Consider the following 72089-nt stretch of genomic DNA (forward strand, 5'->3'; position numbering starts at 1 on the left):
AACCATAGTGGCCCGTAATTTAATCCTTTAATTTATGTGCATTTGCTACACAGCTTTGATTCCTCTGAATTTTCCCAAGTTGCTCCTGAAGAAAAGGCTCATTGGGTTTTGTCTAGACACAAAAGTTATGACAGACAATGATGGTGTTTGAATGTAAAGAATAATGATTGCTCCTGAATTATTTATTCATTATGAAGTAAAGGGGTATTGTTCCTGATTAGCTTACCCCACTTAGAGGTCTTCTGCACAAGTCGGTATGATGTAAGCTGAAGTACGCACTTAGTGTGCGTTAACAACTCTACATACACCACCCGAACAGGCCTAACAGGGTGTGGGGGAAAGGCCAATTTATACTATATTGGGCACCTAGCTTACGTGCTCCAAGCTGCAACTAAATTAATACATAAAATAACCAACAAGTACATGGTACGAGAAACTACTAACACCAAAAGCAAAGATAGTTGAAGGCCAAACTTGTCTTATCTCACTCCACTTACTTAATGGGTACACCCAGTTTCTAAACCTGGCAACCCCAGATTCCTTTTAAAGACTAGGGAAAGTAAAAGAAGGAAGACTGACTTTTGAGAACTGCTCAGATTTTACAGGGATAAGTTTGCTCCCCCAGACACCTTTGTCATACAGATAGAGGGAAAGTCTAGGTTTACAGGCTCCTATTTAGCTATATAAAGTTAATGAGATTAATCCAGGCTCTACTGCCCATTGGGACTGTCCATATAGAAGGTGGGTATAGGAGATGTGAATTCAGATTACTCTACATTTCCTTCCTACATGGTCAAGCTCATAAGAAATGCTAATTCACATTCATAGCATGTCTACCAACCGGAAACCAGGCTCCCTTTTTTCTAGAAGAATCACAGAATGGCTGAGGTGGGAAGGGACCTCTGGAGGTCATCTGGTCCAACCCCCCGGCTCAAGCAGGGCCACCCAGAGCTGGTTGCCCAGGACCATGTCCAGATGGTTTTTGAATAGCTGCATGGAGATTCCACAACCTCTCTGGGCAACCTGTGCCAGTGCTCGGTCACCCTCACAGTGAAAAAGCGTTTCCCGATGTTCAGAAAGAACCTCTCGTGTTTCAGTTTGTGCCCGTTGCCTCTTGCCCTGTCTCTGGGCACCACTGGAAAGAGCCTGGTGCTAAAGAACTATTTGTGTAGACATTTACATGGTAACTACACAGTGAAATTCTCAAAGCGTAAGCCCAGGAGTAAGCTACCACAAGGTAAGCCTGGTTGTGAACGCACTTCTGACATACCAGTTATATTGCAGCAACTGTCTATGCACATATACTTACCATGGTGCAAATGTGAGGAAATTTATTCCTCAGAGAAGGAAAATTATCTCACACCTTCTGAGCCTTGGTTTAAACAGAACACGTACAAACCCTTAAGGTAGCATTCCTCTGACCAAGCACAGATAATAATGTCTGAACTAGTCATCCAGACATCTTCTGTAGCGAGAAAGCAGCCAGCTCCTGTGTTGTGAAAATATCTAATCATCAGATAGGAACATAACTAAAACACGCCAAAAAAACCCAAGTCCCTAAATTAGGTAGCGCCGAATTCTCTCCATGGACTGTTAACCCTACAGCACCACTGTAGATATGCCAAGATAAGGCTGTGACTTGTCCTGCTTACTGGGAAGTACAGTGCTATAGAATGATCTTCAAACACCTCGTTTACATGACTATAAGCTTAGCACCATTAATATAGGAGCTTTCTGAGAAAACTTCCATCAGCTGCCTATCCCATCCGGTTGTTGCAGCAAGACAAAGACAGGAAGATACCAAGTGGTGCACCCCTATTGACTCATCTGGGTGTAACAGTAAACTTTTACGGCATTGTCCTACAGAATGAAGGAAAACGTTTCTACACCAAGTTACTAGTTTAAAGTATTAATTTAAAACTTTTACCTGAGCTCCTTACACTGTACAGGCTTTGTGCTGAAATAATGTAGTCTATCAGTTAATTGGTGTGTAGCCACAACCCTGAAGAGACACAGTAATTCTCATAGTTTCTGATCATAGTGTTAAAGGAAACTCTCAGCATCACATGGTACTTGCAGCAGCTTAGGATAATCTAAACAGGGGAAACCTCAGTTCCCACTCCATCCTCAGTCACAAGTCTTCTCTTTCTGCTTCGTAGGAGTCACCCATGCAACTGGGAAGCCATCAAGCCAACAAAAACCCCTCTTGGACAGGTGACCAGCCTCTTTATGTGCTGTTTTTTTAAGGTGTGACTAGAAGTGACAGAAGTTTCAGGATTGTTTCTAAAACAGCTCGTCTGTATCAGGAAAAACTAACACTTTGAATTTGTTTCTCTGGAGGCTTGAACTGAATTTAAGCTCAGTTCCCATTCTGCAAGACAAGCACTATCCATCTTGTGAAGTTTGGAGCCACGGCTGTCTCCAGGGATGTTGTGTGCAATAAAACTTTGATATTACTTGACAAACTAGAATAATATAAAATTAGCCTCAAAGATCCTCCCCACAAACACTTAAGCAATTCTCACCAGATCTACAAGGTATCTGGTATCCCCTTTCCCTCTATATATCTAATTGACTTTTGAATAGGAGATTAAAAGTTAAGGGTCTGAACAAGTTTTAGAGACATGCTCACAGAGCACACCAATCACCAGCCACCCCTCACAGCCCCACAGTTCAAGAACTGAGATGGACCATGATATTTCTGGAATGGTAGTAAATTCAGAGAAACCAGGATGACAACGTATTCGATAATTAAGGTAGAACTCTACAAGCCCTGAAACTTGCTTTCTAAGTAAGTCTATAACCATTGCAAATTGGCATGATGCTTTATAGAAACTTGATATTACTGGTCAGCTTCTTATTTTTCCTTTTCTGTCAGGCTAATAAGTGTCTTGAGTATCAATATATGAAACTTTAAAAGTTGCTTCTTAGTCCGAGACAGCGATACAGATTGAGACATCTTAGAAAAACAAATGTGCATTAAAATGATGCTATGTAATAGAATGAAATTTGCTCTTAGTGACTTTGCTGTAAGAACAGGGGAGTTAATTTGGCCCTAGGGAAGTCATTAAGAGGCTTTTTCAAAAGAGCATGGAATTTGGAGTAAGGGTTAATGTAAACAGTTTCTTCTACTTTAGATTAATTTCTAAACAGGCTTAGGTAACAACACTATTCTCCACACAGATACCGATTTTTTCTGTATGTATTTTTTTTATCTACATATATATGTAGTAATAACTGCAGCTGTACTGAAACTACATTTACTTTTTAATTCATTAAAATTGCATCCACACCGGGTCATTTTTACATAGATCTAGATGAAGCTCCATAGAAAACCAAAATGAATATTCTTCAAAAGCTCTTTGACCAGTTACTTCATCGATGAGTTTAGAAACCAGAGAAAACTGTCAGCTCCTAAAGCCTAATTTCACAGTACTTACTGATAGACTTAAGAGATTACACTGTAAACCATGTAGCTGACAAAGTGGACACAGGAACTCAGCAATAAATATTTGAACTGTGTTGATACTAAAGAGCTACGGAACAGGCACGAGTAGTTTGCATTAGTTTAGTCTTTCAAGGAAGCATTGCAATCAGTGTTTTAAGGAAAAGGTGGCTCACTTTAATAACCACAGGCATTGGTCACTATTTAACAAGACATTCTAAAAAAGTAATCACAATTTGTCCGATAGTAGTTTACAAGTGGATGGTATACATTAAGATACAGAGGTAGAAGTTCACTTTTACAATGCTTCACTAATACAGATTACCAAATTATTCAAGGCACAAAATTGTTCGCTTTACAAAAAATACTGTAAAAATGTCATTTGCTGTTCTACAATGTGAGTACAACTCAAAAAAAATCTTTACACCCTTCCATATTCCGCATGTAGAGTTGCATCAGGCATTACTCTATTTTTCCTTCGCTAATAATTGGCATATGACCAGCACTTACATAAACAGTTTGTATCTCAGCTGAGTTGCTTTGTCTTTTAGGCACAAGTCCAGTTACAGAAATTTAATACAACAGCTTCCTCGGGGAGGTGGGAGAAGTCTGTCGGAAGCAAGAATGAGGAGGAAGAAAAGAAACATATAGTCCATAATATTAGATTGGACTCTGACATATAGAAGGAAACAGAACAGAGCATATTTCAAATCAAGTGACTTGAAAAAAGTCAATTTAAATCACTGACTGCATTCCTAGAAAACCAGATGCGCCGTACAAGTTTGCTCTGAGAGTATTTGAGACATTCACTTGCCTTTGAATCGGCAGAGATTTACAAATTTCTTTTTATCTTTGTTTAAATAGAACACACACAGTTGCTACAAAAGAGAATTACACCACAATTTGGCCATGTGTCCTTTAGAGAACTTGGGTGAACAAGTGAAGAGATGCATTCAGAAACTGTCCTTGAATTTGCTAAAAGGTCAGGAGCAGTAGCTTAAATCTAAAGATTTCCCTCCCCCTTCCTAAATAATATAGGGAAAGACAAACAATTTCTGAAACATTGCATCTTCTAGTTGGAGACAGCTCTTATAAACCTTGGCAGGCTGAGGAAGAGATATCACACAGTGCATCCCTACAGGAAGTAGTACAACTAGTTTACTGTACATACAGTGATATTCTAAAGGACAATGGTGGCAGCTACATTGTAAATTCACTTCGCTTACCTATCACATTTTCCAAGTACTCTAGTCAGTTTTATTTACAGTATATAAAAAACATTGATTTTTAGAGTTCAATACACAGGTTTAGGACCCAAGAGAATGCCACAGTAAGGTGTTGACATTTGCATCTGTTAGATGCAAGTGCACTTCGCAATTCAGTCATGTAACATTATCGTATTCACCTCTAAACGTTAGTCCATCCAAAACAGTGTTAAATTCCATTTTTTGCTTCATTGTTGTTTGTAGCCTGTTTCCTTTGAGCAATGAAAGGGTACATACACTTGTCTGCTCCCAAAAACCGGTACATGCATACAACTGCTTCAAAGGGCAGAATACTGTGAAAAAGAGGTTATAAAACTGTTAGAAGACAGCATAAAACAAAACCTCTGCTTACACTATGTACTTGGTCTCCTTAAAAGCAACATAATAGCTATCAGAGAGGCTTCCTAACAGACTTAAAGGATTTTTATTTCACAGGGATACTTACAGAGAAAATTGAAATTCTGGAGTCCCAACCACACAAGCAAGCAGAAAGGAGGAAGAAGCTACTTATTCACATGCCTCCAGCTTAGACCAGATTTCCTGCTGCTTCTTCACAAGCAGTGGGATAGCTTGTTTTAAAGGGGGGGGGGAGGAGAGGGGGGCAAGGGCATCACAGAAGGCCTACTAAAAGCAAAGCGTCTGCTCAAAGCCACATCAGCAGAGGTCATCAGACATTTAAGATATTCTTTAATGTGGGATTAGTGTTAGTTAATGCCATTCTTTGATCACCAGACATCTAACAACCTTGACTTATATTCTAAACTCAACCATCCATCCTCAAAAAGAAAGGTCCGAAGTAGAGAGCAATTTCCTTTTCCCCCCTCCAGATAAAATTCCAAGAGGTGACTATGTGATGGATACCTGGCTACAGACCCTCCCCTCCTTCCCACGTCCACAAAACATTACTTTTATTTCAAGTATAGTACTCAGGGGCTCTAGTGAAGGACTAAGATGGTATTTCCTCAGCCCCTGGAAACAGTGGCAGGCACTCATTCGGTGGAAAGCAACGCACAGAATCTAGCCGTTAGGAGCAATGACCACTGAAGACTGAGAAGTAGGTGTCACTGGTACAGGTGTCCTCCCTGCCAGTAGTACTGCTTGTGCAGTAGCCACTGGAGGGCCTTTGATCTAAGCTGCTGCCTGGGGCATGGATTATGCAGAAGCTTTGATCTCCCTGTTGGAAGCTAAAGTGTTGAATGCAAGACAACCCAAAGGGCCTTTGATGTGACTGTTGCTGCATAAGGCACTGCTTGTGCAGAGAGCACTGAAGCACCCTCTGAGCTTCTGGTTGATGAAGCTCGTTCTCAAAGATGCTGACAGTGGCCTTGATTTGTTGGCAGAAGAGACACATGCATACTCTCTTCCAGGAAAGAGGTGAGCGTTAAAGGTTACTCTAGTCTTTGGTGATCCTGTCCACCATGAGAGACTTGAGGCAGAGGAGAACCACTGCCTTGTAAGTGGAACAAAAATCACCAAGGTTCTCAGTTTTAACCATCCCTCACAGAAGGAAAATAAGACAATGCTATATTTTAAAGGTTCCTCCTACATGCTACAGATTTTAAAAAAAAAAACACAGACAGCTGTGAAGCTGCTCTCTATAAACTAGAATGCAAGTGATGTTGCATCAGTGGAATTGAGCCAACTGCTGTATTACCCTGCATCATTGAAATGTCAGCCTGGTTACAGATTAAATAGAGTTCCCATCCAAAACCTGTAGTGCATTAGACAGGACAGAGGAAGTAATTCCTTTAAATAGCCCTTCCTCCAAACTTAGACTCTGAAAATTGGTTCTGAATGTGCAGATTTTCAGTTTATCTACCATATCTGTGCAAGTCCTAGAGAATCTGTAGGCAGGGCCTCCTACACACTGGTTCTAGAGACAACCAGCTAGAGGTTCCTTTGCTGGAAGCTGCCTCATGCCCCATTCCTAAAGAGGAATCCAAACAATGGAAAGAAAAGTCTGTTGAAAAGAAAATAGGAATCTAAGGAGAATGGAAGATACCAGAAGGGTAAAACAAGGATGCATAATACACAGGATCTCAGTTTTACGGAGCTTCCCAAGCAAGCAACCTACGCTCATGCAAGCCAATAAAAAGACTTATGAATTCTAACAAAACAGCACCTATGGCCTGTGTGGGTGGGAGAGTGTTTATATCCAGAAAGTGGACATGCTCATGTATTTTACTAGTATTCTGTGGATTGTACTGCCAACACACTGGCATTTCAGCTCTTACCTTTTCATGAAGGTGACCATATACATGAGGCGAGGTGTGCAGATCATTGGCTGGTCTGTAAGGATAGCTCTCATAGCCTGCTTCACACAGTATTCTGGTTTCAAAGGTGGAAGGAAAGGCTCAATTTCTTTTCTGAAATATTTGATTAAGACAGATTAATAAGATACACAAAGGACCGCAGACCTCAGTCAAGAGTTCATTAACTCACTTTCTTTGGAATACCTCAGCAGGGACAAAGACTTCAATTTTTTTATATTCACTGTTCAGTTACAAAGACTTATAGCTCAAAACTTGTGTTGCCCAAGTACAAAAGGACAGAAGCTACTCGCTGAATTTGGAAAGTCCCTTTTCTGAGTCAGGATTACAGATCACACTAACATATATTAAAGCAGAGATAATACTTATTTTAATATTTTTATGGTAGCAGTTTAGCTACCTTCGAGTACTTTTATGACACCACAAACACAGGGCAGAAGAAAAATTTTACTCACCTGATCCTGCATCCTCTGAACATTCCTGTATCTACAAGATAAGGGCAGACTAAAGTTGTTTTGATTCCGTCCTTTTCAGCAGCCTTCAATTCATGGCTCAAAGACTCATGGAAACCTACAGCTCCAAATTTGCTGGCGCAATAATCCTGTGTTGGCAATGAATAAGGCAAAAAAAAGGCAACTTAAAAAGGACAGATATGAATCATGTTCAAAGCCAAAGCATATCTGAGGTGATTCTGCACAGATTTTCAAAGCAACAACAAAAGACACCCACTGAATAGAGCATCACATCAACTCATTTATCATTTTACTTTTGAGGCAATTAGCACAGAATCATGAAAGCAGGAAATCTGAATGTAGGAGGATATTACCTTGGATTCAAGTCTTTGAATCAGGCAGGCTCACATGGCAAGTTACTCCAATTACCACTTTGCTTAATATTAAAAGTTACAACAAAGGACTGAGATACCTAATACTACCTTGGATCAGAATTGAAAAAGCTTAGAGAGTTGGCAGGGCATAGGTGTAAAAATCTTAAATGCTTTATTTTTAAGGTTAGTTTCAACAGAAGATATAATGGAGATTTGAGTGTACTATTTAATTTTCAGAAAAGGATATAGCTTGTATATCTCATAAAAATACTAAGTTCAGCAACACTAAAAAATAATTGCATAGACAGCAGTAGCATTCGAGTTTTCCATTGGATCTGTCCATCTCTGCTGCTGGTTACACCCACAGTCTAGGAAATTCTTTGTAGTTTTCTCAAGACAGTAAATACTCTAAAAAGCCTTAAGTTACACCAGCTTCATTCTTTTCTGTTATGAAACACTGCAGTTTAAGGTCCTGGATCGCGCGTTACCTATATGCAAAGAAGCCTGTGCTTATGGGGTAATATGACCATTATTTTGTTGGACACATTAATTCATTTTCACTAACTGAATGCTTTTTGTTCACACTTGCATTTGTGCTAATGACCCAAAGAGCAAGATAACAGGCTCTAATCCTAACCTAGTTTTATGTAGTCTCACAAACAAGTCTCACAAACTGGTGCTCTCAAACAGTTGCTAGCAACTAGACAACCTAATGCTTATAACTGGGAGCCTAGTAAAGCAGGTGAGACGTGTATTCTGGAAGGAAGGCTGGCAGCCATTTCCTCACAGAACCAGGAAACAGAAAACATTGCTTTGGAAAATCCTTGCCTTTGGCTTCAAGCTTAGCACTGAAGATCTTGACAGGAGTAGGTAGGTGGGCACCTTTCAGGTTCCTAAATTTATCAGGTAATTCAAAGATCATTTAGCATTCTGAAATCCTTAGCCATCCTAGGTTTTCTCTGTAAGTGGCAAGTCCACCTGCGAAGTAGGTGAATATAGTGGCTGCCCGAGTCCTGCGGATCCCACTCACAGGGAGCCATGTGTTGATATGGTACTCAACACCATAGCTTCCAAGTATCTTTGAAGATTTGACTTTATTTTCTCTAGCTGATACAAAAAAGCTTATCCTGAGCAAGAAGTGCCAAATTTATTGTTAATTATAGTCTAACAAACCTCCACTCCAGCAGTACTGAACAATCCCAAGGAACTTGCAACTGTCACAATGTGTCCATGATTCATTTCCAGCATCTTGGGAAGGAATGCTTTAGTGGTCTACAAAGAAAAAAAAACAAAACAAACAAAACTCAAAATAAAAAAACACATCATGAACATACTGCATTGGTGATAAGTGTTCAAAACCTCTATCTCAGTTTATTATCAAGAATTTAGAAGTAAGATCACTGTACAGGTTTTGAACTTCTGAGTTTGTCAAAAATGCCAACAGAAAATCTACAGCTTGTTTGTGAATTCAGACAGCAAGGCAGCAAGGATTATATCTCCAGAAATCCTAAGGTTAAAGGATCAATTGAGCTCAGACATGTTTATTTTTCTGCAAGAGACTAGTTATCAGAAGGAGATAATTTGACCCTAAAATGGAAGTCACATTTTTTTTAAGACAGAAAAAGGAATGGAAAGTGTTTAATTATGCCATCCAGCACATCTGTGTTAAGACCAGTGCCGATTATCAGTTCTAATTATTGACAGCGTGTTTTGGAAGTCAGATATGGTTAGTTTATCCAATTAACTTATCATCTTGGGCATATTACATTAAAAGAAATACTGGAGGCACAGTTTTTGCTGATGTCACTTTTTACATATAAAATACAGTAAAGATCTACTAGTCTAAATTACTTTCCATCTTTATTAGTATCCATAAGCATCGCTCTAACTGAAAAGACAAGATATACATTCCTACTACCAATTCCTTAAGAATTTCAAAATAAAACAAAACAAATAAAACAAAAGCAAGTCTCTAGATGAAACTTTGATTTTAACCTCCAATTTTTATGCTTTGATTATAACAGTTTTTTTCTGTTTAAAAACCCAAGTCAGAGTTAACACCCTTAAAAAATTAAGTTTTAAGCAATAAATTGAAGGCATTTGCTAGATCATCACCTCTGCTAGAATACCTACTTTTGTCATATCTGTTTTCTGAAGCTGACTCAACACTTTCCTTTTTTAAATAAGTATTAAGCAGAGCACCATATATGCTAAAAAAATTAATGAAGTAGGAAAATGGTATGCGTAGTTAGGATTTACTTCAGCTTCTAGGTTGTCAGTGTACTATATGAGATCACTTTTAAATTGCCAAAGAACTTCAGACAATGCTTTTTAATCACAAACATGCCTAGTTAATATATAAATCTATTCATGACAGAGCTATTATTCTAATTCACTCAGTACCATGAATGCTTAATCCCCCCAGAAACCTGGTCTTCCCATGTAATTTGGATACAAACTCAGAGCATGCAAATGCCCCTTAAGTATTTGCTACTTGCTTAATTGTTGGTCTGAGTCATGTCAGCTGCATTCTTAAAAAGACGTGCAAGCTACAGCTGAATCCATCTAATTCCATTCTTATGCTGTCTGCATTTTCCAATCACAGACATCAGGACAGTTTTGCTCTAATGATTTTCACATGTTCTTGTACAAGATTTTTGCCTGCAGGTGTTAAATGACTAATCCAGACCTCCTAACACCACACAAAAGAGTGTTTTCACTGGACAGCTGGCAGATGATAGAAGATTAACAGACCTCCTGACTCCTTGCCTTTTCTACTGTTGATTCATACAACTCCTAAATTCTGTCATAACTGCATAACAAAGCTAATTATAAAAAATAATCTGAGAGCAAGCTGCCTTGCATTTGTTTCTTTCCTCATGGCAGGGATCTCTAAACCTCTTATATGGAGCCTCGGACAAGAATTCAGTTCTCTGTTAAACTAATCTGTGCCAGGCACACAAAGTTTCAGCCTCTCTTCCCATGTTGCATGGCAACAAAGCCCAGTCATCACAGGGCAGCGCCGTCTGAAAAGGTAAGAGGCTTTGCTTGGACAGCACTGAAGTTTTACAGTGTGTTATTTATCTGCAGCCTGCCTTACACACCCCAACGCCAACGGTGTGTACACTAGCCCTGATCCTCCACGCCATCCCTGTAAGAGATCCATGCTCCCAACTCAGTCCTGCTAACAATTTACTCCCCTCCAGAGCATTAGTCAGCTCCATCGGCAGTTTCCACTTTTGTCTCAGTTATCTGTCCACATCACATCAGAATGACTGATTGCCACCCCGCACTGCCAGAAAGCTTGATAATGCAGACTAAAGCTCTGGCTGAAAACCACAACAACTACAGAAATGAAGAGGCACTTGCCTTGGAGTTTGTCTTGGGGGAGAGAAAGAAGGGAAAGAAGTAGTAATAGGTTTTTTTTTTCCTACCACTTTCAAGGCATGAATCACTGTTTTCTTCCAAGAGATAAACAACAGGCAAGTGCACCAAGCTCAGTTGCGCTGGCTTTTATATTGGCTTTACTATAACACTGTTTTGTTTTGAGTATGATGAACTATATAACTAGGTGTCCATAAATGTCTATATTTATCTATGGCTGAAGAAGTGGAGAATTTTCACAAGCATATATATAGGCAAGGGAAATAACCAGAGCAACTGCAGAGCAGTAAATTTCAGAAACCCCAGTCTTAACCATGCTACACTCCTTCAAAGCATAAAGATTACAAAGACTGAGTTTTCAGAGCTTGTGGCTAAAGTAACCCTTTTTCACTCAAGAGGAAATTGGCATATGACGAATAAACCCTGTTAAGGACACTTTTGGGCGACGTCTTCAGCAATTCAAGTGCAGACCGAACAACTCCCAGAAGCAGAACTACAGTCACTTCACGTAAGTCATCTCTTAAAAGGCCATTTACGGCCACATAGGAAAAAACACAGCTACTCTGCTCTGAAGACCATTAGCAATTCATGGAAATCTTTGCGCGAGACCTCAGTGTTCTGAAACAGCCTGTTCATAGCAGGCCCCTGTACTTTGTCATGGGACATTATCCCACAAATCCATTTAAAACCCGAAGCTGAGGCAGTCTATAAAGATAGCACAACTATCATATGTACAAAACTTAGCAGTCAACTATCAACGTCTCAGCTAAATGGATGACAGAGAAAGTCATCTCAGTTGCTGCCATCCTCCGGCCATCTGCAACAGCTGGGAGTCAGTACTTGAAAACAAGCACTGTCAGAGGCAGACACACCCTATGGGGGGATGCATTTCCAGTCTCAGAGTAAAGGCTTGCCCACTGCTCCTCCCAGCCTCCTCTTGCTGGGAAAAACAATCCCAAAGTGAAGTTATTCTCTTTCGTGGTATAAGCAGTCCCCAAATAAATCAGTATTCTCACTGAGCTTCTGGCACAGCCCACTTCCTTGATGAAAGCAGCTTCCTCCATACTCTGGTCCCCAGTTTTTCTGCTTGTTACATGAACTAGATCAACCTAGTTTCTTGTTTCTAGTTTTTTTCAGCTTCAGCTACATCTGCCTACCAGATCTGAAGTCTTCTGTGTGCTGCTTGTGCTGCTGAGAAACTAGTTAAGAGTTTGACCGGTTCAGGGGCAAGATGCCTCCTGGGTGGCCTTCCCATCTGGAGTTTGTCTGAACAGGTAGCACAGCCCACATTAGTCTTCCGAGGTGATGCATGGACATGCTAATCCTCCATAAAAAAAAGTATTAGAAGATACCAAGCGAGACATGTGGTATTGTCCATGACATTAGAGGTCATGAACCAGTCCCCCAAAATAATTCAGATCAACTCAAGTGATTTAATCAAACTATCTGCCTTCTGGTTTGATCCTTTAGATTTCAGTTTTACCTCTCACAGCTGCAGAGGAAGACATTTAACCAAAACATTTAAGTACTTAAAGTCAGAGCTGGGTCTTTTATTAATGAAAAACATAACACACTTTTCAACACTGAGGAGAAACCAGTAAGTAGAATATAGTGGATGAAAGGAATTGTGTTGTGATGCATCAGGGTGAGGAATCAGGGAAGTTATGCAGTGTTCAACATCAAGAAATTTAAGTTAAACACCCTCTTCACTCAGAATTAACTTTTTCTTTCTTTTTTTTTAGAAGAAATGAAAAACCCCCAAAGTATAGTGCAAACATGCGTTTCCTAACCTGCAGTACAGTTAAGATACAGCAACTAGGTAGGATAGGTAGAACATATGAAGCTGTTGTGAACAGAGAGTAGAGCTAGTTTTTCAAGCTAGTTTAATCTTTTAAAGTTTTTTGGAGCCTAGAGATCAATTCCTAATATTCTAAGCATTTTCTTCTATGCTTCTGAATATACCAGTAAGAACAAACTATTCCCAGTAGCTGTAACCAAACAGCTATTTCATGTGCACACAGCTTTAATGACTTATTTCTCACAAGTGTGAAACTGAACAAGCATTTACATGTCACTTCATAGCTTTCGTAATCTGTTCTCAACATTTTGGTTTACGGCAAATTAACTTCTAACAGTCTAGCACTTCTTCCCTCCCCTTCCCCAAATTCTTTAGTTCCATTCTTAATGAAACAAAACTCAAAAGATTGTGCAACACAAAGAACAGCACAGCTGCAATGTCAAGACAAATTAGTCTAAATACAGCAAATGAGAATATGAAGAAATACTGTGTTTGGGAAAGTGATTTTTTTAATTAAATTTTGGATTAATTATTTGTAAAGTAGAAAGCAAGCATCCACAGAAAACAATGTTAGCTGTATGCAGCTCAAGACAATGGATACTGAATGCAGAAAGCACACCAAAGTGGAAAGTACATCCTACCTCGTATTTAGAGAGTTGCCTTTATATCAAAGAAAGAAATAAAGCAGGTACCAACACGTAAGGTCCTTTAAGTTTCTATTTTTCAATACAGTAATTTTTTTCATACTTTCTGCCTTCTATCAATGTTCAACAGCCCTTTTAAACTATTTTGACGGCATAAACAAGCTGCTTTACTGTAATGCAGAAATTCCTTTATGCCAAAGGAATAGCTCATTTTCCATACATCCCCTTCAGGTAAGGAGGATGGAGCATGGTTATTTTTCTGGGGCTGATCAAAACAGGTGAGTTTTTACATCGCTATAGTTATCCACAACAGTGGTGTACTGGTATAACAGATAAGACATTTCCTCCCAAGCCACAGCTATTCCTGACTGCCAGGACAGCTGCATAACAGTGCAAACGAGTGCAACATTTGGGTAAATGTATTGTTTTGTCTCCATGTTAAACACTATTTGGCCATACCCAATGTCCTGGTTTCAGCTGGGATAGAGTTAATTTTCTTCCTAGTAGCTGGTACAGTGCTGTGTTTTGGATTGAGTATGAGAATAATGTTGATAACACACCGATGTTTTAGTTGTTGCTAAGCAGTGCTCACACTAGTCAAGGACTTTTCAGCTTCCCATGCTCTGCCAGCGAGAAGCTGGGAGGGGGCACAGCCAGGACAGCTGACCCAAACTGGCCAAAGGGACATTCCATACCATGTGACGTCATGCTCAGTATATAAACTGGGGGGAGTTGGCCGGGGGAGGGTTGACCGCTGCTTGGGGACTGGCTGGGCATCGGTCGGCAGGTGGTGAGAAATTGCATTGTGCATCACTTATTTTGTATATTCTTTTATCATTAGTATTATTATTATTTTCTCTTCCCTTTCTGTCCTATTAAACTGTCTTTATCTCAACCCATGAGCTTTCTTGCTTTTACCCTTCCAATTCTCTCCCCCATCCCGCTGGGCAGGGGGAAGTGAGCGAACGGCTGTGTGGTGTTTAGCTGCCTGCTGGGTTAAACCACAACACCCAAGAAGCAAAACTGGTGCGATTAGTCAAGGACTCATCCGGATGACTCTGGGAACTAAAGGTACCAGAGATTGTGAAAGACTGCTGCCATGAGTGTTAGCTAATCCTGTAACTACTACCATGAAGCAACGGAGCCGGTGACAAGAAAATGTTGTTCCAGGTTTTTGTCTAAAATACACGTTATATCCTCTCTCCCCCTCAGCATGGATGTTCAGCCTTCTTTTCTTCCCATTCTTCTTCACAGACCACAGCAGGACACACTGCAGGTTCTCCTACTCCTGTGCAGGACAGCACGTGGCCACTCAATCCGCCACGGAACAAAATCCAGAGATTTCCACATGCCCCAATTTCTCTTTCTATTCCAGTAACTGAGAAGGAATGCATGAAGGTCTGACAAAATAGCACCTCTAACTCTTCTGCAGACAGGCTGTGGCAGCCTTGCCTTAAAGTAGGTTTGTCCAAACTGGGTAGTGTAGCACTAACGCACTACTGTATGTTAAAAGGGAAAGAGAGGTGCCTGAAAGGCAGAAAAACCCCACGGCAAGCTTATTAGTAAATATACTGAAGTTATTTTCAGCTACAGCCATGCAGCCCAGCTTATTTCAGAAGATAACCACTTTAAATACATTTTATAAACACAGGGTAAAACTTCACTTACAGGATTACAGTGAAAGCCATCGCCAAATAGTTTTAGAAGAGGCCTTGAAAGTATAACCTAGAACTGTGTAACTCTCAAAGGAGAATTTGTTCAAGTTAGAGGCTATAATATCCAAAATGCCTTCTCACGCACTTCTCAAAGCACGCAGTTACAAGCCTGGATTTAACCATTTGTTTTCCTTCTAGCTTTTTTATTTGGTTCCAATGAGAACTGAGAGTAATTACTTGTCATTTGCACTATCACCTTGATTATTTTTCCCATATTATCTCCACATCCTTCTTAAATTCCATTATACAAGCACCTCTGAAATACTAGGTTAAGGTGAGATTAGTAACTGTGCTAAGACTACATGAAAATACCAAGTCCTGAGTTGAACACTAGATAGACCGCACAGCACAAAGGACATGGCTCTGCCAGTAACAGGCTGAATACAGAAGGTAGACAGAAGTCTACAACTACTGTTGACCTTGCTAACATAAGGGACCAAAGCTGTGATTTAGAGGAGCTCAGATGTCTCTGCTGACTGTTTTCAAGAAGTGCTGGGCCCCTTCTGGATAATTAGCCACTAAGTAAATATTTGAATAGCTGTGGAAATTAGTGCTATTTTTGATCTTCGGTTTCTATTCTCAAGAAATGATAATGAAAAATACGCCAGAATTACCCAGTCATCCTAAAGTAATGAATTAAAAGAGAAAGTCACAGATTCCTCTGGATTGTTGATGGGTCTACCCAGATCCCTTTCAGAGCAAAAAGGATCGGGAGATACACATGACTTCCTCAAGCCAAGCTTCCACAGACAGCTGTATTAAAAGCATGAAAGGAAACTATTCAAGGATTGACCTCAAGTGTGCCTTGAACAGGCCCGGTGTTCAAAACAAAAAAGCTAGACCTTCCAATATTTCATTTCGAAAGGAGTTAGTTATTTAGCTCCTGGCAGGCAACACAACCTTCAATTTCTCACTAAAGCTTTATTTGTCCTTCACATAAAAACCCACTGTTTTGGGGCCACGGGGATTCCTTTAATATTGAACTGCAACGGCAGTTAATGCTTAACATACATGCACAGTAATAATGTTACAGTTGCCTTGCAACCAGAAGCTCATGAAAGAACAAGATAGACTTAAACAGGAGTCTGTAACGATGACGAGTAACAAGGAAGCAAAGCCACACACCCCCCCCCCCCCAATACTTTGGATATCCTACATTTGCAGACAGAGTGAAACTACAGATAAGATCTACCCAGGTTAAGAGGTGAAGGTAACAAAGTAAATACCCTGAAGAATTAAGTCACAAGGAAAAGCAACATCAGTTAATTTAAAACTGTATTTGATTTACAGAGAAATAAGCATCTTTTTTCCTCTCTCCAACTCTGCATGAAATACTGCTTTGAAGTACATGAAGTCTTAGCTTAGTAAAAACATAAGCTATTACTTGAATCACTTGGTTTTTAATTCATTATTAATTCATGTTAGTAATTAACATTCCTGTTTTCTCCACCCTCATGACTGATCCATACACATAAATCCCCTGCTTTTCAACAGACATATTTAATCAGCTGAGAAGCACCAAAGTTGTACAAAACTAGGTTAAATCTTATTTACTGAAGTCTGTAAGTAGGTTTGTTAGTAGTAACAAATGTCTGTCATGCCATTTGCTAAAGAACAAATATGCTACAGTCCATATTTACATTACTACCTTGTTTAGCATTTGTAGTATTTAGGGTCCAGTTACAAAATTTCTTCAATTTTCAAAGCCAATAGTTACCACTGTTTCTTGTAAATGGTTCAGTTATTGTAGTGGTTCCTCTTACATGGAGTCAGCTCATGCTGAGTATATCAGAAGAAAGCTGAAACTGAATTAAGTAGTTTCCTTAATCAGAACTTAGTGCCACAAAGCTGTTTACAATGAGTAGACAGTAAAGATAAGATAAGTAATGCTATTCTTAAAAAAAAAAAAAAAAATCACAGGAAACTAATAACACTAGTTATCTCTCAAACATTAATCATTGATTTCCACTCTTTACTACTAGAACTAATTATGCCATGCCTAGGGCAACTGAACATTGCCTGGCTAAATTGCCTTTTGTATAGTTTGTTAACAAGGCTTAGTTGAAAAAGGGTTGTGTCTACAGAGAGTGGGATATGAGAAGTGCTTAGGGAAGGACATTGCTACAGAAACTTTTGTCAGTCTTGCCTTATCATGTCACTACATTGTCTCCCCCTCCCCTTTCTTTTAAGGGCTTCCTTTCCTGTGATCTTACCCCAAACTGGGTAACTAAGACTGGAGTAGAAAACAGCTTTGTTCTCCCTCTCGTCTGAAGTGTAGGTTAAGTACTCAAGAACGCTACCTATATAATACAATTCCTGCTTCAGAAACATTCTTCTTGAGAGTCAAGGTGGAAGAGGTATCATTACCTAAGGTTCACAGTGGTCTGCTGCTAATCAAACTCCCAGCTCTCTTACATAAAACTTTTCTGCATCCCTCACCATTGCATCACTCTAGATTTTGAGTGCACCTTTACCTAGGGCAGGGGTTTAGGTACATATAACACAGCCAAAGGTGGCCCTGATTTCTCCTTAAGAACACTTCACTTCTGTTTAGAAAGGCCACTACTTTATATGCTTTCTGGGCATGAAGTAGTTCAGGTATTCAAGCTGAACTACCCTTGTTATTTCTATACCAGCAAGTGGAAGTTAGAGCCTTTATGTTACTGGTACGCAGTCTCCATCTTTCTGCTCCTGAGAACTTTTATATTCTTTCTTCCTAAGAGGAAACAGATTTTCGATTTACATGCTTTTAAAATTATTTCCACCCTCAGATGTCAGGCCTGTCCTGTAAAGTGTCTGATCTTTCTAATGACTATATGCCACCAATCATTTCTGTGGAAGCATCTAGTTGCCTTTAATGGACTTGCTTGTATATATACTACATACATGCACACCAACTCGTCTACTTTCATCTGCACCTGCAGATATCGCTTTGTTGATATGTAATTGCTTCATACATATGCAGCAGTATATATCATTGTTTAAATCACTAATTGTATATTTATACTTCTTCCCTCCAGATTTTGCAAATCTTTGATTTCATATGGCTATGAAAAATGAAGCACATTCTCACAGGTTGCCCAGAGAGGCTGTGGAAATCTCCATCCTTGGAGATATTCAAAAGCCATTTGGACATGGTCCTGGGCCACCGGCTCTGGGTGGCCCTGCTTGAGCAAGGGTGTTGGACCTGATGACCTCCAGGGGTCCCTTCCCACCTCAACCATTCTGTGATTCTCCACTTAAGTCAAGTATACCAACTCCCTGCTCAACAGCACATCCCTCTTCCTCTCACAGAGGAAGAAGTTCATAGTGCAGAGACCTTGCACTCTTTGTCCCTATGTTAACTGCGAGTTTATCAACACAGAATCTTACCTAACTGGAAAGGATGCTGATTCCTCTGCCATCTCTCTCCTCTATCTCCCCTACAGGAGCTCTTGCCTATAATAAATTATCCTGCTCTGTCTGAAACAGTGTCTGTTCTACTTCCATTTCTCCTTCTCCTTTCGTCTCAAGCCCTTTCAGCTGGAGAGAGGGTCCAATGAAGCAGTGCAGAGCACCTAGATGAATTTCTTGTGGAATTTACATACTTTCAGCTGAGTCCAGAACATACACATACCATACCAGTTTCAAAAACTAATGATGTCCCCCCGGCTATTAGATGCCCTCCAGTAACTACACTTCCTTGCCAACTTCTTAAGGGTATTCTGAGCCCTCACAGACAATTCTGCCTGCTTTGAATTTTAATGGCTTTTAAAGCTTGGACAGAGCAATCATATTGGATTCTTGACAGCTAGCAATGAACAGGGAGGAAGACAGTATCTCTGCTTAAGCAGTGTAAAAGTGCACAACATAAATTGCCAATGATGTTTGTTGTGGTTGTCAAATGCCAAACTAATCTAAAAGCTGAGAAGGATTAGTAGTAGGTAAGATGGCATGGTAAGAGGGCTGTTGGAGGCCCAGCTATGTGTTTAGTCTGCCTTACACTGCAAAACAAGCAAGATACAAGTCTAGACTGAAATGGAACTTAGGAACAAATGTATAGTATACGTGCAGATTTCTCCAGCCTGCACAAATTTAAGACATAACCAAGCATGAGAACCGAAGTTTTCAAAGTACTCATACTCAAAAGCTGACCTCTTCCCTCCCGCCCAAAGGCATCTTATTAGACAAGTCGATATTTACTCTCCACAAATATTAATCTGATTATACTCTCAGACTATCATAGCTACCAAACCACAATTACTATTCAATTTAAAGCAAGTATTACATGGTTGGCAGCAGCCACTGAAAAGTAACATGCAGTTTAAAGAAAGTGAATCCTTCTGCTCAGATCTACCGTGTCAGCATTTGAGCTTTCCATATACCCAAGACTAACACAGAGCTCCAACACGGCTGTGACAGCCTAGTTACACTCCTGTAAACTCAGGAACTTAAGTTACAGTCCCAGTAGGTAGCACCAGCAACCTCGTATTCTTCCACAGGCAGATCTGTCAGTAAAGTTGACCTAACTTGCATTTATTCAAATGTCAAATTTGAAATTACTTTAGTGTTTGCTGGTCAAGTGATATAAGAAGTTAACACTTGGCTACTCTTTTCCACAAAAGCTGGTTTAAGCTCTGTTGAAGTCAAGCGACTAGAAATTCTACTTTGTTTATATACTGACAAATGGCCGTGTCAAAGGATTTGTAGTGTTTCAGAGCTATGTTGACATTAGTGTAACAAACACATTAGTCCCTCACCTTCATTAGCACAAGTTTGCAGCAAATGTCCAGCCATTTGGAGAGCAGTTATTTATTGCCAGCTATTTGATAATCTTGACAGAAATGAAAACATGTCCCTATGAGTCAGTGAAAAATCCACATAACAAATTCATTTTACAACTATTACATAAGAGCTCAGAATATTCTGTTCAGCGAACAAGAACACAATCCAACTTTTAAATACACATTTTTCTCCAGCTTGCCATAAGCTTAGTCATCCTCTGGAATATTTAGTAAAACTTGGTATTTTAGTCTGCATGTTTTCAAAAAATTACTAGAGAACAGTACTGTCAGAACTACTTACGGAAAATATGAAGTTATCATTCAAGTTTTACGATTTATGCAACAGACTTTTCAGGAAGTGGCTAAACAGAAGAAGATTGTCTCACATTTTATAGACACCTTAAAGGCCAGTACCTCCATAGAACTGCAATTGCTATAGTACTTTCATGCAGATGAAAGCTGAGTCACGTTACTCATCCTCTCCAACTCAGTCACTAAGTCATTGTTTTGAATCAATTACTTTATAAAAAGGAAAGTGTTTATGCCATAACTGAGTATCTCACAAGAGGAACAAGATTAGAAGGAAAGCTTCCCTTTTCACGTAATAGTCTTTCTTAGTGGGAACAGAAGAATAAAGAAGATATTATAGTTGAATGGAAATTTAGCTTCAAAGTTTGTTGAGGCAACAGTAAGACCCTAGAAGGCTCCAACTTACTATGAAGTAACTCACTGAATGAGAAGTAACATTTTTAAAATGCATGGAATTAGAGGTTTTTAAAAAACAGAAGGTGTTCCTGTTTCATACTTCTCCCCACCCTCCCAAAAAAGGGTCTGCAGAAAATAAATAGTCTTAGCGGGTAAACTTTCGCTTCATAAGCCAACAAAGGCTAAAATGACAAAAAAACTCCAGCCAATACAGTGACCAAAACAGTGGCTAATACAATTTTCAAAGAGTCTACTTGCACAGGCATTTTAACCAAACACCAACAAACTAGTCACTTTCTTGGGGGTGAGCTTTCAAAGACAGAGAGATACTTCCTTCCTTTGCCTGCCTGCAGAAACTATGCTCGCTTCCCACAAGCTGAAACATGGCTCTGGCCTGTTCTTTCCAGATTCAAACAGCGTTAGTACAACTGATTTCCAGAGAAGTCAAACAGTGCAGTAGGCACAGAGATCATTGCTCTCAACGGTACACAACAGCAATCATAGCATCGGTGCAATGCAAATAAGCTAGAGTTGTTAACACAACATTATTTGATGTGTTCAGAACACTAACTTACCTTTCTCTAAGGGGTTTTTATAGCGTGTAATTAAAATACGGCGATGTCTTCAGAAGTCGAGTTGTTACATTCAGACTGTTATGCCAGTGGTGGATTTGCTATAGCTTGGAACCATTTATGACTATTTAACTATTTAGAGCCTATAAATCCTATTCCAGAAAATGTCTCCAAGAATGATGTTTCATTAGACAGCCGCAGAGGTCCTGTTCACAGCTACGTGGTTTTATCCTATTCCTCCTCACCCCTTCCCCAACACACACACTGGCTAATGCAAGTCTGAAATGTTGATGAGGTGATTCTAGTCTCTAAATAGAAAAACGAATCAACTTGGCCAAGAAAATTAACAGCTTTCCTCCTGCCCTCCGGACAAGTTAGTGAGCTGAACTGGCTTGCCCAAGGATCAGATGAATACCAAAACTCGTGCAAGGTAAGATGCATATTCAAGGGATGGTCCCACGTGACAGCTTGCCACCACTAAGCTGCCTTGTAGTTTCATCCTAAGTGAACAGAAATTTTGGACAAGTTACTTTTAAGCATACGCTCAAGCGCTTTTCCAAACCAACGCTGAAAGGGGAGTGCTCGAGAAGCTGTCACACAAGTTCAAACAGATGGCAGAAGTGACCAGCACCAAGGCACATTTAGGTGCAGAATTCAACAGCCAAACAAACTTGAATTTCAAAAGGCTCACACCAAGTCAGCCACCTCTGCTCCACAGCTGTTCCGGCATTCCTTGGCCTACCATGCCTTCCCATCCCAGTTGTGATAACTCACTTGTGTCAAGTGTTAATTTGACTGGCATATAAATTATTATACTAATATAATTATTTACAAGAACAAAGTGTTTATTCAGAAGTGTAGGCACAGATGTAAATCTCTCCCCCGTTTGTGACATATCTTCTTTCAAACTAAACCCTCAGAAACTGAGATTCTACCAATCTCAAAGTCTATGCCTACTCACCTACATTGTAACTGCATTTTGAAAGACTTTTTCTTTTTTTTCAAGAAACTAAGAAGCCCAAGACCACAGGTAAAAGCAGATAGCATCGCATGTAAATCAGCTTCAGTTTGTCTTTGCAGAAAGATCTCTACCATTTTTCACAAAAGACAGACAGGTATCCATAACTCAGTTTTACCATCAGTGTGAATAGCCAGAAAACCTCAAAGGTCAAGGGAGCAAGGTTTATCAAGAGAGTGATGCTCTGGCTTTTACATACAGAGGACTGTGGAAAGGTTTAGTACTAGAGATACATGACAAAAACCCTCCCTCCCCCAAAAAAAAAAAAACCCAGAAGTGAATCAAAGCATGAGAAGCATTGGGAAAGAATAATACTTCGCAGCTGATAAAGGTAAAAGTAGAAAAGATTTTAAAAATGCGGTGCTAAAATGGCAGGGATGGTGCTAGAAAACATAACATCCATCTTTCCTCAACCTGTCTACTCAGAGTAATTGATGACACTGAGAGCTACAGAAAAGGATTGCTCACCCACACAGATCAGTTAAGACAGGTCTTAGGCAGTGATGCAAACGTTCTGTTAGCAGGACACTTAGCCACATCATAATTAGGATTGCTTTTCTCCACAGTTGAGCACAGGAACACTCCTGCTTTCTAGAATTCTGCTATAGTCGCTTGGTTATTACAGAAAGTTAATAACATAATGAGGTCTCATTAACTTAGCTGCTTTTCATAAAATAAAAGCGGATGTTACTTGTAGATAGAAGAATCTGGAACTTTAAACTCCATTGCTCTCCTAACCTCCACAGGACAAGAAAGGCATACACATAATCTTTTAGACTGAGTATTTCACTGAAACAGTGAAGAGCCACCCTCTCCACTTCTAGCGAGGTTAGGCACCACACTGGCAAAGACTATCATTCCATTCAAGGTTTTCCTGTCTCCCCAAATCCTTTACAAGTAACAGCATAATATCAGACCAAAGTCAATGCAGAAGTTTTTGCTTATTCAGCCAACCTACCTCATTCCATAAGAAGCAGGAATTTAATCATTGCACTGATCGCTCATCCAGGACCATTTCTTCAGAGTAGATTAACAATCCTGAAAGCATTCATATGGTTTGCTGACAAGTCTCCAACCCTCAGAAAAAGTCACAGGAGACTGAAGAGTGAGATTATCCCAAGTGCCTTACCTCTGCAAGCTATACTGCAATTCCAGCTTTATTTTAGATGGCTGTGGAATTGCAAGCTACTAATAACTGATTAATACTTCAAATATGTTTCAAATAGTTTGAGAAGTCTTGGCATGGTCTTTTCAGGACAACTTTCCCTTTCCTTAATGGAATTTTCACATTGCTTTTCTGTGAAATATATTACTGTTTTCACCTAAACTCTTCAAGCTTCATATAGTTTAGTGCATGGAAGTAACTGGCTGATCACACCTTACACTGCCACCCTGGACACCGATCTACAGGCAACAAACAATCCACGGGTCACAGTCTGAGAATCTCTATTTTCTGTCGTTTGAGAGTCTAAAATCCATGCACCTTTCAAATGGCGCAGCAAATTAATTTCCAAAGTATGCCTGAGAGAAGCTGTCGCAAAAGCTCAGGTGTAACTGAAGCAGTTTAAGGAAAACTTTCTGAATGGTCATTTCAGATTTGTTAACTGACTGGGATGAAAATCAAATGCTTTACATCATTAAAGAGAAGGAAGGGAAATGCATGAATTCAGCTGCTGTTTGAACAGAGAGGTCAGCATTCTCTACCACGCAAGGAAGATGCTCTAGCACAGAAAGTATACGTAGGAAGGTTGGTGGTGTGAGTAACACGTTCAAAGAATCTTCAATACAATTTTCTCACTGCCTGATGGAAGTGTTGCTAATTAAACAAGTCAAGAGTGCTATAAGCTGTTTTGTTCAGGCTCCTTGATATGTAACTACTCATTTATCTTCAAGATACAATGGAGAACCATAACTGAACAGTCTCGATAGACGTCAGGGACTAGAGCCGAGTAACTTGTGGAACAACAACAGTTCTGTGGGCAGCACTCTGGAATCCCAATTATAGGTGCTTGAATTCATATGGTTCTTACACAAGGCAAATGAAGGGGTGTTTTGCATAAGACTAAGACCCACCTACCACCCCATCCCAACATGCTTAATTATGCTTGCTGACACTTCTGATGAGTACGTCGTCTGAAGAGTCATTTTTATTCTCACCCATGTCTACTCTGAAATGAATATAAGATCACTTCTACAGCCAAAGCTTAGACATCCAGGTACCTAACTAAATGGTTTGGGTTGGTGTCCCCCCAAAAAAGGATCAGAAAACTTCCAATGATTTTTTTTGAAAATGATCACTACAAGGCTAGATTACAGATACACACAGATTGCAAGATACACCTTACAAAATTAAAGATTGCATGCTGGTGACAACCGTGCTTGACACAATGCTAGACAAGCTCCTGGTAGACCATAAAATAAATCTGTGAGGAAAGCTCTGAGCCAGTAGTCTTGTGCCGACTCAAGCTCCAGAAATAGATGACCACCCATTTATTGTCTAAAACTTGTGTTAAGTACATTCCTTTATAAAATGGGAAAGTGCAGTTTTCTAGAGCATGCATCTGTAAGACAGTATTTTCTCAGTTGACAGATTCCCTCTATTTTCTTGAGAAATGAACCCAAAAACATATGAACTGCAGAACCATACCAAAGCACTTATAAGTTTTAAGTACAACTAATATGACTATTTCTGTAGCTAAGAGTATGACTGCTTTTTCCTTCATATTCACTACCCAGCATGCTACCACAGTATATGAAACACATGTGCTGTCCAGGGTAATTTACTGGTGGCATGTAGTTGGAATCATTGTGCAAGGGAAGAGTTAGTTTTGATGACACTTTTTGGATCACATGCACATGTTTTACTTGAACTTGATCCAACTCATTTTTCAAAGAAAAAAGTCAAGAACTTGTAGATTAAACTTTGTAAGTAAACTTACGCATCTTGGGATACATTATCATGAAATTAAAAAAAATAAATCTGTTAAAGCAGCTAATTCCACTCATCCAAAACACTAAATATAGCTAGCTGGCCTGTCAGTGGAATATTGTGTCTATATTTGATCATAGATACTAGAATCCTAGAGATGAAGACAAAAATCAAACTGCTATGCCAACAGGCCACAAGACTTGGCATGGTATAGTTTCAAATAACATAACTTAAGCTGTCTTTTCTTCTGTGGAAGATTCAGTGTGCACACTAACTGTAATACTTCCATATTTAAACTAAACAAACTATAGGCATAAGTGAGCTTTATTTAATGCCAAGAAGCTTGAAGAGACTAGAATAACAATACGTAAGTATTGACACATTATAGATAAATATAAGCCACTGTTATTTTCCAAGGCTTTAGCAATCCTGTCAGTCTAATTAGACTGACAACTACAGCAGTTGCATAAATAGGCATTTGCTTTAGTAACTCTGCATTAACTTTCTTTCCAAGGTACACTTAAGTTTTAGACTATTTATGAATGCCCTAATTACTTCAGTAGTATTTCCCTCTTTACTCAGTATTTATCTCTTCCTGTATCAATGTCAGGCAACCTAAAGGGTTTGTTCCATTCCTACAGAGACAAATGTACCTGCATAACTTCAAAAATCAGGTAGTTTGTAAGTGAATGAATGTAACTACTCCGGTTAAGACAGCAGTACGAAAGACTCCAAACTCTGGGCCCTAGTCTCCCACTACATGTTTTTTTTTTTTTTAATAAATATGACAGAGCTGGAGCTGAATGGTTTTGCTTCCCCCTTTTGGTAAGTTGAAGAGAACTCCTCTAGGAGGAGAGCTTTAAGCTGAACGTTTTGGAGGATCCACATGACAGGGAAGTGCAGATCACTGTTCTCTCAGAGCTGAATACCGAAGATCTTCTGTACAGAAGGACCTTCATGTCACAGAACTTCACAGACCCTGGTCATTGCCTTGCCCCTGCCCCTCCATGAGTCTCATTCAGCAACCAAATCTAGAAGGATTTCCCAGGTACTACACTGATGTACAATATTAATACCTACTTATCCAGCAATAGCATTATTCTTCCAGAAAAAAGTGTTAGAGTAGGTACAAGAATCTCAAATTGTCCTGAAATAGGAGTTTGTACAGTAGTTTTATTAAATACAGTTCCACAATCTAAACCACATTATTTTGATACTTCACTTAAGCTTTATTGTAAAACCACAAGAAAGAAAAACTGTTATTCCTATATTTGCTTAAAACTGATAAAGCAACAGCTTTATCTTATATTGTGATTTAACATTTTTCAAATCTGATTCCTGACATATCACAGGAAGAAAATTTCCTAGTCTGCAGAAGTTCAGTCTCATTAATTGAGAAGTGCAGCCAAGTAAGTTATTATTCTTGCAACAGACTAGCAGGAAAGATAGTGTTACACTCCTGCTACAGTTTTATGCATCTGCAAATTATAGTAAACCAAAGCTGGCTTGTTTCAAGCCGGGAACAGATTTTGTCCCTATGTTTTCAATATCAGAAGCATTCAAGTTATCACAGCATGAAATAACAGGTTTTTAATACTGCAGTGGATTTTATGCTGTGGAAATTGCTACATGATGCAGTGGTGACATGTTTATATAGAACATTCATAGGAAGGATTATACAAATCATGAATGTCAGCAAAATGGAAAGCATCTGTTTAGGCTGTGAGATGCTGCTAAGGCTCTCTTGACTGCCAGTTTGTGATATGGTACACAGCCCAGTTGGAGTCACAACAGCAAATCAGCGAGACTTTCATGTCACTGCCTACTGCAGAAGTTAAGCAGTCTTCAGATCGTAGCTGCTAACATAAAGCAAGCTCAGATCATCTGCATTCTGCACGGAGAGCAGGCAATCAATCTTATTTCAGATGTTTCAAGGGGCCAGTACTAGAGCCCCATTTTAGGTTTTATAGAAGCACACTGAGGCTTGATTAATGATCAAGGGATGAGGAAGAATTTCTGTCACACAATAAAAAAACAAAACCCCAACAAAAACTCAGAAAGTACAGACACTTAACTACTGAAGCAATATTACATGGAAGATCCATGTCTTTATAAAATCTTTTTACAGCTTTTTGGACAAAACACCCTCCAAGAATAGTTAAAAGCCTACATAATGCTCTAGAGTATTAGATTTGCTTTTGGACCACCAGTTTAGCTGACATGGAAAAGACTAGCTGTATAAGACTTCACACATCTAGACACATTGTTCTATTTAAGTCAGCATTGACTTGCATCAAAAAAGTTGGCTTCAAATCAGCTGATTCAGATGATATCTTATGAATTAAGTACTATTACTTTTAATAGAAGTCCACCCACTGTTGGACAAGCCAACCTTTTCTGGGATTGTGAAGGGGAAGACAAGGAAAAAAGCTTTGCCAACAGCAAAAAATAAAAGAAAAAGCAAAGCAGGACACAGGATCTGCAGAAGTGTACATATGAACAGATCCTCAATTAAATATAAACAGTGTTGACTGCTCCTTAGAAGCTTAAGCCAAGATCTCAAGTTCCACAGTTCCGATCTAACTATACCTTCTTGGAATAATTTTTTTTTTATTTTAAAGTCATTTCGCACTGTAACATTTAGAGATGAATGAAACTTATGAAAACCCAATCATAGCAATACTGGACTCTAAGTTTAGTTTTCTATTACTGTAGAGACTCAGAACACAGAGGGTGCTTTAAAAAGGTCTCTGAAACAATGTTATGAATAAGTGTATGACTTAGGCCTGAAGGAAGAACAGCTGGAGAATTTAGGATCCTCCCATATTTTAATGCATGGTGATGTCATAATTTAGAGTTCTTAGAAACTGTCAATTCGGCATTTAAACCACATCAATAACAGTCATTAAATCTAGTGCACATCTCTGTTCGCTTAAGCATCAATTTAACTTTTATGAAGGGGAACACACAGAGCTCTTAGTTGTAGGAAGTCGTACAAGCTTTCTCAGAACTTTTCTAATTGCCTTAAAATGTACTTTCAGAGTTTGAAAGTGTTTCTAAACACACTATCTTGTGTGCACTGAAGTTTAAGCACTCTCTCTGCAAGCTTTACAATACATTGGAAAAAGACTGCTCTGCCATTAAGTGTTTCACAGTGCAGATTTGAAGGGGCTCCTTTAGGGTTATGAAACAGCATTTCACTTCCATGTTAAAAAAAGTTTGGTTTGGGAGGGCCTTCTAAGTTTTGAAGATGAGGCATTTTACAAAATTTTATTATGAAAAGGTAAGACCAGCCAAAGAAGGCTTAAGTTAAAGTATATTTCAGATTGCTTAATCCTTTGATTGTTATGCAAGTGTATTTCATAACCTTACTTGAAGGACCAAAGAACAGTTTTAATACTAACAATGGGCTCAGTCTGACAGCTAATGCTAACCCAAGTGTGCATCATACTCTCCTTCAACACTCCAGTTTATGTAACTCCACACTACTGTGGATTTAAAAATAAACCACACAGGAAAATAAGGTTTAGATGGACAAAAAAAGTAAGATCACATAGGTTGTTCCCCTTGATTAGCATCTGCTAGTTATGGGGACCATATCACCCCAGAAACCATATTAAAGATTTTCTTACTTCTACTGGCAGCCCCCAAAGAAAGCTATGAGGACAAATACACAGGATTCCTGAAAAAGTGTTCTTGGCTTGATTTCTTGAGAAATCTTTTTCGCTTTTCCTCCCAGCCTTCAAAAGGAACAATTTGCCTCCAAGGCAATTCAAACAACACTTCCAGCAGGGGTTTTAAGCATTTTTTCCAGAAATGTGTAAGTTTGCTATTGTAACCATCACTAAAACAGCATCTTAAAGCTGCTAACATGCTGGCAGAAGACTATGGGAGGAAGCCTAAGAAGTCATTCATTAACAGTAACAACCTTTAAGCAGATTCAGAGGTTATGCTTGCAAAGGATTTCATATCCAGGGCTACAGAAAAGGGCACAAGACTTAGAGCTCTGGATTCTAGGAGGCTATAGTTGATGTAAAACAATTTGTTAATAATTTTAATACCCACCATTCCTGTTAAACAGAACAGTAAGTTAAAGATAAGAAACTCACAGAGTGGTGAGCTTGCAAATGAAAGGACAAGTATAAAACTCAAAGAGACAGGAGTTAAGAAACAGCAGTTAATTTCCCAAAACTAACTGACAAAAAGGGCAGAAGAAAGGAGTTTATAGTTACCCAGAAGTGTGCGTGACAGTTGACCATCATGGTCCTCTCAATAAGCTCATCAGGACACTCCAGAAGATGGTGCCCGGAGACCACACCAGCATTGTTAACCAGGACAGACACCTCACCAACCTCCTTGCGGACCCTCTCAGCTGTTGAGTAGACATTTTCTCTTTTACCCACATCACAGGTGTATGTGTAAACCTGCAAGTTGCAATGGGGCAGCGCATCTTTTTCTCCATCTCCAGCTACTAAGGAACACAGACAAGAGAACGGGGTGGGGGGGAAGGAGGGGAGAATAAAGTTCTTACTTGTATTTTGACATTCAAACAAGTAGTCAAGTGGAAACAGCAAATACATTTCCATTACGGTAAAACTTCCATTTACTTTGGTGTCACCACAGTACACAAGGACTCATCCATTTACTATTGCTGCCAAAGTGTTTTTTAAAAAGCTGCAGGTTTTAAAGCCGCAGGTTTTAAAGCCGCTGCTGGAGTCCAACCTGGAGCAGGTCTCCGCTCCCCACCGCGGAGCCCGGGCACAAGGCCGGCCCCTACCGGCAGAGGCACTGACGGGGCGTTTGACGCCCCCGCGCCCGGCGGTCTCCAGCCCGAAGCCGCTCTCACCTGTGGCGGGCAGGTGAGAGCTGCTCCGGGCTGGAGACCGCCGGGCGCGCAGCCTCGGCTAACCCTTCCCCGGGCCGAGGCAGGGCCGGCGGCTGGGCAGGTGAGGGGCAGCGCCCGGGCCCGCGCCGGGCGGCAGGGACAGCCCGGGGAGCCCGCCGCTTACCTCTGGGGGCGGCGGCGGTCGCCTCGGCCATCTCCCGGTAGATGTGGCGCACCATGCCCGCCGTCTCCTCGTTGCTCTGTGTGTTGATGTCCCACAGCACCAGCAGCGCCCGGCGCCGGGCAAACTCCAGGGCGAAGAGGCGGCCCAGGCCGCTGCCCGCCCCGGTGATCAGGCACACCTGCCCCGCCACGCTCTTCTCCTTGGGCCGCACCAGCCACTTGGCCGCGGCCAGCACGAAAGCCCACAGCACTCTGAAAGTCACCACGAAGAGCTCCAGCAGGATATTCATGCTGCCGGACCCCGACCGCGCGGGGGTACCCGCGCGTCCCGGCACGGCCGCCCGCGGAGCCGGAGGGGACGGACGCCGGCGGCGCGGAGCCTCCCCGCGGCGGAGGCGGCTCCTCCTCGCCGCCCGGCTCCCCCACCTGGAGCCGCCCCTGCCCGGGACCTCCCGCTGCGGGCAGGGAGGGAGACTCCGCTGCCGCTGCTGAGGGTCCCGCTGCGCTGCCCGGGCTCCCCCTCTCCGCGCCGCTCGCGTTCGGAGCCGGGCGCCGCCGCGGCCCCGCGCCCTGCCTCAGTCACACACACCAAGGAAGGAGCCCGGACACAGCGCTGCCTGCCCGCCCGCCACCGCCTCCCCGTCCCCTCACGCCCGCGGCCCCGCTACTGGCAGTAAGCATCTTGCTCGCTCGGCCCCCTATATAGGGCGGGCCGGGCGGCCGGGCCCCTCCCCCGGGCCGGCCCAGCCCGCCCCGCATTCCCGGGATCCCCCGCCCCCGCCGCGGCCCCTCCTCGCCCCGCTCGCCGGGGCCGCCCCGTTCCGCCCCGCCGCCGGGGGAGGGTCCCGCGGCCGCGCCAGGCCTCACCCGACGGGAAGGGGTCCGGCCGGTGCTCCGCGCCGCTCAGGGGCGGGCATCCCGGCGGCTCCAAGCGGCTCCCAGCGGCCGGGGCTCGGCAGAAACCCGCCTCCCGGCGGGGGGGGGGGGGCGGGCGTGCGGACTACATGTCCCAGGGTGCGCAGCGCCCCGCGCGCCTCCCGCCAGAGCGCCATCTTGAGGCAGCGGCCGTGGCGGAGGGCGGCTGGGCAGAGATCGGTCGCGGGCGGCTGCGGGCCGGTGCCCGCGGGCTTTGCTGGCCGGAGAGGAGCGGCGTGTCAGGACAGGCCAGCAGCGGCCCTGGCGATGCCGGACCGCAGGTTGAAAGAGCGCGAACGAGCGTCAGAAGTTCGTACTCACGGCTATAGACGCACGGAAGCGGCGAGCTGCCGGGAGCCGCCGGGGTCCCCGCAGGTTCCCCGAGGCCTGCGTGCCTCGGGTTTCTCTGCTGAGCTGTGAGAAACCGCTGAGCAAAACCCCGATGTTTTTTTTTTTTTTGGTCTGTCAGCCAAATACAGAGGCTATTAACGTCTAACCAGCCACGGATTGAAATGGGAACTCAGAAGTACCAGCATACGGAAAGTATTTTCTTCCGTGAGCTAACAACTGCCGCTTCCTGTAGTAGACGGGCACCCTGCGGCCCCCCGACGCCCAGCGCCGGGAGCCCCTGGGCATCTGCCGGCTCCAGAGGACGAGGAGCAGAGCATGCCCTTGCGATTTCCCACACGTGGGTGGGCAGGACTCATCCCGCTGCCGCCTGCCTCTGCCCGTCTGCAGCCATGTGCCGAAGAGCGCTACGCCGCGCTTTCTTCCCTGCGCGGCCGCCATTTTCAGGAACGTTGGGGCTTCGTATTTGTGAATGCTGCCGCTCGGATTTAACAGAAATTGGAGTTCAAAAGTTTTGGGAGAAAGTGCAGACGACCTCTTCCTTCGGCAGATATTGTAGGTGTTTTATTGCACGTGTGTGTGCTGATTTTAATTGCCCCCTTTTATAATAGTTTTAATGAGATCAAGTGATACAAGTGTTAGTAATACTATTTTACAAAAATCAGTGTCGGTACAGCTGCAACTCAAATCCAAAGCATTCTCAGTAACGTCCTTCAGTGCTACCTAGCACCCCTGCGTGCTGTCAACAGGCAACACATAAAACCAGCAAACGCAGAGCTCAGCGTTTGTTATCCCCAGCCCAGCTGCCTACACTTTTTTTTACACTGGATGATTCTTTGCTGCTCCGAGTTCCACTAGTTCCCCTTCTTCCCGTGCACGCACAACGACGTGTCGGGGCCAGTGCCCCCACGGGTGATTTTAAGAGCACAGGCAGGCGTTCACAGGATCGGGCCCAAGAGGCACAGTCAGTAGCCTTAAGCTGCCTTCCAGACAAAAAGCCGCTGTGCCGTGACGGGCAGCTCTGCTGGCAGCACGTCCTCCCGACCGTCCTCCCTCCTCCATCCACACAATTACTATTTTTGCACGGCGAGCTGAAAAGAAACCCAACCAACCCAACAAAAAACATAGCCCGACAGAAACGGAGCCCGCGGTTCCCATTTCCCCACGCGTCCTGGTGAACGATCCTGCAGGCGCGACGGACGGGACGGCCCGGGCCTGGGCGCGGGCGAGCGGGGCGGCAGCCCTCGAAGTCAGCCGAAAGCCACGCTCCTCCCGCACGGCTCCGTCCAGCTGGATGGAGACGGAAACGCTCCCCGGGAGCCCGGGCTCTCCCGCTGGAAGCGCTTCAGGCCGGGGGTCGAGCAGGAGGAGCACGGTTATGACGCTCTAGCGGGGCTCGGCCTCGCTTCGGCCTTCCTCCCGCTTCCCTCACCCTCCAGGCTGCCAGGTTGTCGGTGTGAATGTAGCTGAGGAGGGGGGCGGCGGGAGGGGCGTTTCCCCGATCTCAGCCTCCATCCCCGCCTCGGTGCTGAAAGCGCAGGGCGGGCGGTGGCGTCCCGTAGGCTTTCAGTACAGGTTTTAAGGCTGGGACAGGGGAAATCCTGCGTTACACGAGGTGCCTGGCAGCCCCACCACCGCAGAGCACGTTTTCAGCTCCCTGCGGTGAAGGCCGGGTTTGAGGGCGGAGCGGCTCACGCCCGGCCCGGGATGCAGCCGGCCTCGGTCCCGCCGGGCGGAGGGCGGCTCCCGGACGCTCTTACCCTCAGGCACTCGCCGGCCACCCCGGCGCCCGCACCGCGGTCAGGCACGGCCGCGGACGCCCAAACCCGGGGTCCTGCCGGCGCTCAGGGCCCTGCCTGCGCAGGCAGAAGGGTTAAGTCGGTCCCGCGCATGCGCCCGCCCTCTCTCTTCCGGCGCTGATCATGGCGGAGAAGGAGTAAGTGGCCGTCCCGCCCCGGGATAATCCGCCGCCATCGGCGGCTGCGGCGGCGCCCGCTCCCTGTCCCCACCACCGGGACGCTGCCCACCGCCCCCCGGTTGCCAGGCCTCCGCCGGCGACGCGGGAGGGGGGGGGCACAAGTGGCTGGGGGCCGGGAGCGGCGGGAGGATGGGGCCCAGCGCGGCGGGGATGCAGCCGCCGCCGGTCCTGTCCCTTCCGCAGGCGGCGGTTGCTGTCCCGCCGGCCCTCGGTGAGGTGGGGAGGGAGAGCCGGCCCCCGAGCGCCGCTCGTGGGTGAGGGACCCGGGGCGGCAGGGTTTCTCCTGGCTTGGCGGGGAGTCAGTGCTGCGCTGGGGTGCGCGAAGCCGTGTGCGGCTTGAGTAGGGAGCCATAGCTGGGTACGCTTAGGGTAGGAGCTCACCCGGGTAATTATGGCTCTATAAACGCTGGTCTTGCAAGTTTTGTGGCATCTAAGAGTTTAAATTTCTGAGCGAGCTTAGAATTCTGTAAGTTTCAGAGTACTACCAAACTAGTTTTTCTCTTAAAGCACCCGTTGAAATGTTTATTAATCTGAAAGAGATGCGCTTGAAACAGACTTCCTTTTATTACAAATTGGGTCGCAGCAGGGTAGGGTAGAAACTCCCTGTCGCTCAAGTGGTCTCAGTCTTTATGGTTGTGTACATAGGTTGTGTGCAGCTCAACAGCTAGTCTGTCGGATCGCCTTGTCTAGTATAAAAGGTGATCTGTTCAGGCTGCATTGAGGCCTGGTGACAGCGGAAGCAAGTAAGGTGCCTCAATGACCCGGCTCGAGGCAGTGAGGCCTGCATACATATTGTGTTAGGAGTTTGCATTCATTGTTGTGTGTTACTTTAAAGACCAGTTTCTTCATAACAGCTAAAAGAGGTTTTTTTTTCTCTTCATTTAGAGCAAAGAAGGTGCCATCCGTACCGGAAAGCCTGCTGAAAAAGCGGCAGGCTTATGCAGCTGTAAAAGCTAAACGTCAGAAGAGGATGTTGGCTATAAAAAAGGTGAATATTTCATGACTCCTTGACTTGAATTGCTTATCTTTTGCAATATCAGCTACTACTGCTGATGTAACGCAATACAGAAGTTTACAGTATTTAGGTCTAGCACATTCATATTTTCTTAATGTTTTGGACTAAAATACGCTGCTTTTTGGGGGGGGGGGTGTCAGTAACAAACCAGTTCTGGGCAGAGTAAGGGCAAAGTGTACGGTTGTCTATAAGATTAGTTAGCCTTTTACAAGGCAAGAGGTTACAGCCTTTGTGAGGGTAAGCTTGATGCGTGGTAACATTGTTAAAGGTAAAGCAGCGCTGCAGTGTAACAGTCTTCCAGATTCTCTAGCATATTACTGAGAGTGATTCTAAACTCCGTGATACGGGCAGATGTTCCTTTAATCTGTGTTATTTCTGGGAAGTTCTAGAATATGCTACGTTATTTGAAGGTGGTTTTCATGTGTTAAAAGGCATTATATAATACTAAGTAATTTTCAATTGATTTCAGTCTCGTAAGGCACAAAGAAAACTCATCTATGCAAGAGCCCAAGCTTACCACAAGGAGTACAGGCACATGTATAGGCAGGAGATCCGTATGGCCAGGATGGCCCGGAAAGCTGGCAATTACTACGTTCCAGCGGAACCGAAACTGGCATTTGTGATCAGGATAAGAGGGTAAGATTGAATACGGATGTAAACAATTTTATGTTCAAAAGTACTGAAATTGGCTTTCCTGTTATCTGTTTTGAGGGCTTAATTATGTAAATAAAATCAAGTCTTCCGCTGGTGGCTTGGAAGGTTGTTGACAGTAATGTTGTACATGCACCAGAGGCTTATTAAGTGCAAAATCATTATGCTGGCTATGTCTCCTCTCTTCAGGAATCCCTGGTTTTTAAGAAGGTGGCAAGGCTACAAATACGTGCAGACAGTTTTTCTGTTTCACCTTAATCTCAATAAAATTACATGCCAGTATTCCCTAACATTCTACTAAGCTTTGTTTGAAGTGTGTGTTTAACTCTCCTTTGGTAAAGTGTTACAGAAAACTAACAAAAGGTGTGATTGGAAGAATTATGTTCAGGAGAGCACAAGGATAGTTCTAAATTGTTTCATTATAATGCTTATTTCAGTTCTTTTCATGGAAATAGATCTGTTTTAATACTGAAATATATAGAGATAGTAGATAATTTACTGAGCTAGTTTTGTGTAATTGGCAAAATAGTGATGCATTTCATATGGGAATGATACTATTGTGGGGTTTTTTTTAACCTGACACTTAAGTGTTTTCTGGGATGTAAATAATTGAGGCTTTTTTCCTATGTTCTCTAGTACCAATGGTGTCAGCCCTAAGGTCCGCAAGGTGTTGCAGCTTCTTCGCCTGCGTCAGATTTTTAATGGCACGTTTGTAAAACTCAACAAAGCTTCTATCAACATGTTGCGGATTGTTGAACCCTATATTGCATGGGGGTGAGTGAAATGGCTAGTTTTATCAAATCAGGGTGCAAATGTTGAGTGCCTTTTGCATTTTGCTACACTTGACTTGCAGGTTTCCCTTGTGTTTAAAATGTTCTTATCTTCTGTGTGCTTTCCCTGCTTTGAATTGAAAACATGATGAAGGCAGTGCTTTAAAAGGCAATGCTTGTTAGATATGATTACAGTCTCATACTAGTGTTGTTGGGAACTCCGTATGAGTAAGATTTGCTTCTCTGTTGCTTTTGTATTTACAATTGCGACATGCTGAAATGATCCTAAATTGTTTGTTATGGAAGTTTCATTTGGGGATGTTAACTTGGAAGGTGGCTTGCAAAGACTAGTAACTTTTTTTTTTTTCCTTGACTGTTTCAGTTATCCCAATCTGAAGTCTGTGCATGAATTGATCTACAAGCGTGGTTATGGCAAGATCAACAAGCAGCGCATTGCTCTTACTGATAATTCCCTGATTCAAAAACGCCTTGGTAAATACTGCTTCACTAAACAAAACAAGAAACCAACTTGTTGCCTTTGGATGATTAATGCTAAGCTGGACAGCTATCCTTACTTGCTTCTGGAGAATAGGAGTGATTGGTTAATAATCTCTACTTCTGTCTTAATAGCTTAATACAAAGCAAGCTGGAAGTAACTTGTGTTATAAAGTATTGAAAACCAGTGTAAAGAATTGAATTTTAGCATTAAGTTTGTAATTTTAAATGTAAACTCCTTGACCTTTAATAGGTCAGTAGGTTTTTCAGTAATGAAAAGGTGCTGTGGCTGGAAAGAAGCTTATCATACGTAGCTGTGAAGTTTCAAGTTTAATATTAGACATTGCTTGTGTCTTAGACCTTCATGGTCTGGTAACAGACTTTTCAAACTTCCTGTCAGAAGAACTGGCTAGTAAAAGCCATTAGTGTACTTAGTAAAAACAAAGCATGGTGGTCAGTTGTCAGGAAATAGACTGCTCTAGGAGGCTCCTTCTTTTCCAGTCATGCCAGGAGCGAAAGGAAAGACTGATGTCGCTCCCATTTTTGGCACTTGATTTGTGTATCACTTCAAATTTGACTGTGTCACGTTTGTTCCTTTTCCAGGGCAATAGATAATCAGATTCTGAAGGTACAAGTATTATGCTATAATCACTTTCCTTTTTAGCATTGTATTTTACGAGCAGTTAACCTGTAACATGTCACTGAAGACTCTGGAAAGGCATTAAGAAAACATGCTGTTGCATTATTCAGCAGCATAAGTGGTTCAGTGAATTTCCCCGAGCTACACATAACTAGGGTTTAAGTGTATTTAATCTAGCTTTTCTTCAAAGAACACAGTCTATTTTCGTAAGATTCCCTAAGTGGGGTTTGTTTTCTGTTGTTCCTCATTGCTGGCTACAAATATCAACAGTTGAAACTGATGCCTCTTGCCAGATGTAACAACTAAATAATGAGTTGGCTGCAGCTAATCCATGTTAATTGGAAAAGTCAGTCATTGGGTGTCATGACAGAGTGGGTGCTTTCTGACTTCCTGAAGTTGATCAGAAAAAGTAGGTATGACAATAATAACTTGATGATTTTTAGCTTGTCGTTGACGAGTGGCTCTGTAGCCCTTCTGAAAACAACGTTTCTGAATTTTAGGAAAGTTTGGCATCATCTGCATGGAAGATGTGATCCATGAAATTTATACTGTTGGCAAGAACTTCAAAGTTGTGAACAACTTCCTTTGGCCCTTCAAATTATCCTCTCCTCGGGGTGGAATGAAGAAGAAAACGATCCACTTCGTGGAAGGTGGGGATGCTGGTAACAGAGAAGATCAGATCAACAGACTCATAAGGAGAATGAACTAATGGTGAGATATTACTAAAGGTTAATACTATCCACTGTTCTGTCTCTGCTGTGTAGGCAGCTGCCGTTATTGGTTGAACGTTCAGGTCTAATATATATTCACTCATGCTTGGGTGGTACCTACGGTATAAAGCTACTTGGACAATACAGTGTTCTGATTTTATTTTTAAAGTCTGGCTAAAGCTTAAACATTTGTGAAGAAATTAAAACTTCATTACAGCTGATATGTTTAGGAAGTATAAACATTACCAATAACTTATTTTTCATTTACCAATAACTTGTTTTAAAACCTTATTTGGGTTTTATGATGGGAAGCCTTGAGATCTGGGCTAAAATTTTCAGCCCTCATTAATGAATTCTTAATATGATCAAAGTCTTGTGATTGCAAGTACAGTGTTTTTTTCAGATTGTCTGATTTCTGCTATAAAAGCCTGTTTAGGACTGGGAGAAATTAAATTACCAATTTAGAATTTTAATGGTCTAAATTTTCAGCTTGTTCAGGCTTCAAAATGATTCAATTTAAGCTTTCATGTTAACATGACCAAGATGGTAATTTTGAAAGACTAATTTGCCCATTTGAATAGTCTGTCCTTTAGAAATGGGAAGGTTTATTAACACTTAAAGCAGTTTGACAGTGACAGCTGAGTCCTGAAGTTAGTATCTAGTTCAAACAATGTCTTACCATCTATTGTTCTCACTCTGCTGTTCCTGCTTTGATGAGAAGTCTCTGCCATTCAAAGCCAAAACTTCATTCAGAGTTCTCGTACTTCCCATTGCTTTTTCCACCTTTTTAAACACTAAAGTAGCTTTGGTGTTGCCCATATCTTATTTTCAGTCAAGGACAAATGCCTTTTTGGTATGACAGATATGCTGGAATTTAAGAAAACTTCGTTGTGTTAGGATGCTTGGAAAGAATAACAGGCAAAGACCCAATTTTACCCAAACTGATTCCTCCAAAGGCAAGAAGGGTTTTTTGGTTGGTTGGTTTTTTGGTTTGGGTTTGGTTCGTTTGGGGTTTTTTTGTTGGTTTTTTTCTTTGGTTTTGTTTTTTTTTTTTAGAAATCAGATGTGCAGTTTACTTAGGAATTCCTAACTTCCAGAGGGTCAGCTAATAAAAAAATAGTGAGTAGTGATGTGACTTCATAGCTTAAAACAGGTGTTTGGATGAGTTCTCAGAAATCAAATTTTCTGAAGGAGGGGAAGTAGTTTGGGAGTTTTTTAAGCCTTTTAAAAATGTTTTTATAGCTAACAAGGCATAGCAAGTTGAGCTCATTGACGTCTGCTGTCTGTCCAAGTCAAATGGAAAGATATTTCATAGGACTGACAGCTTTTTTTCTTGAAGCTTTTTTTGTAGGCTGTTCTTCCTCAGTTTCCACTCCCCCAAGCTTTTTGCATGTTGCTTTGTTGTCTCCATCTGTGAAGCAGCAGAGTTTTAAAGCACTGGTTACATGGCACGTGGAAACTTGCGCTTTGGGAAAATAGTTGCTTACTGGGGACAGTGTTCTTGTAAAGCTTTTTAGCTCAACTATGGGAAGAAGTGGGTAACTTTGAGTAGCAGAATTGCTGTGCTGTCTGGTGCCTGGGGTGATGTTATGTTACTCATACTAGTATTGTAGAAATTTTGCTGCTGGTGGCACAAACTCTTACAAGTTCAGTACTGGCAGATGTTTCCCTTAAGTTAGTGCATGAGGCTTCATAGTCAAGATTGAGCAAAACTACTTTTGCTTTATGCTCCTGTCTGGTGTCTGAGTGCAAGATGGAAACTGCTATTTTTAATTGAAACCTTGCAGGTTTTCTGTCAGTGTAGATCCTTTCTCCTGATGTTTGTCAGTGAAGATGGAGAAGTATACTGGTGGTATTGAGTTTTCAGGAGCCTTCCTACAGGAGGGAAGCTTCTAGTTCACTATTGCAGTGGCTATAAATGCCTGTGAGGAGTAGTATATTGGCAGAGAAACTAGGGTTATTCAGCTGGTTGCTTGTGTTTTTCATTGGACTTCTACCTCAGCATCCCATGTAAGTAGCAGACATCAGGGCTTTACTCCATCTTTCAATTTAGGAAGTGACCTTGCAGTTTCTTATTTTATGCTTATAAGCAGTTAGTTCTTCTTCTTGGACTGCAAACAATCGTACCTCTGGTGTAAAGCTAAGATAACTGATTGTTCTTGTCTTCTGCACTTTCTATTCCTGCTATTTTCCTACTGTTCTGAATAGAGTGCATGTTTGAAATACCTACATGTAGAAAATAGAATGTTGTAGGTTTCTGCTGAAGTAATGGCCAACTAGAGCAGTAGGTTCAGATGAGATATTGGCAGTACTCTTAAGTACTGTCATTCTGAAGGGCCATGTATCTGAAGATGAGTATTTATTCTTCTTCCCTATATGTAGCTGGTTTCCTGTTATTTGTCTTTATTTCTTATTACTTAAGTGGTAGTCTCAAATAGATTTAAAAAAACAAACAAAGACTTCCCATACCAATTCCTTCATATAGATTGGGGGAAAAAGAGCATAGTACTCGATACCAAATTTTGATAATTCAGTATTGGCAAGATGCTGAATTTCATTAGCTCTCAAGAAAACTTTACAGGAACTGGTCTCAAGTCTGCTTTTTTGCTTTCATTTTTGTATGTAAACGGTCCCTGAAATGTGCTGAAAATAGGGTTACTGCAGCAAAAGTTAAAATGTCTTTAAATATCAAGTTCCCCCTGCTAGGCTTTTAGACAAATAGGAAAATAGGTACCAATAGTTCAAGGTAGGAATGTGTATCCTGTCAGTTCTGGCACTTGACATCTGTGTTGTGAGTGAAAAGATGCTAATATAGAAGTTAGTTATTGTGTGCAAGACTATTGAAGTCTTAAATCCAGTGAAATAAAATTAGTATTTTTAGCCCAAGTGATAAACTGTAGAAATGTATTAATTCTTCGGGTGGCCAAAGTAGTTTCAGATCTACACGTCTAATGATACTTCTTTTTTCCCCTTTCAGATTCAGATGCCCAGCTGCAATCTTTCAAACTCTGGTCTATTAATAAAGCCATCTTGCACGAAACTGTGTGTCATCTCGATTGGTCTCTTTCTGTGATCCTCTTCTCTAGTGGTGGCGGTTGCTAAGTTAACTTTGGAGTAACCTGTTTCAAAGACCCATGTACAGTTTGAATTAGCGGTATATAGATAATACTGTTTCACCTTCATTTGGAGGAAGAAAATTTGGAAGGATTCACGCAGGTAACATTAGTTTTTGAGTGGCAACAGTTATTTATTTTTGTTGTGATTAAAAGTACAGTAAATGACAAACTGAGCGAGTGGACAGGATTCTTACTTAGTTGTAGTGCACCAAAGCTGTGCGAGAAGATTTTTCTGTGTAAAGAAGAGGCAAGGGTAAATCGGTTCTTAACATGTTAAGATCCTGATTTTAAGATCGTAATAATTACTTCCAGCTCTGAACATCTTCAGGTATTTTTTACCAAAGGAAACATGAAATACTTTACAAAATAGCAAATTATTTTCCACATTCTAGATAATTACTCATCTTTACGTAATTTGTTTGCAGTGTTTTATTTCAGATACTATAGAAGTGTTGACCACAGGATTCACGAGGGTATGAACAGTTGTTGCTAATGTGTAGGTCTAGCAGAGTACAGATCAGAAACCCAGGGACTGGTAAAATGCATAATTCGGCTTGCATTCAAACTGACTTCTCATCTCGCGAGCACTTCACTGAAGGAGCCTTAGCCTGCCGAGACATTTGGTACAACAGATCAACAAGTCACGTCGGCTCTGACTGAAATGCTTTTCTCAGTTACAGGCAAGCTGTATTTACATACTTCACCAATGAAGGATGTCCATTTAAAAATCACTGGCATTGATTTTTTTTTTTCCAATTTGTGAAAAAGCTTATTTCTGCACTTTAAATAAAACTTCTGAACAGCAATGCTAGTTTATTAAAGCTTGTCAAAAGCTAGTTTTGTTTTTAAATAACTCTGGAAATTATTATAGTGGCTTAACTGAAAATAGTTGTGTGCTTTTGTTTGTTAATGTGTTAGGACATTGGCAAAAGAGCTGAGTGTCAGATGGGTCAGTGTTTCCAGATACTTGAACAACTGAGTTCTAAAACCTGAAGTGACAATTCCCCTATTGTGAGTCGAGCTCCAAAATCTAGTAACACAGCTTCTTGGCTCTAAATGTGAAAGTACCAGCACCTTTGTCCATTTAAGCTAATAACTGCACTAAATCAGAAGAACTTAGCAGTTCCTTACAGCTGTTTAGTGCAAGTAAGTAGACGGCCGATACATGCTTGAAAAGGGTTCAATGAGTGAATGAGGTGAAAACCATGAAAGTACTTCATTTGTTAGGCATCTTGGTAAAGTGATAAGCAGTATGATTTACAAGGAAAAAAAGTTTTCATAAAGTTGCTGGGTGAAGGGAAAAGATCTTATGGTGAAAATTACAATAATTGCTTTGCACTATTAATGGGAAACCTCAGTTCTCGTCTTGATCTTGTAAGAGAACAATCTGACTCCCTTCAGCTTAAAACTGCACCAATAGGCAATGAAATTCAGCTAGCGGGGGGATGTACCTGAGAAAAGTTTTGACGACTTCAGTATCCTTGTTTGTTTGTTTCAATTGGTAGAGTTCTTCCATTACTTTGCTACAAGGTTTTCAGTTATTTCCCTTTGACTCGTACACATGTTCTAGTATATTCTTAACAGAAAAACATTTCATGGCTATAAGGAAGCCATACAAATGGATAGCAAACTTTGTATGATGGGTGTAGAGAACAAAAGATTAACTCATGAAGTTAATCAGTGCTGTAGGACCTTGTTTGTCTGATAATGCCCTGTAGGTCCCAAACTTTGTTTAAAGGAATACATGCGCTGAAATGTTAGTGAGGAGAACGTTAATTTGGTTTTCATCGTACTTGAGCAACTCATTTTTCTTACCTGCCTCTGAAATGCGCTTTCAGATAACAGCTGCAAAATGTTAATGCATAGTGTGGGAACTAATATTAAAGTGTAGCTGTGTATAAGCTGGTAATCCTGCATAGTTGGTCACCTTTTACACTAGCATAGCTTTCCAGATCTTTAGTATTGCTCTTCAGGCATGTCCCATAGTAGGCAATTACAGAAATAGCCTGTGATCTGATAGTTAAGGTCAGAATTTGCACTGGAAGTGAGGCATGATCCACTTAATGCATGAATAGTATGGAGTATTTATGAGGTAATATGAGTTAAAAATGTAGCTGATGAAGACAGTCACTTGGTCCCTAAACAATAAATAATGCAGATCCTTTGTCAACATTCTATGATAAAGTTCAGGTTCTTGTAAACATGCTGTTTTTTTCTCGCTGTCCATAACTGCCAGCTGCTGACACATTCTGGAGCAAAATTTCTATTAACTCTTGCCCTCTTTCAGAATGACCAACATCTTCCTTTTTTTCCTCAGAACTGAAGCCAGAAGCTTTACCTAATAGCTATTGGAGAAGCAACAGGAGACCGTTTGAAACGCTAACAACTCACAAATTTTTCAGGCATGCTGAGGTTTATGTGCTTTACAGTTAATTGGTATTGCCTTCTTTGCTGGTGTCCAGCTCATACAGCCTGTTTCACTATCACCAAGTGTAAAGTCATACATCTGGAAATGGAATGGGAGCCTATCCCAAGAATCGGTGTTTTGAGAGAAAGTTAGGAGGCATGATGGATAGTCAGCTGAACATAAGCTCCCACTTGGCCAAATGCAACTCTTGGATGCATTAAAAAGGGGATATCAAATGGAATGGGGGAGGTAACACTACTTTTGTTCCAGTAGTGCTTACGCTAGTGCCAAATGCAGTATCCAGTTCTTGTGCCAAAAATCAAGCACATGCCTTGTAATACTTGGAGAGCTTACTTTAAAGGCAGACACGGTTCCGAAATGAGTATCTACCTATAATTACCTCCATGGAGAAAAGTAGTTTGATAATAGAGAATTCTTTGATCTAACGAAGCTATAATAGGATGAAATGTCTTGAAATTGAAGCCAGATAAATTTTGGCTTTAAGCAAACAATTTTAATGGAACATAATAGACACTGGAACACTTAACCAGCGGTGTGCCAGATTCTTTGTCAGTGGTCATTTCTAAATTGAGGTTTGGGTTTTTTTCTTCCTTTAAAGCATATGCTGTACTTCTAAGAGATTTGTTGAGGCCGGTCCTGGAGCCTCTCTTACTCAGCAGAAGTTACTAAATGCAGGCTCTTCAGGTACTCAAGGGATACAAGTTAGAGCCTTGTTTTAAGATGTCTGGCTACCCAGAGTGAAATTCAGAATGGCGGTGGTGGGTGTTAGGTGCTTCACAAGGCAACTTGGACTAATGCAGCACGCAAAGTGGCAAGTCACCTAAACCTTGGCATAAATAGTGCTCAGGAGAGGGATAGTGCCACTTCACGTACCTTTTACAGGCTTTGCTGCTTCTGCCCATTTGGAATCCAGATCTCACAGCTCTTTCCTGAGGGCGGGGCCACGTGTTTTTTAGAGAATTAAGCAGGGCTTACTGTCAATTCTGAGTCCCCAGCAAGCAAAGTGGTGTCCCTGCTTCATACAACAACTACTTTGCTCATGCCTAGGAAACTAGATGCATGGGTTTTGTTCAAACCAGTCCTTCCATCTCCCAGGTTCTAGAAGACTCTCCTTTCCACAGAACTGTAGGTGAGAAAGTCTCTGCACATTGCTCCTTATTGAAGCTGTGCTAAAGTCTAAGGCAGGGAAAAGATCCCGATTTTAGCTTAGATTAGGAAACTGCAGAGCAGACAGAGGTACGAATCTGAAAACAGTCGAGCTTAGAGGGAACAAAATTTTAGTTTCCCAAATCCCACTTGGCATACTTGTTTTTTCTAAAAGCTTTTGCACCATACCAGACTACTCCAGGCATCTAGGATCCCAGAAATATCTTTGCTCTGCATAAATACAGGTTTAGATGTAAGTAGGCTCTTACATGGTGCAGTTTTTCATGACTGAAAAGTCTGAAAAATCAAGTTGTACTGAGCTTATGAATTGCAAGTGCTAAGAAAGAACAAGGATGTTCAGAAACAATTTTCTACACAAAGCTTCCATCATTTTTCAGTCTGTCTGTAGGTGATCACACTAGCCATTTCTAGCCTGATCCGTGAAAACGAGAAGTACTTGTGACCTTGGTCATATTGCAAATAAGAGCAAATTTTCGAAGTTCAGAGCTGTAAGCAATTTTCTCTGAATTATTTTTCTAAAGATAAAAAACTCCACAAAAGCAGTTTTTTATCTACTGTGTATTTCTTCATATAAACTACTCATTGCACCAAATATCTTTCATTATGAAATAAGCAGGTACTTGGAGGGAAAACAATGAGAAGCAAGGGAGTGTACAGTCACAGGGCCCTGGGGTGTACATGGGGAAGAAGCCACATGCAAAGTAAAATCTAGGGTAGAGGAGGAAAAGGGAGCAGAGGGAGGTGTAAGCAGCAGTATTACTCTTCGCTTGCTTAGCACTGTTTTGGCAGTGCAGAGAGGCTGTAAATCCAGTTTAACTAGCCAGCATGCCACATGCTTCCCATCCTGAGTTGCTCTGGCAGTCAGAGGCGTTCTGTACAACTTAACTAGTCTTTGGAGTCTGCCTGGAGCGCTGGCCGTCTCGTGGTGAATGTGTGCTGCCCAGGCCCTGCGGTGGTGTCGTGAAGCTCTACCCATGGCATGTTTCCACTCCTGCTGCACTTTGTTAGGAGCTATGCAAGGATTACCACACTCTGCCATGTCTGATGGCATCTGTTATCCACAATATTATGCTCTTCTTTTTTATTGCACAATAAAATTCAATTGAAGTTTTCGAGTCTTGATCACTCTGAATATCTCATGTATAGAATACCACAGTAGTACCTAATAATTTCAGCAAAATGTGTGTTTAAATTTTTGATACTAGTACTGTATATCACACATCATTATAACAAGGCCTCCAAGACAGAAAGAAATAGGATACAGTGAGCCAGGACAAGGAGGAAAATGGGATTCAAGGAAGGCTCTAAACATCTCTAGTTTTAGTTTGAAAAGCTGGTAGGCTCCTTTATTTTTCCTTTAGCTTCTTTTGCCAGGTTTTATTTAACACAACTGAATTGTAAGAGAACAAGTCTAACTAGTAAATTGTAATACTGGCACTTTTTTGGTGCCAATCCTAATTTTATAATCTTAACTTCTTTTCTTTAACCTGAATTTTTTTTTTCCTGCTCTTCTCTCCTACTACTGAAATATACTTTTGTGAAAGGAGAAAGAAAAATTAGGTGGGGCTTTTCTTTAGGCAGATGGTCTACTAATATACCCCCCTTTTTGGGAGAAGACGTCAGGATTGAAAGCAGCATAAATACTGGTGACAGTTCAGTTGGTTTTAGTTAGGCGTAGGAAGTGTTAATTATGTGTTAAGAAGAAATTAAACTAATTACGTAGTAGTGTCTAGCTCTGTAACATTCTTTACTCTAGAAGACTAAAGGAATCGGGATGTAAACATTGCATTTATTTATAACCCAAAGTGTTGAAGGTGAGGGGGGTTTAGCTCTGACTTGAGTACAGTGTTAACTAGTAGATGTTACTTTTATTATTATTCTAGTTTAGTTTTAAAGATTGCTTTGTCAGTTTAAAGTCTGGTGGTTCTTTGAAGCTTCTGCAAGATCTTTGCTGTTTTACTTCTCATGAATATCTCTGAAACTGTTGCTCTCAAGTAGTGTTTTGAGGACATGAAACTTGGTAGACAAAAGTCCTAGAAAAAATCCCACAACATTCCTTTAATCCTTTTATTTGCTTTTACTTACTGTATAAACTAAAAATCAGCTGGCTCAATGTAGAATGAAGTGAATGACTCCAGAGAATATGTATTTTGAATAGTACTTCCAGGCTAGCTTGTTTCCAATACCTTATGAAGAAAGCCTGAGTTAACTGCCTTCTAGCCTCTCTGTCCTAGCATCTGGCTTTCTGCTGTCACAGTGTTCATTTCTACTCTGTTGGATTGCAATCCCTGGCTTCCCCAAATGAAGGGTAAACATTTCTAACTACTGTTCTACAGCTTTCATTTCTAAAGTCTTTGTATGTCAGCATTCTTCTTAGCAGGCTTTGAAGTACTTTACCTCTGACATCAGTACTACGCTCTTCTTTCTGCTGGGAGAACAGACCTGCATGGACAGCATGACTTGCCAAGGTTTACCTGGCAGACTGGTAGCTGAGCCAAGACTCTGCCCGCAGGGACGGGAGGGGAATCTACAGCTTGGAAGGAAGCCTCTGAGCGGTGTCAGGGGGCCGGTGGCCGTCTCTGGGAACGGGATTTGAGCCAGCCGGTGTACTGTGACCAGGGAGGGCTCTGAAGCCAGGTTGCTGTGATCACAAATGGAGGGAGATGTACCTGAGAAACTACCATTAAAAAACTGTGATTGCTTTCTCCCTCCCCACAGCTCCCCAGCTGAACCATCCTTGCAGGCAGGGTTGGGACTCACTGTCCAAAATCCTGTCCTGGATTTAGTCTTCTTGAACATGAATCCCTGACTCAGGTTTTCAGAGGTACGTGGAAAGGTGGTAATAGTCTGTGCTCTTTTTAGCAGGTTAGTCTAGTGCACTTATCTGGGAAGAGGTTGTCTGTGTGTACTCAATAATCTTCTGTGACTGAGATGGGTTCAAATTCACATCTATCAGTCTGCAGCAAAAATGAACTACGATTCTTAGAAACTGAGTTTTTCTGAGTAACGGCTATGCTTTCTTTTGAACTCAGTGTTACATATGGTCTGAGTTATCCTACTGGCTTGAGTATCTTTTGCTCTATAGATATCTATCGTGGATGTTAAATAAATTTAGACTTGATATAAATACAGAGATTCTTTGCCCTGCCAAAATGTTCATTACTCTGGACAGGCACAGTAGGAGAATTTTAGGAGACAATTTTGGCTCCTGTAGTCCTGCAGGACTAAGCTTGTGGGTACGCTTTAAATACCAGTTCAGGTACCTATCTGCAAGGAGAACTGGGTCCAGAGCCAGGCCTGAGCCAGCAGAGTTTTCAGTTGGAGCGAGGGTTGGGCTGGACCAGCAGAGGGGCAATATCCTCGGACTAATCCCTCTTAGGTCTGCTCTTTTCATATATTCAAATGAGCCAGTCCCTCTTTTGAAACTCAGTGACTGCTTCTTTTTATCTAAACTGGCTTCTTTTCTTACAATTTTTACCCCTGGGTTCTGTGAAAACTTAAGCTGTGAAAAAACAGGAAATGGGAATGCAATAACACTTTAATTTCTGTCCCTTCCCTTAACATGCTTCTTTTCACCAAGCCCGTCGATTCTCCACTACACAAGTAATCTAGATGAGTAATCGGTTATGTTGGAGTAGCAAGCCAAGACCTGAGATAAATTTGCGGAGTTTTTGATCCCAATGCTGTACTAGCACTTTCTGGAAGATGGTTGTTGTACTGAGGAAACTGTAAACTAAAATGAATGGAGCTTGTAAATCAAGTGATGGCACATACATGTGATCTTTAAAATATAATCTTAGTGAATCATGTTACATTAAAAACATTGATACGTAGTTAGATTTAAATGCACTTTTTGTTAAATGCCTAGATTATTATTGGTTTTGTTCGTTCCCTTGTCGCTTTGTTTTCTTCTTTCACAAAATGTGCGTGCTTGAGCAAAAGGGGCTATTTCTGCATGAATTATGCTTTTCAGAATGCAAATCTTGATTCTAGTATTTAGTTTCTTACCATGTTTTCAGTCTGAGTGTTCCTGAACCAAGATTTTGCAATGGGAATAAACTTCTCCTAACTTTTGCTCAGAAGCTGAGCTTTTGAAGTGAATATAACTTTTTTTCCAATGATAAGCTGTCACTTCTGAAAAAACAGTAAAGATATTCAATTTTTCTTCCTATTTTTTATATGATGTGTTTTAACAGTATAGATAAATGTGTGTGGGTAACAGTTGTTCTACATGGGAAATGAAAGGAAATCTGTAGGAAAAGTCTGTGTATCCCTGAAGAAAAGCAGGACTTTTCTCCAGCTGGGAATCAGGATGATGAAGTTCTCCCTCCACAGATTATTTTTCCCAAGGACTCCTGTTACTTAACCATCTGCAATGTCTCCTCTTGAAGTGCTGAACTTAAACCTGTATATTCGTAATACAGAAGTACTGTGAGAAGCTTCTGGGTCTTTTAAGACCTTCAGGATCCTGTTGAGATGCCAAAGTTAATGGTGCTGACAGCTCTATCAGACAGAAAGGCTCCTTCTGCAGTAACACGCTGTGGAAATGTTCCTCCTGGTAACACCCCTGTACAAAGCTACGCATAGCTGAAGGCTACAAAAAGGCAATTGCTTTCGTGTGTTGAAACTATTTTATTTCAAGCAATTGTGCTTAGACTGAGATCCAACAATACTACTATTAGTTACATGAAATTTCATTAAAATTGCATCCAGAGCAGGCTTTGGTTGGGAAGAGAAAATAGCCCCCAGTCCAAAAGCTGCCCATTATCCAGCTGGAGCCTTCACATGCGAAGTACAGTTCCTGTAATCAATTTATGATTTTGGATGCTGCTGAATACCTATGAAGTAGGATGTATCAGAGCACATGTCAAGCTGTAACCTCTGCAGAAAGTTTTGGTCGCTTTCTGAAAGGTCACTTAGAGAAAAAGAATCCCTTTTAATCATGCATGTTTTGTGGGGTCCACATTCTAGGAATGGCTGGGAAAGACAGGGCACGTGGTTTAGAACCAGTAGTAATCTAAGCATTAAAAATAGTTGTAGGTACTCAACTCCGCATACCTTTTGGTCTCTTACACAAAGCCTGTAGGGACATGGCAGATGACTGCACCACAGTCAATTTGTAAATGAATCTCTAGATGGAGCCAAAACAGATCTAATGTGTGAGTTTTGCAGACAAAGAAATGACCTTAAGATTTTCTACTGAAGGCCTACAGCTATGAGAAAACATCTAATTCCGTAACAGATCTTTATATTCACCTGAAAACTACTGAGGTTCCTTACTGAATTTTTTAGGGTTTAAAGCCTGAAGAATTGCAGTGCTCATAGTCTAAACAATTGCATATCAGGGCATTTTACTACACATTAATGGCTAATGTAATGTTAGAATCCCTTATCTCACAGTAAATCTGCACCTGTGCACCCATTACATATACAAAATCAGTATGACAATCTCATGGTGTTTCTTCCGATATCTGCCTGCACATTAATGATTTCTGAATTGTCAGCACTGAGAAGTGCCAGTCACACATGTTCCCTTTTGGTGCTGTATTTATGGTGTGATGTCTGGTTTGCCAGTCATTTACTTGCCCACTGTTTTAGAAAAGCATTTAACAGCTATGTTATATGTACAGGCTTAAGAATCCCAACACTGTTGCCTGAAGTGCCTATTGATAGTTTAGGATAGACCAATGTTTGAAACCCTTCTTTTCCTTGAGAAAAGAAATTGCAGAGTGCAAATATAACGCTGAGTAAAAATAACCCTTGATTAGTTTTATATGTTATTCTTAATTATTTCCATAATGTAGACCATTTCATAATAAAGAGACTGTTTACAGTTGCTTTTGCTTTAATTTTTCCCTCATACAACTTTATAGAAATGCATGGTTTCACAGACTCACAATGGTAACTGCTGTATCTGGAAGGAAAGCATCTATGTCAAAACTGACCAAATTAAAACCAACTTTATGAGCTATCCTTTTTGGCACAGAACCTCCTCGATCTTGCTGTTCACTGGAGCTGAAGGCAGCTGCACTATTGGACAGCACCTTTCGAGCCAATCCTGTAAAAAAACATAGTGAGTTTGTGCCATACTGTGTTAAGACTAAGAGAAAACTACAGCTCTCAAAAATACAGCTTTCTGCACTGTCCCTGAACAACTGCTTAGACCGCATGGTCTCGGGTAGATGTTCCCAGCCTCGCAATTGCTTTTTACCTTGGCAAAAAGATAAGATTCCAGCAGTGACCGCGCTCACAGATACTGCAGAATACCCAGTGAAGCCAGTCGAGAACCGCAAGCGTTGCCTTGCATGGAACCCAGCTGGCACTAATTCATGGTAACTGCCCCTGTGATGTTGCAATTGATCCTCAGCAATGGCTCTTGCAGAGACTACAAGTAACCCTTAGTTGCTGAGTCAAAAGTCCCACACCACCTCATTTTATTTCTGACTTAATTGCATGAGACAATGCCTCTTTCCGGACAGCAATACTCACATGCTGAGTGACCCAGAAACTTTTGGCCCCAATTAGTAGATGATCCTTACTCATAATGTGTGACTGACGGAAGAACTGCAAGTGTGTCCGTCTCTCTGCGGACTCAGTTGCAGGGCAGGAACTGCCTTTGCTCCGTGTTCTGCTGATGAAAGGTGTCCATTAGACACAAAATGTGAAAGCAATTATGGGAACTTTGTCAAGGTAATAAACCCACACTGTTTCAGTGATTTATTCCTATCGTAGTGACATGCAAAGAGAGAATGAGGTAGATCTGGTTAATGTATGCAGAGGGCGTCTTTGCCATTATCTGATGTTGAATGTGGATAACTGCACTAGGTGATATGGCAGCTCTAGTTCTACTACGGTATTCCTCTATGATCCCTGGCAAAGCACCAAGAGCCAGATAAACATTCATAGTGAAACGTCAAATAGTAGAACTTTATCTCTAGCCTCAGAGCAACAATGAAATATGATTTATGTGAACAGAAAACTATGCTCTGTAGTGACAAGGAGCTAACTTTAAAGTAAATGAGAACTTGTATAACTAATAGAGATGAATCATGAAAAAAAATAGGTTGGAAGGAAGCTCTTGAAGTCAATCGCTTGCTCAAGGTACGGTAACTTCGACATTAGGTCAGGTTGCTCAGAGCCTTGTCCCTTGAGTTTTGAAATTCTCCAGGGATGGAGATGCTACAGTCTTTCTCCATGATACCAAATTACTCTCACGTAACTAATTTTCCCTCTTGCAGCTTATGGCAGTTGCCTCTTGTTCCTTTTGCTGTGTGCCTCCATGATGATGCAGTCTGGTTCCATTTTCTCTAACCTCCATTTAGGTACTTCAAGATTGCAGTTAGAGTCCCCTCTCTCTTCTCCTTTAGCCTTCTTTTTTCCGGGCTAAACAAACCCAGTTCCTTCAGTCTCTCATCATGTATGTGTCATCCCCCTGAATACCTTAGTAGCCCTCTAGATTTTCCATTTTGTTGGCATATCTCTTGGGAGGCCCCAAACTGGACACAATACTCCAGCTATAGCTTTACCAGATACAGCTTTATGCCATGCTTTAGCTAACATAGATCAGTATGCAGTTAGCTTTCACCATTGCAAGGACACATTGGTGGGCTCATGTCCACCAGGACCCTCACATCTTTTTCTGGAGAAATGCTTCTTAAATCTAGTTTAAAGCCCTCCTCACTAGGTTAGCAGGTCTGTTGGCAAATATGCCCTTGCCCCACTTCTTCAGATGGATCCTGTCTTTCCTTGGTATTTCTCGTTCTTCAGACTTTCATGGTCATAGATGCCAAAACCCTCCTGATGACACTGACCAAACAGACAGATACTGACCTGCATTTCCACTCATGCCTGAACTATTCCCCTTGATGAGCAGGCTTGAGAGGAATGCCATCTGGAGCTCCATATCCTTCACCTTTGTCCCCAGAGGACTGCAGTAGTCTCCTCAAGGTCTGCACTAGTAGTATAGTACCGTTAGTGCCCATGTGGAAAAGCATCAAAGCATAATATTCCAAAGACCAGATTACTCAGCAATTTATCCACAGTGTCCCAAATCCAGGCCCTGGGCAAGCAGCAACCCTCTTGAGACAGCAGCTCCATGCAACAGATGGGTGCTTCTGCCTCTCACAGAAGGCAATCTCTAAGCACTATCATCCATTGCTTCCCTTTTTAGCCCTGGTTCCCATCTGTCAGTCAGGCATGGCTGGCCCAGACACCTCTTTTGTCAGAGCTTCCTCCTCCTCTTATCGGGGCCCTGCCATTGCTCTGCAGCTCAACAGCTGCAGTTGGAAAAAGAGCTCTTGCTGTGGAAGTCATCAGTATCCATCCTGTCTTCTGTCAGAAGCATAGTTTATCATAGAATCACAGAATCGTTTGGGTTGGAAAAGACCTTTAAGATCATCAAGTCCAACCGTTAACCTAGCACTGCCAAGTCCACCACTAAACCATATACCTAAGTGCCACATCTACATGTAAAGACATGTAGATACCTCCATGTATCTACATGTAGATATCTGTAGATATCTACATGTAGATATCTACATGTAGATACATGTAGATACATGTAAATACCTCCAGGGTTGGTGACTCAACCACTTCCCTGGGCAGCCTGTTCCAATGCTTGACAACCCTTTCAGTGAAGAAATTTTTCCTGATATCCAGTCTAAACCTCCCCTGGTGCAACTTGAGGCCATTTCCTCTCGTCCTATCACTAGTTACTTGGGAGAAGAGACCAACACCCACCTCGCTACAACCTCCTTTCAGGTAATTGTAGAGAGCGATGAGGTCTCCCCTCAGCCTCCTTTTCTCCAGGCTAAACAACCCCAGGTCCCTCAGCCGCTCCTCATAAGACTTGTGCTCTAAACCCTTCACCAGCTTCGTTGCCTTCCTTTGGACACACTCCAGCACCTCAATGTCCTTCTTGTAGTGAGGGGCCCAAAACTGAACACAGTAGTCGAGGTGCGGCCTCACCAGTGCCGAGTACAGGGGCACGATCACTTCCCTACTCCTTCTGGCCACACTATTTCTGATACAGGCCAGGATGCCATTGGCCCTCTTGGCCGCCTGGGCACACTGCTGCCTCATATTCAGCTGGCTGTCGACCAGCACCCCCAGGTCCTTTTCCGACAGGCAGCTTTCCAGCCACTCTTCCCCAAGCCTATAGCGCTGCATGGGGTTGTTGTGGCCGAAGTCCAAGACCCGGCACTTGGCCTTGTTGAATCTCATACAGTTGGCCTGGGCCCATCGATCCAGCCTGTCCAGGTCCCTCTGCAGAGCCTTCCTACCCTCGAGCAGATCAACACTCCTGCCCAACTTGGTGTCGTCTGCAAACTTACTGAGGGTGCACTCGGTCCCCTCATCCAGATCATCGATAAAGATATTGAACAAGACCGGCCCCAATACTGAGCCCTGGGGAACACCGCTCGTGACCGGCCGCCAACTGGATTTAACTCCATTCACCACAACTCTTTGGGCCCGGCCGTCCAGCCAGTTTTTTACCCAGTGAAGAGTACGCCCATCCAAGCCATGAGCAGCCAGTTTCTCCAGGAGAATGCTATGGGAAACGGTGTCAAAGGCTTTACTAAAGTGCAGGTAGGCAACATCCACAGCCTTTCCCTCATCCACTAGGAGGGTCACCTTGTCATAGAAGGAGATCGGGTTAGTCAAGCAGGACCTGCCTTTCATGAACCCATGCTGACTGGGCCTGATCACCTGGTTGTCCTGTACATGCCGTGTGATGGCACTCAAGATGATTTGCTCCATAACCTTCCCTGGCACTGAAGTCACACTGACAGGCCTGTAGTTCCCCAGATCCTCCTTCTGGCCCTTCTTGTAGATGGGTGTCACATTTGCTAACCTCCAGTCAACTGGGACCTCCCCAGTTAGCCAGGACTGCTGATACATGATTGAAAGTGGCTTGGTGAGCACTTCCACCAGCTCCCTTGGTACCCTTGGGTGGATCCCATCCAGCTCCATAGACTTGTGTGTGTGTAAGCGGTGTAGCAGGTCGCTAACCATTTCCTCTTGGATTATGGGGGCTTCATTCTGCTCCCTGTCCCTGTCTTTCAACTCAGGGGGCTGGGTACCTGGAGAACAACTGGTCTGACTATTCCTCCCTCTGCACAATGTGGGGCTTGGGCTCTTGTCTCTCTTTGCAAAGGTCCTATCTTCTTTTCATCCTCTCTGATGCTACTGTATGCTCAGCTCCTCTGTGTTCCTTCAGCTGGTTGCTCACCTGGTGACTTGACCAGGGCCCACTTCCAGCAGGTGACACTGCTGTAGCCCCAGCTGTGTTCTCAGGGAGGAGCACCCAGCACTCTTTGCAGCCTGGGACCTGTATGGCTGCATCCTCCTTCCAAGTTCTGTCTGGAGGTGGGCCTCTCACAAATGCATCTCCTAGCTTCAACTTCCCATACTAGGGAGACAGATCGCATGTTATGCACATGACTGTAGACAGTCACCGCACAAATATAGCTTGACTGCAACCCCTTTTGAATTGTGTTGGTCTTCATTACATGACTACACGCAGCAGCTTGCCATTGTGTGGCAAAAGGGACCTCAGATTTCTGCTGTGTGGCCTCCTGCCCCTTTTCCCCCTGTCTTCTCTTCTCATCCCTCTAGTCTGTTCATAGCCCTTGCCTCTAGGAATGAACCAAGTTCGTGTAGGCAAGGACACTTTTGTTTTCAGAATCGCTATGTGTTTTATTGTTGAAGTTTAATGACAGTGAGTAAGATACGGGCATGCTGGGAGAGAAAAGAAGTCTCAGTCCATACTAGCATGAAGAATTGAATTCCACTGCGTTTAAATGGTTGCAACTGTATGTTTCCTAATTTTCTATGCGCCTTGCCAGAGATCTCAGGCTATTACTTGCAAAAGCCTTGAGAACTCACAGTAAGAGCAATGGGATATGCATTTTTGCATATGAAGGGCTATTCATTGCAAGTACTTTGAACAAACCAGATCCAGAATGCCGCAGATTAGGCAACCAAAATCAGCGGGTATTTTGAAATGTACTCTCTGTGTGGAGCAGCCCCTCATCTACAACAACAGTAAAATAACTTGCTTTGTGAGACAGATGTGTGCACTATAGTGAGGAAAACTCCTAAGAGAATTCATAGCTCTGTCTTCAGAACAATGTGTAATAAATCAGTTTGAGGGCCACACACTGAGTAACAAAGGGAAAACAGTACTGAATTGTTGTTCATTAAGTGAGCATCATTTATCTGATGCACCAAAGGAGGCAGGAGTGCTGCTGAATAAAAAGCCTGTGATTATATAATGATGCTACAGCTTATTCTAAGGATCAGTGAAGGAAGAACATGACTTCCATGGTATAAACTCTAGTATTAGTACATTACGGCAAGCTTAAGCTAGACATAAACTTCCCACCACAGTTATCATCAGGAAAGTTTTTGCCTTTTTGCTGAATGCAGACCAACCCCAGAAGGTCTCATACCACTTCCTCAATATACAGCACAGCAACACCCTGCACTGTCGTTTTTTTAGTTGTCGTTTCAGAGTTACATCACTAATTGTTTAACAGCCTTCCCTGCTCACCACCACTTCCCTGTTCATTTTTCCATCCTTCATGCTTTAATGACCTTAATTCCTCTGAGGAAGATGATGACAGTGATGAAAACATAACTGTTCGGAAGGAGGCAGTAAGATCATCAGGCTTGTCAGCTGGAGGAGATACTGGCTTTCTGGGGGCTAGCATTTGTGGCTTTGTGTCTGTCAAACTTGGTCACTTTTATGAGGCTGAAAGCCTGACCTTAATCTTTTCTGCCTTCTTGCTGCCTATTTCTGAATGGTTACTTTTTCATCATTGTCATCATCTTTCTCTAACTTGAGTGAATTTGAGTTATCTATCAAGGATGAAGGATGGAAAAAGGAGCTAATGATGACAGTTAGCAATCTATGACAGATCATACTGAAACATCTCAGCTGCCAAAAAGCCAGCATCTCCTCCAGTTGATGATTCTGCTTCTGACTCTTCACCTTCCACACCATATACACTGTCCTCGTGTATTTAAATTGTACTTAAGTCCCTGTATGCATCTCCCTTCTATTACATTTTTTCTTGCAGGAAAAATTGCTTTGCTGTCTGCTGACTTGCAATCACTGCACTTTTTAGGAACACAGCCTTCATGGATGGAGTATCTAGAAGGATAACTGCTTTGTGACGTTGGGGTAGATGAAAATAGTGTTACACTAGTATTTATCACCAACCTCCTAAGTCTGCTGATACAAGGAAGTAATTAATCCTTTGTGACTTCAGGCAAAGTGGACCAGTTCAGTTTAATCCATCAGTGAAGGTGGTTTCAGCTAACCTACTTGACTTTGCCAGGGGAGTAGGGAGCACTCTTACACATACTTTTGCATAAATCTGTAGAGGTAGTAACCTCCAGATGGTGGGCAGTGATAACCAACTAAGGGCAGTACCACTAGAGCTGAAAGTGGACAACTTCCTAAGGATTTATAGCAATGAGCCTTTGAAGTCGGCCTTTTCTACTGGTAGGAAGCAGCATAAACTATAGAGGGAATAGAAACCCAGTTTAGGTTGTGTGGTTTTTCTTAATGGATTCATAACAGTCCAAAGACAGGAACTGAATGCATTTACCTGCTAACGTCAGGTATCCAGCTACTATAACAAGTGTTACAAAGACTCATGAGTCCAGGTTTCCTTTAGCACTCGAGATCACAGTGGTGTGGGGTCTCTGCTGGATCCCTGTCCTATGGGATAAAGGAATAATATACATTGTAAATGTCTCTTTCCAAAACAGAGGAATACTTTATTTTGGGACACACAAGTACAAGTAGGAGAAGCCACTTCCCATCATCTTCACACCACATGTTCCTGGAGAACTCAGTATTTGTAAACATTTTTTTTCCTATCCATATTTACACAGGAGAATTGTAATTAGAGGTTAGGATAAAAAAGGCTCTAAGCAAGCAAAACAATCCAGCAAAGCATTAGAGCTAGCTTTAGTAATTCTTGCTGTATTTCTTGTTCCAAGAAATAAGCAACTGATTCTTTACTGATGTTGCACCACAGGAAGGGTGCAAGAGCAACAACAGAGATCTTGGGCTGATGTCAGTGTTTTCCATGACAATAGTTTGCTTGAGGTAGTCTTTCTAGCAGTCAGGTCTTATTGCAAGATTTCATCTATTACTGGTGAGAAAGAAAAGAGAACACCCACAGACACTCTCTTCTGGGAAGTGGGCAAAATGATGGTCTGGGTTTTTTCCAGCAAATAAACTAACAGTGGCTAGATTTCAGTCCGCTGTAGAGATTTCTCACAGGCAGATTCTCCCTCAGTGGAATCAGGTTAACTCCTTTTGCTTGTTCAGTGTTTTCTTTTAAAAACTGCTATACTCTACCCAGGAAATATTCAGCATTTACAAAATACTCCTAAAAACGGCAAATTTGACATTTTTGTACTGAGACATACAATGACCTCTGAGTATCTAGAGTAATAAGGGCTCCATTACTTCAAATTATGAAGAGAAAAACTTTGAAAACATGGTATCCAAGAGAAAGGTTATGGATAGCATGACACGGATGCCTCTGAGTAGCTCTGCATGGAAGTGGTTCAAGCTGCGCTGATCTTTTTGGTGTTAGCTCTGGCTTAACATTGCTACTTGGAAGTAGATGTTGTACAGAAGCCCTGCTGGCTCTTCCTCGTGCTCCCCAGTGCTCCAGGGAAGATTTATTAGTTTATGCAGAATCCCAGACTAGGGCTGGCTTAGAAATCCACACAATGGAGGTCACAAGTAAATAAGACTTCTGGGAACCTGAAGACCAAGGGAGATGAGCACAGCGGCCTCTCGTAGAATGACTCTCAAGTCCAGCAGGGTTGATGCTGAGACTGACCTGTTAGAACCCAATGCAACCAAACTGGACTCATGCAGAACCCTTCTGTACTGATAAAGCCTCCCCCTGCAGTATCCTTCTCTGGCTGTGTATGGAACCAGCTCAAGGGGCAGCTAGCCTAAATCTGTAACCCCGATGGTGCTGAAAGCCAAACAACTGTATTAGTTCATGTGAGTGCTGCACCAGTAAGCATAGCCAGAAACAGTTTGGCTCTTAATGACACCAGCTCTGCATGTGGGACATGGTTAAAATCTGTACCACAGATAACCTCGATAACTGAAGGCTGAGTTCAGTGATGAGTATTGCATATTTTTATGATGAGCTTTATAATATTACTGATGTTTCACTGAAGTTCATGCATGTAAAAGCTACAAAGCCAAAAGAACTCAAGACTTGCATGTTCTAGGAAAGACCAGCAAGTGTCATCTGCACAAGCAAGACACAGTGAGGTCAGCTTTATACAGATATGGCAAGAAAGAATGAATATTTATGTCAAGTCACCTCTTAGTTATCTTTGAGTAGTCTCTCTGGGTTGTAGATTAACTATACCATAGACAAGTGCCAGACTGGTTGAAACTACCAGGATTTATTAACAGGACAGAACTGTACTAGCATGGCTACACTGATGCTAGGGCAGTGTAGGTTAATCCCTGGAGCTCCAGAGACCCACAAACCATATCCTGCTATTGCCCCATACTATTCTTTGCAAGAAGTTTCTTTTAACAAGAGCTCATAAAGACAGATTTTACCTAGCTATTGTATATGAACAATACATATCAGTAGATGGAGAGGAAAAAAATGACCCTGACAGAAAACAGTTATTATGGAAGAAAGTGAAAGACGGGCAACAAAGGATAACCAGGTAGAGGTGTGTTATTTTGCTTTTTTTTAAAAAAAAAAAAGGGTAGGAGGGAAGAAACTGTGAAGCAATGAGAAAGAAACTTCACACTTTTTAAGACTTTTTCCCTATAGGATTCAAAAATATTTCAAGTAATGTTTGATTCAAACGGAAGGCCAACAGTTCTTAAAAAAAAAAAAAAAAGCCTTTTTTTCCAATGAAATAATTTTTATTTAAAGCAAACTGAACTGCTCTAATCTTTAACAGAAAACCCTTATTAGGGACACACAAGCCGATGTCCTTCTCCACACCCATGAAGACCAAACCAAAGCAGTTCAGGATGGTTTGTCATGAGATTGTCATCTAAATACACTTTCCCAAAGATCCTCAGTCTCCGGTATTCCCTCCCTCACATTCTGAACTTGGGAGTGAAAAATTCCAAGTTTCTTTTTTTGGCATCTTTTCCTACCTTTCCTCCTTTCACACATGCTGCGCTCTCTTTAGGGAGATAAAACACAAGTCTTAAACAGAGCTTTGAAGAGCGATGTATTTGTGTCTTTCTAAAGCACTTTCACTGTCTTACTTATCCAACGAAATCTAAATGCTATTGCCAGTTATTGCCAGTTATTTATTCAGGATTTACTCAAAATAGAATGATTCAGCTCATGCAGCTGGCACAGATTCAGGAAAACTGATAGGCTGAACTTGATCAGATTTTTATCAGTTAAAATGTATTAAGCTTTTTAAAACATAAAAAAAATATTGCCTAATATAGGTCAATGCAAAAACCCATACAATGACAAGGAAAAGTTATTTTTGGATATTAATATATTGTCTATCAATTCTGGATTGTCCTTGTTTAGCAAAAAACAGAAGATACATGCCACAGCACTTATGCATGAAGCTAGAGCTAGTGCTCTTTAAACAAAAGAATCAGCATGAGAGCTCTGAGCATATTCTAAAACTAAAATCATTAAAAATGCTGTTGGAGTCTTAAATATTTATTTTAAGGCTGAATCTAATTCTAGCTTTCAGAGACTCAAGACTGCTTACCAAATAAGGCATCAGATTGCTTAGTTTCTTTGAGATAAGCTATTTATTTCAATATTATTTAATGGTAATTCAATCAACCAAAACTTGACATATCCAGAACCAGCTGTTCAGAATTATACTCCACAATTTTCCAGATTCCAGCAAGAAAGGTAAGAACAAAATTATCTTTTTTTTTTCCATATTGTCTATAATGATTACAGAAGAGCAACTATTTAAATTAAAAAGCCAACAGATTTTAATTATGCCAAACAACCCAACCGGCAGCATTAAAAACACCATTTTATGAATCAAATTCAATCTATAAATCGAAAACAAACTCTACAAAGACTAATAAAAATAATTATGGAAAAGGCTTTTACACTAATAAAACTATTGGTTCTGCTGAAATGACCAAGAAAAAATTCTAGGTGTTCAGGCCTTGGTAAAGGCTTTGGAGCTTTTAGCTAAGGGACCAACAAGAAGTGCTTTCCAGCTTATCTCAGCTAACAAGCTAAAGAGAGAAATATGTTCCTGCTTATTCAGGATTTTAAAGATAGTTTAGGGATAATTAGACAATAGTACCTGGATATTTGTATCCTAGAAATCCTAGGAAGGATTCCTAGAAAAAAGTTCTTCTTTGTCACAGGGAAACAGCTGAAGGGTCCAGCCCAGGGCAGAACATTAAGTGCCACCAGCTGCATTCCCTGGTTCAAAGAGCTCTGCCACAGACGTCAGAACTGCTGGACCGATATTGTCAAACAAAGTGAAGACAGGCAAGTGCAGAAAACAGTCTAACGGGCTGAAGAGAGTGCAGAAGCCGGGGACCACTGACATATCCTGGCTGACTGTCTTAATTCAGATTTAGACTTATGCACTGGGGAGTAGCATTAAGGATAAATGATTTCTGCACCTCGGTTTGATAAAGATGGCCATGTCAAATGGCAAGAAAGTTTTTCAGGAAGGAGACTGTCCTCAGTATCCATAAGATGACCCGATCGTGGTTCAAATTCCTGAGAAGACTGCAGGATATTGCAGTTGAACAGCGTGATGAGGGTGAGGATGACTAGATAAATACCTGAAATTCAGAAAAGCCAGAACAAAATGATAAATAATTCAACTACAGGAAAGAACAATTCTACCTCTCTGAATGAAATATATGAGAAGGAGCATCCTTTTATTGCTGCAACAAAATGATATCATGGGCCATATGTTCAAAGATTGGTTACATATTCAAGACTTTTCTGAACCTACAAAGATTCATTCTGCGAAGGTCTGTGAAGTCATACATTCAAATCCCAAAGAAACATTAGTGGAAAACATTAAACAGAATATATTTGACTTGGACTGGAGCATAGCCTAATGCAACTATCTATATTTCAATTGTTGTTTTGGATTTTAGCTGACAGAGAGAGTTAGTTAAACTCAGTTAAATGCGAGAAAGAGTTTCCTTTGAAAACAAGAAAGAGAGAAGAATATGTCTTTCAATTTTAAGACCCTTTGAGCACCAGTTCAGCAACTCGATTCAAGTCCTTGGATTCAGACAGACATGTTCTTCAACTACAATTGTACAATCTAACAAAATTTTTGGTGAGGCCTCTGAAAAGAGTCGTGACCAGATAAAGTTGTGATGAACTGTCACAAAACAAGTGGTTTTCTCATTTTAACTTAACTAGACAGAACAATTAGTTATTGAGGAAATACTCTGGGGAAACAGAATAGAGTTCATTATGTATGCAACACATTGGCAAGACATCAAAACTAAAATGTCATGAAAACTTATAGCAATCTAGGCAAGTAGAAAAAAAATCTCGTCAAAGACTGATACGAGTAAAATTCAACATGTTAGAGAATGACCATATCCACTTGGAAGATTCACCCTCCTTGAAACAAAACCAGCTGAAAGTACGTGAAAACCTTGAGATACATGAGGCAGCTGATAAAAAATTAAAGCAATACAATACAGGTTTTTCAAATTATAAAACCCAGGCCTGGTTAGCCAGTCAATTCCCTTTATTGGCAAAACTTTCCTAAGGCTAATTTTGAAAATCATCCGTAAGTATTCCATTTAGCTACATTGCAAGAGGAAAGAAAAACACATAAAAAGAAAAAAACCCTACAGCTTTAACAGCTGAGTCATGAAGATACTCTCTCAGAGAAGGATAGAAGGTTCATAGCCTGATTCCTGAATATGTTTCATTGCAATAATGAAATACAAAGAACAGATTGTATGGACATTTATATAACAGTTGGCAAGGTATCACAGCATCATTTATGTATGATCAGCTTAATTTACATAGTTTTACCTGTTCCATTCACTTCCATGACCCATAGATGATAACCTGAAGTGGAATAAACATATACTTTCTGACTTTACAATGGAACAACTATTTAGCAAGCAAAATGTAACGTCCATGCTGGGCAAGACCTAATGATTTATTCACCACAATTCCTTCTTTTGATAGTAGCTGACATCTAGTACTTCAGGGAGAAGCAAAAATTTATCTCCTCAACATTAACTTACCTAGCTACAGGCTTTTTTAGTCAGCACATTATCCAGTCACTTTAAAAATTCAGCCTGTGCCTAAATTTGGGATGTCCTTCAGATCTCCGTTCCACAAATTAAGCATTTCATTTTGTACTAATGTGTTAAAAATAATCTAGGTATTTCGTGGAGCGATCCCTTCTTCTAACCTTTTATCACTGTAATATTATACATGAATGAAAATTAAACTAATTTACTATGCTTTTCATATTCTTTATGTATCACATTGATTTTCCTTCCTGGGTTCTAGAATATAATAATTGTTTACTGTCTTCAGAAATACCACCACATTTCTAACTCATTCATTCAATAAAAATGCTTAGCAAACATGTTTATCATCCACTGATTTGTTACATAGACTTGTCTGAATTTTGAAAATGCCGAGCACCTGCAGCTCCTACAGACTTCTTCAGAAATCAGAAGCAAACTTCATTTTTTTTCCTCCAAAGACTGACATCCACACAGTGAAACTTGACATATTTGTTTCCCCACAATTTGGCACTGCGTGTTAAAGGAGATGAAAGCATTATCTTCCTAAGCCAGCTAAATTTAGGGTGAAATCTTTGACATTTCTTAAAAGGTCTGAATGTCTTTCAGGGCAACTATCACATTTTGTCAAGTTTCAGAGTTGGTTTGCATATTGTGGCATTTTTCTGCAAATCCTGCAGCATCTTCTGCTTAATTGTAGGAGATGATAGATAAAGAAGTTATTCCCTAAATAGAACATTTCTTAAGAAGTTTTCAAATCAAAGATACAGCCCAATTATTTGGCAATAAAATGGTTATTTGACATCATCAGTGTGCAACACTTAAGGACTAATTTAGTTTCCAAGCAGCTATCCACAGATAGTAAACACTTAACAACGGTATTAGTTCATTGTTTTTCTACCCATCTCATCTGAAATACCATCCTGAGCCATAAACAGCTACAATCTAAAGGGTGTATCAATTAGAAAGTATATATCAAATTAAAACTCAGTTCCTCCTGATTTTCAGGCTGAATGGTGCTATATGTAATAAAGAAAATTCACAAGAGGTTTTTTTGTTGGGGTTTTTTTGTGTTTTGTTTTTTTTTTTTTTACATTGTCTGAATATTTACATCTCTTGGTTTGGAGAACTAGACTGTTGCCCTTACAATAGATTTGGATAAAACACTGGAAACACAGCGCAGGGGAGAGGGGGAGCAGGGACAGAGCATGCCACTACTAACCAGAAACTATGGAGTATCATTAATAATTAGAAATGAGATGATGGATGCCACTCAAAACCTACATGCCAGGAATTGCCTTTTTGTGTGTTAAAAGAGTTTGGCAAGTGAGACATCCAAAGACCTGGAAGCAAACCAGGAAATATCAGATTCCTAGTTGTGCACAATGTCAAGTATCACTTCACTAGTTTTCACTGATGAATTTAGAGGAACATTTGACACTCAAACAACTTGTAGACAATTGGTGGCTTTTGAAGAGGGCTAGGACAGTACGTGTCCCATGACAGACAGCATGCTGCACTGGCAGATGCTAACAGGGGACTTAAAAATTTCAGTTCCCCTCACCAACATTTTTGTGCCTGAGTAGGAATTTCAGGTCAAAAAGATTGCCTAGTTACTTTGTAGAAAGTTAGGCATATAGTTAGGATCAATTCTTAACACTCAGGTTAAGAATATTCACAAAAGCTAGATTTAGGCACAGAAGGTTGCTCGCTCTAATTGATGAAGAGACAGATACATTTGCAGAATTTAGTTTCAAGTTCTACAGAAAATTCAAGGCAGAAGACCCTTGCTACCCCCTTAGTTCAATTTATTTTTTGGTGAATATTCTTTTTTTGTGATGATTAAAGTCTTTAGTTCCCATTTGACATTCTAAGAATTCTTCCAGCCTGGCTGCAAGGGTTTTTTATTGCATTCTGCAACCAGCTGTGATCTGTGATTCTATTAGAGAGAGAGTCAAATGTCTGTTGTCTGGTCCTTGTACAGGACAATTCTTACATTTTTTTCCCCCAAGATTTCTTTGTTTCCATTTTCACTAATAATGTCATCTCCAGAGAAAGCTTCATAAATACAATCTGTCTTACACAGATAAAGTTATGTTGAGTTGTGCTGGTTTCCCCAGATATCGGGGATATAAAAGGAGAAAACAAAAGAAACCTACCTAGCAATTTTTCTTCTCAGCACAGTCTTGAAAAACTCAAGGCACAGACCATCTGCAGACTGCCATACACAGACAGAAGGAACATACTACAGAGGGAGCATTCTCTTACCATCAATGCCATCAGTGTGATAACCATAGTTGTGCAAGAGGTAGGGAAGCTCAAAGTTCCAAGTTTACTGCAGAAGCACATGTACTGGATTTTATATGGGAGAAACTATGCCACCCAGTGGAAGTTTAAAATTAAAGAAGAAAAAGTGCTGGGGGAGGAGAGGGAGGAAAAAGATTTCCCTGATACTTCAAATTCCAAAATGAAACTCATGAAAAAACTATTTAGCTAAACAATTTACCAGCAAAAGATAAAAAAATTATGAGGAAACTACTATGATACTCACAGCTGATTTTCATTGACACCAAACAAAAAAAGCTTCATGTTAATTAAGACTTCCTAAAGACATCTAACCAGAACTTTGATTGAAGTTCAGTCTGCCGTGAGCAGACCTGCTGGAGTATGGTGCAGCATCTCTTAGCCTGGGGTTTTCCTTCCAAGGAAATTACTTGGGGGTAGAGAGAGAGAGAGAGAGAGGACTAAGTGAGCCTGGTTCATTACACAACAAAGAATCAAGGTACAGGTTTAGGACAAGCCCAGACCCAGCGGGACACAGGCACATCCAGGGCCACCAGACATATCCAATATGATTTGCTAAAAAGAACAGCCTATATAAATATAAAATATTGATATAAAATAGAAAATATTGGTATAAAATATAATATATATTTTACATAAATATTAATAAAATACAGTCTACATAAATATAAAAATATTTAATACCAAATTATGATATTTATGAATTACATAGGTAGAGTTTTAAGGAAAAATTATTGAGCATCATATTGCATAGGAAGGTAAATTTTGGATTTCAATGGCAAGAAACTCTTAGTTCCTGAAGTAACATTCTGAAGAACTTGTTTCTTTCCTGTCAACTTGCCCACATTTCTCTTTTCTTTTTCTTTTGTAATTGTTCTGTTTCTTTCCTCATACACAGTTCCACATTCTAATGAAGCCATTTCAGAAAGCCTTCACAGATATTCAGGTGGGGCTTCATTTAAAGGATCTGTGTAATGGTAGTTGTCTAAAAGGAAAAGCCCCAAACCAGGAACTGTTTATTACATCATACAAAATCAAGTATTTTGCGAAATAATTATTTCTCATTAGTATGACCTGGAACTTTCTTTTCTTCCTTTAATGGATGACTAACCTAATGCTGAAGTTTGGTATTACGGTTTCAAATTAAACCTTAATATTGGAAAATTAAGTTACAGAAAAGCTGACAGAGATAATTGTATTTCATGAATGAGGCAGCCTCCCTGAGTTATCACCTCAACAGTGTAACTCCCTAGAACCTTGAGGTAAAGACAGAGAACAAGCAAATGCTTTGAAAAAAAAGTGCTCCTATAAAATGTAGTTAAAATGTTTTCTGCAGACAAAATAGAGTTAGACTTGAAGCCTCTGTATTTCATTTTCTCCTATCTACTGCTTTGCAGTCATCTATGATCACGTTGAAAAAACTTATTGTGCCAAAGCACTTAAAAAACCAAGAGTTTACATTTTATTTGGAGGTATTTTTCATTCATGTGTCACATTCACTACTAGCCTATGAGACACTACTGTCAGTGCCACTTGTTACCCATACAGTTAGCAGAACTGCTATTTGGACATCACGCAACATCCAAAAAGCACCATTTCAGGCTCTTGCTATTATTTATTGTCTTCTTCCTATTCAGAAATACATGTATTCCTCTAATGCTGTCATACTACACATAGCATATTGGTGTACTTATTAAAACATTGCAGTGAGTAACCAGTAATTTTGCATTTTAATACACACTCTCCCAAATGTTGCCTACCTCATATGAAAAATGTGGATGATTAAGTGATGTATATAGCTAGAAGGCACACTGAGTGCTGAATATCCTACATTAGTTATCATATCTTGCATTTAGTTTCTTTCCATCACAACCACAAAAAAACACTAACTTTTTCTACATAATTTTTAATATAGACTATCATTTTAATTATTCATATACTTAATCTTATGAAGAGAAAGGTGGAAAAGCTCAATGATAATATAAAAAAAACCCTCTTTTAAAAAGAAATTTATATTTATACATCTGAGTCTTCTCTTTTACACGTTAAATTACATCCAAAGTGAGTTTCACAGTATTGACCGTCTAATTTCTTTACAGTCACATAAAAAAATGTGTATGTTCACAGTATGTTAAAAATATCATCCGTTAAATGAATACATGTAATTATTAGAATCAGGGAAACTATTAGAAAAAAGGAAGAAAAAATGTCAAAAGGCTTATACCACAAACTGATGGTCATTGCAGTTATAGAATTCTGTTTTAAAGAAGGAGCTGATTAAAGAGAGACTTTTAAAAACATAAATGTTACACATACCTTTCTTATCAAGTTTGTGGCAGGGTTCTTCTGGAAGTGCGTACAATCTAGAAATTTTGTTTATTTTCTTGGACCTATGATTACATTAAAACAAGAAGTCTTGAAATTAATAGACTGTGTAATAGCATCATACTTAAACATAAAGTACGAACAGAGATGCCTGGACTCTTTGGGTGTAGCTGCACCGTTTCCTCCAGTGCCCATGGAAACGTAAGAAGTTCCTGTTTTCCTCCCTGTCTAGTTAAGGGATTTCACTGCTGTACTCCTATGTCTCCCAGGTATGTGCTGAATCTGTAAGCCGGTGTTAAGCCTGGTGCCAATTAAATTATCGTGGTTTAAAAAACCTCCCCAGCATTTTTGGACAATTGCTTCATTAATGTACGTCCATGCCATAAACGAGAAATAGTTGCTTCAACTTTCTCAGTTGGGATACGCTTCATTTCCTTTATTTTTCTGGTGGAGTACTTAGAAGATGAAGGATTTTGCATGATGGTCAGTATGGCTTCTTACCTATATAAAGTTGCAGCCGATTTCCTAGTCCAATTCCAGGCTGGAAAATTACACTTCAGCAAACTGCAGTGATTTCTGTCTTGCTAAACAGAGTGTTAAAGCCAAACCAAAGATGGCAGAACTTTCTACAGTATGTTTTGTATTAGCAAACAAAGCACCACCACGGCAGTGACAAAAAATACTTTTGTAGGAACTTATCTTTCCTCACAACAATTATATTGTATTTCATACAGATTCTTTTCTCACCTTACCCTCTCCAAAGTTTGTCCAACTCTTAGGATGCAGATACACAGCACAGCAAAAGGGAGATCGACTGGCACTCCTCTGACCCCAGTGAGCCTGTCTAGAGAATTAAACTCAAGCTACTTGCTATTCCTCTCTGGCAGCTGGTCCCCACTTTCCTGCAGTGGCCTGATGTCTAATATTCCCTTCCTATATAATAAAATGTTTATTCCCCCATATGCCAAACTACAAATTACTTACCTCCAGTTTTCCATCTCTCCCCTCCACCATGCATGCCTGCAGTCCTCCCAGTGCCCAACTTCCAGGATTCTTTTGCCCCCACCTGCAGATCTAGCGCAGACACAACTCCCCCACAGAGAGAAGTAGTCTTTCTGAAAGAGTGATATGAGAGGACCAGATTTTTATTTTAACTGCTAACGTGAAGAAAACATGTGGTCATTCTCTTTTTCACCATTATTCCCTTTCCACCAAAACCAGAATGGATGACTTGTATGGGCATGCACTGGTCAGTTATTCCACAGCTTATATTTATTACAAGGAACAGCTTTGAAGTGTAAACTGTTCTATTGTTTCAGTGAGTGGGAACCGAGACACCGAAGATGAAGTCAACATTAGGTTACCTAATGAGTAAAACAAGCATGTAAAAAGAAGAGGTTTTATGAAGATCATAAGAAAGCCTAACATATGCACCGGACCTGAAACACGCACAGGGGAAGGAATGTACAAAGGCAGAACAAGCCAGGGTGTTCTGCTTCAAAGAAAAGGGTAATAGTGAACTCAGCCTTGAAAGAAATCTAATTAATAGACAACCGAACAGTTGTTTGCCTGTAAATTATCTAAACCCTGAACACTCCTGGTAGAAGCAGTACAAGGGGTGAGAAGGGCTGAGCTCAACTATTTGGATTTTGTTGCGTAAATGTTACGAGCACAACAGTGGCTTCTTGTTATTGTGAGCGGCAAAGGAAGGAACTGAATCTCTTTGGATAGTGAAGTTGGTATAGGTGGTGCTGGAGAAGTTATTTCACTGCTACTTGGAACACATGGGGTTGCATAAATATATCTGATCTGTTTTTAAAAAGCTAGGAATATTTCTGCCAAGTGGCAGAAAGGACAATAAATTAAAAAACAACCCCCCTCTTTATAGTAGGATCCAGACTAGTCAAAGGAACATTCTAAGAAATGGTGAAGATAAGGGAAGCTCTAGTCTGCTAATTAGAGCACTAGATTTCAAGCCAGAACTCAGTTTTGGATGGAAGTTAAGACTATGGAAAAATTTTGTACAAGAAAGCAAGCTACTTATGTACTTCACATGAACCTCACTGACATTTTAATGAGCTGAGTGATGCTTGCATAAATAATTTAATGTAAAGTATAGTAAAGTTAAAATAAGAAAGGAGCAAAGCTGGCTAAAAAGGCTTCTGCTCTCCAACCCTCACCCCTGCTGTTTGCCCCCTCTCCTCCATGCTGATCTGACAGAAGTGAGTGCAGTGAATTGGGTCAGGGAACTGATCTGGAAGAAAAATGAGAACACACTCTAAAACTAAAAGGCAGAAATACATCAGGAAAGATAACTGTCCTAAGAACGGGTAGATCTACATGTCCACAGACATAGGTGTTCTGTTCTCGTCAAAGCAGAAACTTTATTTTTTTTATACAAATCACTCCTTCAGCACTATGCAAAACCATTGCTACCATTCACAGTTATGTACAGCTTATTAAGAGAAGACCCTTGTTCCGTAAGGTTCTGAAGAAAGAATGAAAGAACTGCTGAGTGTGCTCCATCACTTATTCCAAGGCCAGGTCTGTCTTTTACTCTTTTGTCAGGATAGCTCTACAAGGATATACTATGTAGGCTATGCTATTCCAGCAAAACACTTTCTTACGTAAACTGCCTGTAATAATAAAAAGAAAAAATCCTATTATACTAGCAAAACTACACATACAGCAAGCAGTGCGTTTTTGGCACTATATCTGCAGCTCTACCAGTGGCTTCTATTGATGTAACAGTGCTGTTCAGTGACATGAAGAGGAAATCTCATGAAAAGACTGGACCGTATGACACTGAATATTAATTTACACAATAAATTGGTGCATAGAACATACTGTGGAATTTGTTCTGTTTTGGAAGGGAAAGGCAATCTTTTTTGATCTTTTCACTAACTCAATAGAAACATATTTTCAGAATTATGTATACACTGTAAGTGCTATTCTTCTGTAAACATCACTCAAGAGTAATATGATAATATAACCTACACATTTAGCTTGCTATCCTCTGGACATAAAAATAACTGAGAACACAGGATTAAACACCTATAAAGAGTTGTGATAAATAGCAAAGTAGTATCATTCATGCTGCACTTTATCTGTAAAAAACTGCCGTGTGTGTGTGTGTGTGTGTATATATATATATATCCTAGTATACATAGTATACCATGTTGGAAATGGTTGCAGAGCACCAAATCTTTTTTTCATCTGAAGTACAGGAGGTGGAATGACTTGACGGCTCTCGAGTCTGTGAGTAAAATTAGGTATTGCAACACTCTCCTCATTCTGTCTCATGTGAAAGGCTGAAGTATATTCTGCTTAAAATGGATACTTACAGAGACACATACAGAACATTAGCATCTGATCATAACTAAGACATTTGATATATTAAAGAGCATTAACCAACTAATTCCTATTAAACTCCTTTTATAAATTTAAAATCAGAGGTGTGATATTTGGAGGAAAAAACATTCATGTAATGGTCTTACAATGTTAACATAATCATGTGAAACCTTTAAAAATAGCAGGAAATGCAACATTTATTAGTAATTTAAAATAGCACTCCTCTGAATTCAGCTGCTGAAGTCCTACAATGTGCAGGAGACTACTGTACCTTTTGCCATTAATTTCACGCCAAACACACTGCCCCTCTGACCAGAGTTGCTGTGTGATCACTTCCTACCTTATTTTCATGAAAAAATGAGCCAAGTTAATATAAAGCGGTAGGTTTCTGCTAAACTGGCTTGTTTTGATCACTCAGGGAGTGATCAGGGAGTGATCAAATGAGCAGTTAGGCGGCAGAGTGTGGCAACCTTCAGCAGAGGAGACACTGCAATTCGAGGCAGGTAATTAGCCAGCCCACGCAGAGCCTGATTACTTTGTAAGGAGACACAGCAGGTTGTTGCAGGGGAAAAGCAAAATTCATATTAAAAGACTCCTTAATGCCAAGAAATACACTCGGAAAAACACAGCACTCGGTTCTCATCACCAAATTCTCAGGAGGAATCATAGAATCATAGAATATCTCCAGTTGGAAGGGACCCATAAGGATCATTGAGTCCAACTCCCTGCTGCTCACAGGACTACCTAAAATTAAACAATATGACCAAGAGCGTCATCCAGACGCTCCTTGAACTCTGACAGTCTTGGTGCCATGACTATTTCCCTGGGGAGCCTGTTCCAGTGACCGACCACCCTCTCAGGGAAGAACCTTTTCCTAATGTCCAACCTGAACTTCCCTTGATGCAGCTTCATTCCATTTCCCCGTGTCCTATCGCTGGTCACCAGAGAGAGGAGATCAGCACCTCTCCCTCCACTGCCCCCCTTGAGGAAGTTGTAGACTGCGATGAGGTAGTTTCTTTAAAAGTGAACCACACTCCAGTTCATAAAATGACAAGTTTAGCCATTTACCTTGTTTCATCCTTTGTGTCTTTAATAGAGCACCCCTCCACCTACTGTCAAAGGAAAAGCACACAAATGGTCTTCCTGATGCAGTCTTTTCAGACAGATACCTATGACCAGAAATAGGATCTGATGGTGCTTTTTGTTCTTTAGATGTCAAAGATGAAAAAGATCTGTTTCAAATATGAAATTCAAAAAAATAGA

General features: G+C 41.1%; 2 protein-coding genes across 4 annotated transcripts; one reads left to right on the forward strand and one right to left on the reverse strand.

Annotated features, from left to right (window-relative positions):
• Positions 1 to 3249: 3249 nt before the first annotated feature.
• Positions 3250 to 30983, reverse strand: RDH10 (retinol dehydrogenase 10). 3 transcript variants are annotated; one of them, XM_076329549.1, is made up of 7 exons: positions 30344 to 30983; positions 29567 to 29805; positions 8980 to 9078; positions 7436 to 7581; positions 6945 to 7076; positions 4851 to 5003; positions 3250 to 4054 (listed from the first exon to the last, which is right to left on the reverse strand). In XM_076329549.1, the coding sequence occupies exons 1-6, from the start codon at positions 30630 to 30632 to the stop codon at positions 4880 to 4882; spliced, it is 1029 nt and encodes a 342-aa protein (XP_076185664.1). In that variant the 5' UTR covers positions 30633 to 30983; the 3' UTR covers positions 3250 to 4054; positions 4851 to 4879. The 3 variants fall into 3 exon arrangements, with proteins under 3 accessions (XP_076185664.1, XP_076185665.1, XP_076185663.1); XM_076329550.1 differs by having other exon boundaries at positions 3250 to 5003; positions 29567 to 29802; XM_076329548.1 differs by having other exon boundaries at positions 3250 to 5003.
• Positions 30984 to 33450: 2467 nt separating this feature from the next.
• On the forward strand, positions 33451 to 40904 carry RPL7 (ribosomal protein L7). The gene is made up of 7 exons (XM_076329551.1): positions 33451 to 33541; positions 34469 to 34571; positions 35068 to 35234; positions 35886 to 36023; positions 36402 to 36511; positions 37655 to 37865; positions 40842 to 40904. The coding sequence occupies exons 1-6, from the start codon at positions 33528 to 33530 to the stop codon at positions 37861 to 37863; spliced, it is 741 nt and encodes a 246-aa protein (XP_076185666.1). The 5' UTR covers positions 33451 to 33527; the 3' UTR covers positions 37864 to 37865; positions 40842 to 40904.
• The last annotated feature ends 31185 nt before the right edge of the window (positions 40905 to 72089 follow it).

The sequence above is a fragment of the Aptenodytes patagonicus genome, chromosome 2 (assembly GCF_965638725.1).
Source record: "Aptenodytes patagonicus chromosome 2, bAptPat1.pri.cur, whole genome shotgun sequence".
Classification (NCBI taxonomy): Eukaryota; Metazoa; Chordata; class Aves; order Sphenisciformes; family Spheniscidae; genus Aptenodytes; species Aptenodytes patagonicus.

Bases quoted from the DNA above. Each gene is read 5' to 3' on its own strand.
- RDH10 (XM_076329549.1), bottom strand. From the start codon at position 30,632: ATGAATATCCTGCTGGAGCTCTTCGTGGTGACTTTCAGAGTGCTGTGG. The intron at 9,079-29,566 runs GTAACTATAAAC...TTTTCTTTGTAG, and splicing joins ACTGTCACGCACACTTCTGG to ACCACTAAAGCATTCCTTCC. The intron at 7,077-7,435 runs GTGAGTAAAATT...CAAATATTTCAG, and splicing joins TTCAGAGGATGCAGGATCAG to AAAAGAAATTGAGCCTTTCC.
- RPL7 (XM_076329551.1), top strand. The intron at 34,572-35,067 runs GTGAATATTTCA...AATTGATTTCAG, and splicing joins GGATGTTGGCTATAAAAAAG to TCTCGTAAGGCACAAAGAAA. The intron at 36,024-36,401 runs GTGAGTGAAATG...TGACTGTTTCAG, and splicing joins GAACCCTATATTGCATGGGG to TTATCCCAATCTGAAGTCTG.